The 72,089-nt window shown below is 37.5% G+C and overlaps 1 protein-coding gene across 1 annotated transcript; it reads left to right on the forward strand.

The window, feature by feature from the left end:
• Positions 1-4,091: 4,091 nt before the first annotated feature.
• On the forward strand, positions 4,092-31,086 carry LOC139723797 (uncharacterized). Its single transcript, XM_071635003.1, has 26 exons — positions 4,092-4,826; positions 7,293-7,452; positions 7,929-8,107; positions 9,000-9,107; positions 10,269-10,377; positions 11,225-11,322; positions 11,604-11,776; positions 12,478-12,641; positions 13,556-13,719; positions 14,363-14,445; positions 15,166-15,327; positions 17,009-17,120; positions 17,586-17,755; positions 18,732-18,876; positions 19,444-19,527; positions 20,281-20,351; positions 21,627-21,837; positions 23,580-23,687; positions 24,684-24,850; positions 25,580-25,640; positions 26,769-26,837; positions 27,406-27,582; positions 28,480-28,548; positions 28,961-29,080; positions 30,175-30,275; positions 30,915-31,086. Exons 1-26 carry the CDS (start codon positions 4,092-4,094, stop codon positions 31,084-31,086), a joined length of 3,972 nt encoding a protein of 1,323 aa, XP_071491104.1.
• Positions 31,087-72,089: the final 41,003 nt, after the last annotated feature.

A 72,089-nucleotide genomic window follows, 5' to 3' on the forward strand; every position in this document is an offset into this window, starting at 1 on the left:
AGTTCTTCCTCCATTTCACGTTCACTCTGGACAAAAAATGGTCGACCAGCTTTGAGCTAATCTGGATGTTTGTGGATTTACAACGGAACTGACATTGTCTCTACGTTTGAGATGAACACCATTCAACGGAATATCGCAACTGGTGGGTAAGAGTGAGGAAGTTAACTTTGTTTTGAAAAGCAGGCAAAACTGAGTGCAGATGACTGAGATTTGCTTCTTCATTTTGGTGTCCAGGAAGGTTAAGGGGGTAGGGAAGGTATTCTTTGTTTTTCATCACGCACATATGACATCTTGTAACAAACATACAGTTTAAGAAATACGAAAATAACAAATAGCGATGATATACTATTTGATGAGAAGTGGAGTATTTCGCTGCGATAAAAGAACAGAACTTTGACGAAGTATAATATCACCTGTTCCTCGGCTGTCACGGCTGTGTCACGGCTAGGATAAAATATTTCGTATGAAAAGACGAATAACTATGCGACTCACAGCCATGCACTATGCGGATTATAATAATGTGGCTCTAATATGATCTTCAATTTGCAGTTCACAGGGGTCAAAGAGGTCTACACGTCGTAGATTTTTTTTCTGTTTTTATTAAAAACTTAAACATTTACCATGAAACAAAATACATATCATACATATGAAAGTACATGTATAATGCTCAATAGAGCATAAATGAACACACAACAAGACAACACAATACAATACAATACAACACAACACAACACAACACAACGAAAATGTTTCCCTGCATAATACATGCAGTGGAGTCCCACCATAACAAGAGCCAAGGAAATATATATTACGTTCTATAAATAACCATTGCATGTGTTGAAATCACACAATAACAGGGAAGAGCATTCACAATAATTTGAGACATACTGGCTGGGTGCCACTTTTGAAAGAGAAAAGAATCAATACAGATTTGTCGACTGAAGTACAATGTAAGCTCCCTACCAATCTCTCTAACATAATAACAAGGGCAAGTGCCCCGTCGTTCACTCCAAAAACACTAAACAACCTTGATTAGGTGGGGCTCCACATGCATATTACCCATGGCTACACAAAATTTGAATAAAATATCATTCCTTTACTGATTCATCACTGTGGTACATGTATACGTAGGGGGAAGAGGAATCAAACTATTATATAAATGAAAGCGTCCATTTCTTAAAGTGAGAGCCCAATTTACCCCTTTTCTCAGCTATTTTATATTCAATTTTTTGTTTCATTCGAACAAAAGACATAAAGGATTGAATATTTAAATCTACCTGCTGAAATTTGCAACGAATTATACTGTAATGACTCTCTTGTTAATCGTGTTGTCAATACAATCAGACAGCTTTTTCCAAATGTGAGCAACTACTGTACAATCCCAAAATATATGTTTCAAGGTTTCAGGAAGCTTCTTACAAAAATAACACAATGGAGAATCACTTCACCCAATTTTATACAAAAATGAGTTGAGGGCTATTGCGTTATGAAATATTTTAGAATAAAAAGACCCTAACTTGGTATCTAATGTACAATCAAAATTGTTTCTATGTATTGCGAGCCAATCAGTATCATTTCCATCCAAACCAAGACATTATTCCCACTTGTTTTTAACCTTGTTCTGAGACAAATAGTCTGTATTTCGTAACAAAGAATATGTATGTTTAAGTACTTTGGATTTTCTAACCAATTCAGAAACAATTTTATCAAAGATGTTTTCATTGACGTCATGCTGATCTGTATACCAATCCAAAAACAAACCATTCATCAGGGAATTGTACTTGCGACGGTCCGTTATATGGATGTCATAATCTCATACTAAATCTTCAAAAGTCTTCATAAAATTGGCTCCCCTATACAAGTGAGAAACATACAAAATACCTCTTTCATACCAAGCATGATAGTAAAGATATGGTCTATGTCTTAAACTCACATGCTTATTATACTAAATGGAATCTTGCATATGAAACTTGGTTAAATTCATTTCTTTTTATATTAATGTCTATATTCATACCAAATCTTCAGAGTTTCAATCATTTGACAATTCTTTAATTTATTTAATACACATTGAGGAGCTTCTGTTTTCCATAACATGAAATAATCATTGTGAAACAATTTGAGCATTTCGATTTCTGATCCTTGTACTTATGCAAAATCACAGAAAATGGTCTGGGTGAAACACTTTTTGAATAATGATTATATGAGTACACGTCGTAGAAATTATTACTGTTAATCCACATTTGGTCAAGAATATAGAGTTATTAAGATATGTATGAAGTGGGACGTTCTATACACAACTTATTACAAAAATACTTGATCGTTTACTATACATTCGTCGATTTCTGTTTCTTACAAAAAGTTGAAGGCATTTTATAATTCCTGTGGTTGTGAAGTCAAAGTCAATTTTTGTCAGTTTTATCAGACTGCTGGTACAGTTACTGTACTCGTATGGAATTTGATGTCTGTACTAAAATTAGATGTCAAAAAACAAGCTCGAAGTTTACAGGTTTCCTTTGATAGTTATATGCGTTGTAGCTTACATGAGATACAGGTACGTATATCATCCAGCCATTCATCCGCCAATGAAGAAATGCCTACATACATGTAGCTCAACGTTCATTTATTTTTATCTGATTGTTTAGGGGGGGGGGGGGCGAAAGAGTCCGAAGATGACCCGTACGTTTGTGTCTATTTCTAAGGTCAAAGGTCAAAGCTTGCCAGCTGGGAAGTTCGTGATTTTGACTAACTCAGTACGTAGGACCCACTATAAAGGCATGTGGGGTAGAAAGTGATTCTACACATGGCAGTATAAGGTCCAGGAGTTAATTGCCTGACATACATTTGACCCATAATTCAGTTGACAGTGTACTCAATGCACTTGGTAAACACATACATGACATGCCGCATTTAAATGCTGTTTGTGTGACATCTCATGTACAAACTCAACGGATGGGTTTCTCTAGCAAGGTTTGGAAACTCATATTTAAATGAATATCAGAGTAGTACATGTAAGTCAATCAGAAAATGAGAGAGAGAGATCGGAGTTTCCGCGTCGCCGTTTGCGTAGAAATAATAATCGCTGCTATGTAGAGAGACTGTTGGATCGTTGTATTCATACAAAAGATCAAGTTCCATGTATTAAGGGAAGGTTCATGACATAACGTGGTTGGCAGGGTTGAGCAAAATCGTGAAGAAAATAGTATGGTACGTCTCTGATATACACTGCGAGAGCCTGGCAATAGATGTTATAAAACAAATAAAGTGTATTACGTAAGCGAGAAGCTTCTGACGTCACAGCCAAGTGGTCAAAATGAATCTGTCACGGTCTCCAATGAGCGCCATTAGATGACTTACCTACGTCCACATTACGGAGACATTCTAGCTCTACTTTTGATTTGCCTGCGACTTCTGTCAATATGTCTCCAAAATTTTTGATTCGTTAGCAAGATATAAATCTCTGCAGTTATATCATCTTCTAAACTCAGAACGAGATCATTGCGTACTTTCCATCACCCTATTCAAACCTTCTTTTTAAAAATGAGAATAGGTGGTTTTGTCTCAAATTGTGTTGCCCCTTATTTTCTATCAAGTGGATAATGCTGATTGTATCAAAATTCATTATGCAAAAGTCGATAATGATGAAAATTATTGTATAAAAAGACGATGATATCTATTATAACTTAGTGCAAAAACATTTTCCCCATCGTCATTGTCACAAAGACTAGTGCTGATGGTGGTGAGCAGTAGCTTTGTGACAGTGATTGAACTCCTTTCGGTATAATGACTCTTTTTCCTTGGTTACTTACTTGGCGTCCATCAGAACGAATCCTAACTATGATTTTAATGACAATTAATAGATATCGACTTTGTCATACTGCAATGACTTGATACTTTTGAAATTAACTGAACCAAGTTCTCTTATACTTGAGTCCGTCAGACAGAATCTTCCATCATTTTCGTCAGTCCAGCACATGCTTTGAGACGATCCTAAACCAATGTAAACACTTTATCTTTTTAACAACGTATCCTTCTGTTTCGCTTCCACGATTAGGAAAAGCAAGTCATCGTAGCTGTTCAACGTGATAAACAAAATGTGGAACTCCGACAAATCGCAAATACTGCCAAAGGAAATCAACATCAGACAGTCGAGCAGCTTCAGTGACAACAGCATCTCGAATTACGAGGAGGAACACGATGTCGCCGTCACGGATGTCGAACCTTCGGCTATCAATCTGTCTGTACTCTCCGCGTCACGGCGGGTGAGTTCGACAACGGAATCGTCTGGCGAGAGAAAGACGTCATATGCACACAGCACTGAAAGTCGAGAGATGGCGATGAAGCGACGCTTCAGCAAGAGAGGTCTGAAGATGAGGGAGGTCGAAGATTCTGAGAACGACCTCGGTCGTCAGAACCAGACCGAGGACGAGGACGACGACGACGACCAGAGTCAGATCGGCACACAGACACCGGGCGACACAGCACGACCAGAGTCGAAGACGGCCACAACGATCCCCTATCGACGACATCACGAGCGATCTCGCAGAGTCCTGACCAACTCCAAGTTCGACTTCCGACAGAAGTCCGTGGCCGATGTCCACCGCAATGTCCGGACGGAGGACCAGAACAAGCCCGACTCCAAGTCCGCACATCCGTCGATATTCAGCAACATCCTCGAAGAAGTGGACGGTGACAAGGTGAAAGTGAAATCCAAAGGTCTGTCTTCCACGGAGTCCTTGTTTTCAGGGATGAAGGCAAAGTTGATAGCGACCAAGAAGAAGAACCTAGACAGAAACCACTCCCCGCATCTTCACGTCAAGCTAATTGAGGTAAGCCCTAAATTTCCTCTTTATTCTCATCCTTATAAAATTCGAGCTACGTACATATTGAGTTCCTAAGGAGCGGGTATGTGGGTTACGATAACTCCGTTGGGATACTGAACTGGATGTATTGGCTATTCAGGTCTACGTCCCATAAAGAAGTTATTTGTCGGTCTACTTTTGTATTTTGTACTTTCCCCGTTTCCTGTAGCATACCCATGCACTCCATAAACTTTGTGTGTGTGTGTGTGTGTGTATTGGTACCTTACATGATCAGATGAGCCTGTATTGATAGACATTAACGGTTTATATTCGCAATCATTTTGAAGTTTTGTAATGGATATAACAATAGTCATATTGATATTCTATCATGCTTGTGATTTATCAGTATGATGATAATGATGATGATTCGATTATCATCAACATCATTATAGTAATCATCATCATTCTTATTATCGCGACAACCATCACTTTAACGTTCATTCATGATCATTTTCAGCAAGGAAAAGATGTAAGTGACATAATTTATCATTCTTATTATTGGTTTAAAGGTTAAATGAATAGATATTGCTAGGATACGTTGTGAAAACGTTGTTTAATTCCACTGTACCTACGATGAAGCTTTTCGATTTTTTAAAAATTAAACATCAAAGTTTGGTCGTAGACATGATCACACAAAAAGACAAACAACAACAACAAACAAACAAACAAACAAACAAACACCCAAACCATCATTTAGATTAATATCTGCAATGAATAAAAGACGCATTGTTTGAAATATATAATTCATGGGTTAACAACGCACACAAACATGCACTCATATCATACATTTAAACATATACCAGCATAATATGCTGTGCAATGTCATATCATCTTTCCTATCCCGATAATAAACATTGATAGTGCTCTTGGACTCTTGGCTTAATGTAAATATAACACGTCCATAGATCGGATAGTTCAAGGTTATCTGCCTGATAAGTTCTAGGCCTGATTTCCTGAGTTACATTTTCTCGGCATCGTTCACATCCCGTCAATCTGGCTCTGTGGTTGAAATGGGGTCATTCCACAAGACCGACACCCACGAGTCATACAACCTACGAGTTCGACATTGAAAACAGGTCCATGAGTCATACAGCTCACGAGTTCGACATTGAAAACAGGTCCATGAGTCATACAGCTCACGAGTCATACAGCCCATGAGTTCGACACTAGGCAAATAAAGCCCATTAGTTCGACACTAGGTAAGAACAACCCACGAGTTCGACAGATACAACACGGGGCTAAATGTGTCGGTCTCCTGGGCCTTGTTAGCTTAGCAGTGTCGAACTCATGGGCTGTCTGACTCGTGAGCTACATAACTCATGGGCTGTATGACTCGTGAGCTGTATGACTCGTGGGCTGTATGACTCGTGGGCTGTATGACTTCTGTGTGTCGGTCTCGAGACGTGCACCCTTTAAAATTTGGGTATATTCTTCCCATTATACAAATAATACACATCAATGAAGGTACCTTTTGAACAGTCTGAAACGTCCGAGGCTATTATGGCCGAAGGTGTTTGGACTGTTTCGAATGTAGCACCGCGCGTGGGTAATTATACTCTATAATACCGGGACAAAATAATGTGTATTATTTCTTTTATAAAATGATGAAGCACAGCGCCTTGTCGTTGTTGAAAGAATTTATAATTTAGGCGTTTTAAATTTCCCGCAAACCATATTCGCGAGGAAATAGAACAATGAGATCTCGCCCCATCACCATCAGCGACGTGACAGTGCTAATGACCAGACATTGTACTTACTGTACGATCGGTCATAAGCGAAATTACTTGATAGGCTATAAAATAAAACCCTTGTCACGCATAAGCTCTCAACGAATCATTTGACTAGGGTCTGCTTTATCATTTTATGCTATAGAATAACAAAACGTTCTTTACAGAACCCGTACATGCAGAGACAGGGATCTCTTAAGTCAGGCTGTATCATTTCATATATTTGCATGCATAAGATTTCTTAACGTGAATCAATCCCAAAATAACGTTAATTCTTACATTTTGAAATGGAGAGTGTATTCCGCCTCTTCCTGTGTTTGATTCACTCATTAACACGCATGACGAATTTGATTTTGTTGATTGAATGCCTGCGAAAAATGCAAATTATTCAATGTGTTAAATTTGACTTTCACATGTTTTCTCATTTTTTTTCTAGACTGGTAAATTATGAAACCTTTTTTTTTGTCTTTCTAAGGGTCAGAAATGAGACAAGACCAAGACATTTCACAAAACTTTGATGCAAATGACCAGATTAAAAAAAAGGAAACAGAAAGACTCGTAACTTTTCTTTTGTTCATCTAGGCAGTTAGAAATTGCCGGGATAAAAACGAGACAGCGCCCAATTCAAAGTTATTGCTGCAACCCGTTTCAAGAGAAATAAAAAATACCACATCTTGACCTTGTTTAATTGTTTCTGTCTATCTAGGCGGTCAAAGGTGGCGACAAGGAGCGACTGACGAAACTCCTGGACCAAAATACTTCCTTTAACCTGAACAAGTTGGACAAGAGAAACATGGCCCTTCTCCACTATTCCGCACTGAGTAACACCGATTACATCGCGAGGGAGTTGCTCCAAAGAGGGGCTGGTAGGTCAAAGGTCAATTATAACCAATAGAAAATCTGGGGCAAATTTGTAAAAATATATTTGCAGTTGTACGTTACTGTATTACGTTCGCAAGCCTTTGCACGTGGCGATTAAAAGGTATACACTTTATGTAAAACTATCTTTCTTTCATCTATTTTACGTATGTTATGTTACGTTACGTTACGTTATGTTATGTTATGTTATGTTATGTTATGTTATGTTATGTTATGTCAAGTTATGCTATATCATTTTATGTTTCGTTACGTTGTGCTGTAAATTTTTTTATGTGGTGCGTTATGTCATGCAATATAATGTTTTGTCATGTGATTTTATGCTATGAAGTGTTGGGCTGATTATACTCTATTGGTATTATACTCATAACTTCGTCAATGTTTACAGCAAAAGAGATACGAAATCATAAACATGATAGCTTTCTGTATACCCGTGACGTCTGTTGATTGCTTCTGAACGACGCAGATTTGGAGGTGAAGAACTTGGACACTCAGGCCACTCCTCTCCACGCGGCAGCACGTATGAACAGCGTCGACGTCGTTCACGTGCTGCTGGCCCGGTGTGCCAACGTCGAGAGCAGGACGATCACCGGTGCGACGCCGCTACACATCAGCGCGAGGAGGGGAAATATGAACGTCTCTCGGGTAACCAAATCAGTTGATGGGTGTGTCATCGTTGTCAGGGAGGGTTTTATTAGTGAGAAGGTGAAACGGAAATTGTAAGAAAAGTGAATCCGCGGCTGGAGGGAATTTACGTCGAATGAAAACAATGAACTACAAACAACGACAAACTGACCACGCCCATTGACTTCAGTATAAAGATTTGACTCAATGATATCGATCACGAAAAACAGCAATTAAATAAATATTATAAAAAAGAATAGTGTCCTAATATAATATTTAAAAAAATCATAGCAAAAAAAAAAGAGCCAAACAATCAAAGAAGGAAAAAAAATCGAAAGGACTACATTATTTAATATTATGTTTGCATCTTTGAATGTTTCTACAACAGATATATGACGCTATACAAATGCTGTGGATCATCATCATCATCATAGTGGGAGTGCAAGGACTTTTTATTATGTTCCGATTCTAACTGCAAACTTAAAAATTATGTCAAGCGTATGAGATTTTGACGTCATCATCATAGAGATTGAAATCAATTCGTATAATATCAACAATGCAGTAAAATTACTGCAGGCAAAACAAGAGGCCAAGGCACAAGTTCATACTTCGTACTAGTATGTCATTTGTTTATGTTAGTGGGTTTTGTGTGTGTGTTTGGGAAGGTTGGTGAAGGAGAGGAGAGGGAGGGGGGGGGGGGCGTGGAGGCTGACCGGCAGATGGAGACCAGCAAGGCCCTGGAGAGCATGCAATATTTATTATCAAAAGCAGTGTGTTTATTGATATATATCACCATGATCACACATCTTTATTGCGCCCTTTAAATCTGCATAATGGTGTCACATGACACCGATTCAGCCAATCACAAAGTACTAGTCAAGCAACAAACATTAGTATTTATATTTACCTGAAGGTGCTGGTTACTCTGGGGAAGGCGAATGTCAACGCCAAAGATTCGGAGGAAGCCACGCCCATGCACTGTGCCGCCATGAGCGGCAACAGGGACCTCTGTAATCTGCTGGTGAGTTGAACCTGTGCTTACGTGGTTTCGCTCAGTGTTTATATTATGATAAAACGACCAATCACGAGTTACCTCTCATATGATATCATAATAATAGGACATGTAAGTATACGAACAAAAGCACGACGAATAAGCTGAAGTATGTATCATATCTTCTTTTAATAAGCATTAAAAAAAAAACTCCGTTGCGTCGAGTTATATTTTACTTTAAAGTAGTTGTATTTTACCTTAAAATATAAAGAACATCCTCTTTCAGAAAGTAAGCTCAAGTGATTAAAAAAATCATGTCTGCCGATATTTTTGTTGGGTTTGTGATGCAAGTTCAAAATATGAGCATCTACTGGTGAGCGTATGTGATTACACAGTAGAGCATTAGTGTGTTATATTTGCCAAAGGCATGAGTGTGAAGGCAGAAATAAAGCTTCTTATATTTCTGTCATATACCACAGTGCTATTGTTGAGTAAAAAACCCTTGACTACATTTTGTGCTTCAGAACATCGTTGTCTTGTATCATGTTTGGTGATTCGATTTGATTTGATAAGATTTAATCTTAATTATATGGGTGTTTCTGTTGCGTTTGCATGAATATTGTCATGCATAGCATATATTTAAGTTGGTTAATGTATTATTTACATTCCTTCTGCTTTTGTACTTTTCTGTTCATGCTCGATTGTCTACTTTGCCACGAATTACTAAAACTAAAGATTTCACAGATTGTCCCGGGCCCTGTTCCATAGTGCTGTTCGTAAAGTTACGTATGACTTTACGAACTTTCCCCTTACGTTCTAACAAACTACCACTGTTTGTCAATATTTCATATACATTGGGGCAAAAATGCACTTTCAGCTAAAATCGTGTGTTGAAATGTGAGAATAATCATTATCATATGCAAATTTCAACTATAGCTATTGAAATTGATAATGATTTGGAAACCCACATGGCTTGCCATATCTAAGTCGTTCGTAAAGTCATGCGTAACTTTTTTGACAGCTTCATGAAACATCAGGGCCCAGGAATCATCCATTTTAACATACTGGTTATCATTCATATCCCCTTCCCCCCTAGTGATGGTGCGTATTTATTTTGTTTGTTTGTCTTTGACGGAATATTTGAATTCACAAATAACTTATGGAAGTAATATTATTGTCCTTTTTTTTCAGGCCGATCACGGTGCCGATATAAGAGCTAAGGACGTGAACTACATGACACCATTGATGAAGGCAGTAACCAGCGGTCACGAAGACCTGATTGACCTGTTCCTGGAATGGGGTGAGATGATTAATCCTTTGTGGGCTTAGAGTGTCCGATGGCACAGTAACCCCTATGGCGTTGTATACACTGTCCAAAGTAGGGGGCTGCGGAACCACAGGGGATGGGGGAGGGGTACCTGTTCTGCTCTTTAAAATATCGGGGGAAAATCGGGGAAATCGGAAAAAGAAATCACAGCACCCATTACTTCCAGAAGAAGATTCCGCCCTTGAATTCTGCACGTCCAAGCGGAGGGGGTGGGGGGGGGGGGATTGATAAACCATTGACTTTTGATCCTCCCCCCCCCCCACACACACACGCACACAAACAAACAAACAAACAAACAAACAAAAATGTTTCGCTGTCCCTACTCGAAAGTCCCTCCTTATCCAAACTTTGTTTTGCTGTCCATACTTCATGCATTCTATTGTGTATCCCTCGTAAAGAAAGGGTTATCAGTCTCTTATAGGTTTACTTTCTCCAAAGTTTGTTTTGTTTTCCATTCTTCATACATCTGTGTAGGCTATCATTGAAAACGGAAATAATGTCATCTGCGTACTGTTCATCTTCGATAGACATGAACAATGCATACTTATATGGGATATTGTGGTCTGATTATCATTATTCATTAATATACGTGTATCACGCATGTCATCAATGTTGTTAGCGGGGTTCCGGTTATTTGAGGCAAAGAAATTGTTGATAAGAGCAACCAAACAAGAGAAGATAAAGCAAAAATCAACACAAAACGTCATTGTAATTTGGAACAGGCCTGAGGAATAGGCCTATAAATTGTAATTACGAACAGGCCTAACTGAGCGATATCTAATTCTAGATTTTTGTTGGATCATTTTCTCTCCGAATACAGCTGATAGACTCGGCATCTCTCTCCAAGCCTACCTCTCAGACCAGGACAACGAAAGTAATTCGTGTCTTCATCTGGCGGTATCCAAGAGACGACCAACGGTAAAAACAACGACAATAACAACAAACAAATAAATAAATAAACGAACTAACGAATGAATGAATATATTCATTCATTCGTTTGTTTGTTTGTTTGTTTGTTCGTTCGTTTTTGCGTTTTAGTATAGAATAAACACACATCTTGGTTTAGGAGCTGTACAATATTAGATTGTCCTTTTATATCGTGCGAAGCGAATGCTGACAAGTTGGGAAGACCGTACTTTTCAGGTGCAATAAGCCTAAGTAACACCCTTGAAAATTACTCCCTCTCAAACAACTTACAGGTTATACAGCGGCTGCTCGATCACGGAGTGGACGTCAACGTCCAGAAGACGAATGGTATGAGCCCGCTCCACATTGCCGCCATCAACGGATCTACGACCACGGCAGTGCTGCTGCTGGAAAACGGCGCCGACCTCGAGTTGAAGGACAACGAAGGCATGACACCGCTGCACAGGTAGTCCCACCTGGTCATCCTGGAGTTATTCCTATAAGGATGTTCTCACACAACCAGAGGCACATAGTTGACGATTACATTGTATTAAACACTGTGAAATGACGGCCGTATGTGCAAAGGCAGCTAAAAGTCTATTTTATTAAGTCGACTGATATGTTTGCTGTCATAAGTATGGCAAATCCAATGATTGATACGACATGATGCTGACGAACGTCCGTTCGGAAAAAGAGTTTTTTGTTTGTTTGTTTGTTTGTTTGTTTGTTTGTTTGTTTTCGATCTTCAGTGTTTGAGGGCGAAATGCGGATACGCAATCATTCAAATTATTCTGAATGAAAATACCCGAAAAAAGACATACAAACATGCAGATTTAAAACAATGGCTATCAAGACATAAACGACACTTTGTGGTATAGCCGCTCCGATGTGAACAAGGATACAACATGGAATAGTCCACTGATACAGCATCCTATTCAGTAGGTGTTTCACAACGCCCATTCCACGTAGACGCTTGGTGGAGTTCAGAGGGATCACTACATTAAAGGTTTACATAGCATAATAGACCTCCAGTTCTTGTCCTAGACTGAATGTTGCCTGGTGTAAAGTTAACTGGAGTACAATGAAATCTAATAAGTTTTGACATTATAAGGAACTCGATCGAGTCCAATATTAACAACTCGTCTTCCCTTATTCTAATCAACCAAGGGCAACCCTTTACAATCGTGTGGAAACCATGGCGTTGTTTATCCACGAGGGAGCCGTGATCGACGAGGTCGACGACGACGGGTTTACACCTCTGCTGTGCGCCGCCTGGAAGGGTCACGTGTCCGCCGGCCAGCTGTTGCTAACCCGAGGGGCCGAGGTTAATTGTGAGTGACCAGTTAACAATCATAGGTTGTATTACTCCTCGGTGCAACTACCTTCCCTCCCTGTATAAAACCCTGTTTTGACAGACCTTACCCCGACAAGGTTAGGACAATGTCCAGAGAACAAAATTTCCCGCTTCAGGCAATAAAACCGCAGGAGAGAGATAGCAGTACCATTTATACAGACACGCACCGAAAACCTCCGGGTAGGTTTCCATAACAACCTACCCTATCGTGCGCAAATTTGGTATAATTACGGTAACAATCCACGTGATCGGCGAGCGGTGTGTCATTCTGTTTGAACTATTCAGCGCATGTGCGTTAAGTGCATCAAAGAAATATTACCGCGAGGGCGTTTTAAAAGAAAGGTTGTCGGGGTGTTGTCGGGGTAATGTCGAATTACCTTAAATGGCTAGGGTAGAATATAGCAAAGGTTACTGCAAAAACGTCTGGGCAACATTTTGCGGGGACTGTTTTAACAGGCAGGGTAAAATTTTAGATATCCCGGAAGTTGTCGCTGCAACTCTGGTGTGAACGCTTTGCTAAAAACGGGGCTTTAGATGCAGACATTCCTGAAGCATGCAGAATTGCCAAGTCCCTGTGGCACTATACCGAACAGAGAGAGGGGGGGGGGGGGGGGGAGGTTACAGGGTAACGCCGGGAAAATAGATGGGCAAATCTTGGAACGGAACAGCCGGAAAATCATGGGTTAGGAGTGAAATAGTATAAGGCCCCCCCCCCTTCTTTTTTTTTCTTTAAGTGACTGGGGGGGGGGGGGAATTGCTGCTCTTGATTGAGATACGTAATAAGTAGCTTGCTCTGATGATTTGTGAGATCGCATGAATTTTGAAAGATCAAAGTTTCTTTTTCTCGTTCCTTTTGTTTTGCATGTGTACGTTGGTTTTGTTTTTTTCTAGTCTTCGACCAATATCACAAGTCGGCCGTTCATTGGGCAGCCGAGATGGACCACTTAGATTTCATGGAGTTTTTTCTGGACATTGCCGGGAAAAGCTTGATCAACGTAGCCGATGTCTACGAGCACACACCGCTGCATTACGCTGCGGAAATCGGCAACTGTGAGGTAAGACGGTCAAACCACTCGTGTCTACAAGTCTTTATCAAGACTAGTCGGACTGAGGTGACAAAGCATAGGCCTACAAGCGAAATTATCCGTTGCTCTAGCGGGAACCACTGGATTGACCAGACAGGCAACTTATGTGACTAATTACTTTGGTGTACGATATCTATCTATATTATATAGTCAGCCAGCGTTGACTATCAATTTCCCCCACCTTTACGTCTGCATGAACTTGTTTTTGTTTTGAATTGTATTTTGTGTTTGTTTTTACTCTTTATTCGGTTGAAATGGCAGAAGAATGGAAAAATTGCAATTCTTTGTGTGTTAGCACTGGAAAATAAAGCCCAAATTACGATATGAAATGAATAAGTGAGTTTTCTCCAGTGGGGTTCTCCTTGGCTATACATAAGGACAAAGTAAATCGCTGTTATAATTACAACGGTCAGGAGTGGAGAATATCTATAAATATATCACAAAACTCGGCTTTGAATGCCGCGAGTGTCTGGAAGGTTTGAATGGATTGTTCGGTCCATATCTTAACAATTTCGGTATGATAGTGAAGGGTCTTAGCTGCAGAAAGGAGGCGCACATTTTATTGAAGCGAATGTCTTTTGTTTTAGAGTCAGTCCCATGTTGTATCTTACAGATGATCCAGCTGCTTATTGATTACAAGGCTGAGGGGGAAGTCAGGGACATCCTGGAGAAGACGCCCATTCATGTGGCTGCTCAGTGAGTCCCTCTTCAACCCAACAAGTCCCGGGGAATTATATATCTCTTCCCGCAGAAATTACCACCTTGTCATTTTGAACCTGGCGCCTCTAACTTTCATTGCATAATGTTAGATTGGAGCGAAATCATGGGTTAAGTTCAGGTGTCAGGTTTCCATTTCTTCAAAAATCAAGCAATAATCACATTATTATTTTTAAGTCTAATTTCGTCAAAAAGGTGTTGTTTCTTTATAACGGAAATGACTCATGAATCAAATTTGATATTCGAGGAATCAAAATTCCGCGCACGTGTTTCCATGGCGTGAAGTTAGCTAAGCTAACAAGCATTGATTGCATAATACGAGAAATGTGATTACATTGATGTCGTGCCATTAAGTGCATACATACTCAATGCCCATACACACAAACACAAAAACACAAAATTTTGCAAGAAAGCATATCGACCTTTAAGGATTAGCTACTGACGTGAAGCGTTAGGATATTAGGGCTAAGGCTACGTTTCGCCAACGCCATCATCATCATCATCATCATCTCCATCATCATCATCTTCATCTTCATCTACATCATCATCACCATCATCATCATCATCTTCATCATCATCACCATCATCATAATCATCGTCATCGTCATCATTCTCATCATCATAATCGACATCTTCATCGTCATCATCATGATCACAGTTATCACTCCAATTATCAATGTCCTCCTGTTTTCCTGTCAGGTCCGGCTACGTGAACTGTGTGGAGGAGCTCCTCCGTCACACACCCGCCCTTCTCAACGAGGACGACCGCTATGGGATGACCCCGTTGCTAACGGCCTGTTTCTATGGAAACCATGGCGCCGTGAGGGCGTTGCTGAAGATGGGTGCAGACATCTCCAACGTGTAAGCATTTAACCCTGAATGTATCAATGAGTCTAATTTACATAAATTTGTTGTTGTTGTTGTTGTTGTTGTTGTTGTTGTTCATTTTCCATCTAAAAAGATGGCTGGATAGCCCATATTCAGCTACACTAAGCTGGTCTTCCATGGGGTCCAGTTGGATGTGGGGTGGGATCACTTCACCGGGTTAGACACCCTGCTCTTTGCGATGAATGAATGAAGCGGGATCTTTTACGTGCATGAGCTGTGACTCCCTCATACACGGGACCTCCATTTTATGTCCTATCCGAGGGACAGAGTGTTTTGCCTCTTGCTAGAGGGGACGGTATGTTTACACACAACATTGCTCAGTCCAGACTAGGGTTCGAACCCGGGCCGCGTGATCGTGAGGCAGACGCGCTACCGACTGAGCCAACTCACCGCACTCACAAACCTATTGACAGAAAATAAAGGTGGCACGCAGACGACTAACACATTTAAAACCAAATAGCGTGAGGAATATATGGGTGGTACGATTAAATCGATTATCATTTGCTTCCCTGACAATGGTTGCCAACGAACACGTATTTCGAAGGGTGCACGTCACGAGACCGACACCCACGAGTCATACAGCCCACGAGTTATACAGCTCACGAGTCATACGGCCCGTGAGTTCCACACTAAACTAACAAGGCTCACGAGACCGACACATTAAGCCCCGTCTTGTATCTGTCGAACTTGTAGGCTGTTTTCACCTAGTGTCGAACTCATGGGCTTTATTTGCCTATAGCGTCGAACTCACGAGCTGTATGACTCGTGAGCTGCATGACTCATGGACATGCTTTTAATGTCGACCTCGTGGGCTGTATGACTCTTGGGTGTCGGTCTAGTGGGATGACCCCATTTCGATGCGTGCGCTCATCGGCACCCGTCGACACCAGTCGAGATTCTTCGGCTGTGAGTTCAGTGATAAAGGTGTACACAATAAATTGGTTACAAGGATTCTCGAATATCCGAGCCGGACAAGCCTTCCCACATCCATGAAGACCATTGTTACCCAACGCTACCAGGTGTTTGATATAAAACTTTGTGATCGCTCTCAGATGTTAGTAATGGATGACTATGGAGTTTCTTGTAAAGGATTTGCTCTCTTTCATTGAAAAAATTCTACAAGCGGTGGATAGGAGTAATGTGGTTTGTAACTAACTGCATGATGGATGGAGGAGTTATTTTAGTCATGCAGTCACTACAAAACTTTGCGATGGTTTGAGCATCCTCGGTGGGAAGTTACAGTTGTGTTACATTGTCTTTTGCAGCTTTAATCTAGAGCTCTATAATTTTGTTGTATACCATGCTTCAAAGTTTCTCGAAAAATACAAATAGGTAAAAGTTGAACGTTTTGTTCCCTTAAACAGAACCGTCACGACAATCTATTTTTTTCCTGCAACACAGAGAACTTGACAATTATCAAGAACAGTATTTTTTCAACTACAATAACATTGTTCTTTCGATAGTTATACACGTGTATTGTTTTTTTCGTGTTCGTTGTGTTACTGTGTGGCTGCCGCCATTACATGTATTGCCGATCTTATTCTTATCATTACCGGTGTTGTTGGTTCCGTTGCCGTTGTTGCAACTGCTTCCTTCTGCTACTAACTGTCACTGTTGGTTGCTGTTGATGTTGTTGTTGTTGTTGTCTCTGTAGCAATGATGATCATCAGACGGCGCTGATGTTGGCTTCAGCCAATAACCACGTGGAGACAATGAGCATTCTTATCGAACACAACTGCGATATTTACGCCGTGGATAAGAACCTGGTAAGGTTTTCTTCCTCGGAATCACACTTAGGCCTAGCTGTCCATACACAGACTGATAAAGGCTGATTTTATTTCACTTTGTTATTGTTGTTTTTTAGTCAAGATTATACATAAGATTTACAACGGAAAGAGTAAATAAGGCGTCAGTTGGTGATTTAAACGATTTATTTTTTTTTAAATATTCATACCGCATACATCTGGGGACTCATAATTACATGGATTTATTCATATAGGCTAAACTCAGGTACAATCACGTCAACTTGATTGAGTAGAGTTTTTTGCCACAAAAGGCAGTGACAAACCAAAGCAAAACATGAAGAGAGGAGATGGTATTTACCATTCTTCAATGGCTGGTTTAGGTAAAAATCATATGGATTTTCTGATTCTTATCGATGGTGTAATGTAGAAATTTGGCATTTGATCAACCGCTGAAGTCACGTTACATGATGCTGTAATATACTGCAGAACACGGCCCTCCATCTATGCTGCGACGCGGGCCACATCGCGGGCGCTAATATCCTCATCCGAGCTGGAGCCGACCAGTCGTGTTCCAACGACCAGGGCTTCACACCCCTCGAGCTGGCCATTGAGAGGGAACAGGGCGAGATCGCCGCCGCTATCATCAAATCAAAAGAGTAAGTATGGTTCAATAATTTCATTTGCCACAATCATTTATGTAACATAATCATATAACCAAGCATGACACGGTTGCTCCCGTTTGCGCTACGTTTCGCCTACAGAAGTCAGTTTTGATTGCAACAGTGGATGCCACCAGGTGTATAGATTTGTCTGTGTATATTACATCCACTTCTTTCAATAAAGATCAAATTTCTTCACCAATTTGAAAAGAAATGTGAAGAAATATCTAACCGAAATTTAGACTAGCTTAATTATAAATGAAACGTCCATTATAGATCTACTTTGAATCAAAGATTTCCTTTCTCTCAATACAAGATTCTGCGTAGAATCACTAGGTCAATGTATAACTTTTTGCCACCGAAATCTCGAACACAGGTCACTGAACACTTTGTTCGAGCTCCACAGAAACAATTGAACATTTTTTTTTTTTGGGGGGGGGGGGGGGGGGGGGGGGGGAATGTTATGTTACACAAAGATGTATTTCTTAAACAAACAAACACATACCAGATAAAGAACACAATTGTTCTGAAAATTATATGGATTGCAGTCATATAATCCTCATTGTGAGGGGAACAGATACACTTTAGGTTTGGATTTGAATATTTCTATAGATGACAGTTGGCGTAACTGAATAGGAAACAGTGGTGGATGGGGGGGGGGGGGCACCGGTCGCGCACCCCCTCCCCTTTATCTTTCTTTTAAAGAAATAAAAATAAAAAAAAAACGGGGGAGGGGTGCGTGCGCTTCCCCCTTTAATTTTGTAAAGGCGCCCCCTCTTTACGGGATTCCTGGATTCCTGGATTCGCCCCTGGGTAACTATTCCACAGTTTTGGTCCCGTAACGGAGAAAGTACGATCCCTCCATCCATGATGAACGTAGATATGAACTTCGTCCATATTAATAACGTGCCTCTGTGAAGTCAATTTGGATCGCTAATTTCGTGGCATATTTATTTTCTTTCTTTTTGATCAGCTGGCGGGTGGCCATGCAGAGCAAGGACGAGCAGATGATCTCGCCCATGAAGGCCCTTATCGAGAAGCTACCCGACGTCGCACTCCTCGTCATGGACCGGTGCGTTCACCGGACGTCCAAAGATCCCGTCACCATGTCTTACAGCGTGAGTAATTGTTACTCTTCACTGAATGTTTTTGACGTAAGCTAGACGGAATCCATGTACAATTGTACTGTAAGTCTTAGAAGACTTGGAAAAGGTATAACCAGGAGGAGGTCGCGTCTGGATTACATGTACCGCGATTCTTAAGCCCAATGCCCACCGTGCGACCTGATCCTGCGAGCTGGTGCGAGCTATAATATGGGGCGCCAAGTGTCGCACGCCTATTTCATTACGAAATGACTGATTTCGTTACGAAATAGGCCATGCGACACTTGGCGCCCCATAGCACAACTCGCACCAGCTCGCAGGCTCAGGTCGCACAGTGGGCATTCGGCTTAAAACCAATCGTTTCTGCATTTATTCTCTTGAATCAAGGTTAGACAGACCAATTATTGAAGAAAATGCTGACATCATAACTTCTAGGCAATTCGGTAAAGGTAATCAATGCAACAGAATATCTGCCGCTATCATGTTTAATAACGAAAAATGTGCCGTTTATTAATCAATAAATTGAGATGATTCATATTCAAAGTACATGCATATTCATTTTTTCTTTTTGCTGATGTGTAGATGAAATTTGACTATCAATACATCGACCCTGGGCCAGATGACGTGTCGACTAAGGCAAACAACAGCCGGTATTTTGCCGTCAGGGTAGGTCCAGCTCCTGTTACATTAACGACTTTGCAGATGATTGGACCTACACAGAGTGGTTACCTTTAGTAAACTATTATTCATTGTCATTGATGTATTCCCGATGATTCTGCTGTGAGATTTAAAGTTTTGTCCAAGAACAATCAATGAATGTCCCGATGGTGGTGTACGCATCATTGATTACTCTGATATAACATTCCATTTTTATTTCGTTTTAAGTTTTTTTCAGGCCTATAGAGAGTAGAACTCAGTGAACTGTCGAAGCTCTCTCTATTTCTATCTTCTTCTTTTTTTGTATGTATTTGGAAATGAAATTAACATGCTAGTCTTCGGAAGTCAATATAGATGAAAAAGTGTTTTGAAAACGAGTGTTAGATTCACTCATTCTGAACGGTAATCAGCAATTATCAGTTGGTTTTCAAATGGTCTCCTTCGTGGGTCGAAAAGACAAGAAAAGAACAAGTAACCAAAAGACTGAAAAGAACCCTGTGCAGATAAAAAACAAAAACAGAAACAAAAAACTTTAATATCGAAGGATTTGATAGTCATATGGCAATGCAAAAAGCATAGAAATGTTTCCAATAACCATACATAGCTTCATCACTGATGTACTTCTTTTCTGTTGCAGCGGTGATACGTACATAACATATAGGTACGTAAAATCAAGACTTGAATGTAAGTGATAGCATAATTTTAATAGGCACTTTCACTGACATTGTTTTTGCTTTTGGCTTTCTGTCGTTGACATTTCAGACGATGTGTCAATATGGGCGCGAGAAGCTGTTGGCCCATCCTCTATCACAGAGCATCTTGAAGCGGAAATGGTAAGTTGACAATCACTGATAATCTTACAAAATTTCGACATATCTGTCCCTCTTGCTTTCTGTCAAGGGTGATTTGCTCCCATGGTAACACACCGTAATAATAGGTCCGCGTTCAATGCCTACACTGTAATAAGTAAAATAGAGTTTAGCCTTCAACCCATGAGGTTATAAGGAAAGGATTTTACCATCGTCCGTTCGTAGATGTCGAACAAGTTAAAATGTCAAGTTTTCATGATAATTTCAGATGTTTTTGGTTGAACCAAATGACTTTTCATCCTTTGTTGGACGATTTCTTGTTTTCTCTATACCGACACGTATTGAAAAAAAAAAATCGCCTTGATTCTTCCAACTCGTGTGTTTGGTTGCAATTTGCACAGCTCGTGTGAAGACAATGTCATGTGAAATTGTAAAGAGGAAATCCAACCCAAAAATAAATAAACTTCAAAGGGAAAAATTTTCCCCACAGAACGATACAAAAATGAAAAAAAATTGGTTAAGAAATTAAAATATGACATTTTGAAATTTCACACTTGTTTGAGAACATTTCTTGACCAGTCCTTATGAATATTCAAATCAGCAAGTTGATGATATCATGCCCTCACAAGTTCTTATACGTTTCTATACAGAAATGAAAACAAAAATGGAAAAAAAAATTAATTTTCAGCGGTATAGATATGAAACTTGCCTGAAATCCACCTAAAATAAAAAAGAACAAATGCTAACTCGGATGTATCTTGGTATGGGAATATGCTTTTACATGTACTTGTACTGGCTAAAATTTACAATATTCAGAATTTCATACATTTCTACGTACATGAAAATTGGAGGGTAGACATCATTTGCTCGCTTATTTGAATATTGGTAAGGACTGCATGATCAAGAAAAGTTTTTCGAAAAAATGTGAAATTTCAAAATGTCAAATCTTCCTTATTTTTTTGATTTTTGTCATTTTTTTATCATTCTTTGAGGAATGCTTTGCTCTTTCTTTTAAAGTTTATTTTTGGTTGGATTTCTTCTTTAACATTCCCTTTAAGACTTTTAAAACTTTCTTAGAATAATAATGTTTCAGTTTCTATCATTTCGTTCTTCTCCGTCTACTCGATCTGCTACAAAGTCAACTTGGTGTTGAATCCCAAATTTTACTTTATGACCAATTTTTACATAATGTAATACCACGAGTAGTCTGTACAGTATTGTACGTCGTCAGCTCCTTGAAGGTATCTCTTCAGCCACTTAAATATCTGCCTTTGTTTCTCGATCTTTGTATTCATGCAGGCAGCGCTTTGGTCGGATCTTATACTACGTGGACATGACTCTGTACATAGCCTTCCTAACACTCCTCACAATATATAGCATGGTCTCCCCAGTTATCATCGGTCTTACGGCATCCTACGTTCATCCGGAAACAAACCAGGCCCTTTCCTGTCCGGTTTTCAATCTGACGGGGAACCCGGAACTGCATCACTACTTGCGGTATGACGAGGCGGTAAGTCATGATGCGATACATAAGCTGTTAATTTTGGCGAGGGTTTAATTTTCGCGAATCACAGTTGGACCGCGAATTAAGCCAGTTCGTAATTAGCTCATGTACACCTTGGTACAAATGACCTTTCTTTTTTCTCAGTTGGTTAGGCGCTTCACTCGTTTTCAAAGCGGTGTAATGCATAGCTTGCCTGACATAACAATTTATGGAATTCGTGTTCAAACAGAGCATGAAATTGTGTTTAGACTAGAAGACCAGAAAAGTCCGTCAGTTGACACTTTAGCAGGCATCTAATTCATTGTTTTGTATGGAATGCAATAACAACCTTATTCTTTTGATATTGCCAAATACCAGGCTTGCTGTCAGGTGGATGTGCTGGCAAGCACTATTTAGATAAGGATCACATGAATAATCATCACATCACAGATGCTCATCTCAGTGAATTAATAAACCAGAATGTCTTTTGGTACCAATGACCTTTTTCTGCTCATGCACAAAGTGAAATTACGAACTGGTCTATTAGACAACGCGCGAAAATGTCACCATGCGCTAAGGTAATAGAACACCTTTGAAGGCCTCGGTGTCAATTCGCGTAAAAAACATCTCGCGAAAATGTCCGTGACTTAATTACAGCGTATACAGTAGGCCTATTGTGGTATTAAGTTACGCTTGTATGTGTATTCTTATGCATAGAGCTGCAAGACAGACACATATTATTATAGATACAGACCAGAGACGAATAATATCAACATTTCCAGGTTCCAACAGATCATCATGTACACACAGTGTCTGAAATATAACCAAATTCAGCACCACCGATATTAAAATAAACACGAAATTCAATAAAATGACACATGCATATGCCAAAAAGGATTGGCTGACAATAAAGGCATAGATAAATGTTAAGTTTTCGAATTATATTATTTATTGTGTCTGTTTGTACGTTTGTTTCTTAACTTCTTTCTCACTATTCGATGATACATAAGCTGCCTCCGAAAATCACCAGTTTTCGCCTCTGTGACAAGGTAAAAAAAAAAAATCTTGCCTGTTGCGGCTTTCAAAACAAAAAAATCGTCAAAATACGTTATATCAATTTTGACTTATGTTCGCGAGATTACCCTTTGGCAAAGCCTTTTCTAATGCTGTCCTAACTTTCTTCTTCCAGTAAGATGAGAATCATTTAACATTGTCAACAGCTAACGACTTGGCGAAACAATGCAAAGCAAATAAGAAACAAGCAAAGATGGATGTAGCGTTCACATTCAGACAAATTACAAACAACATTCAATAAGGTGAGTTACAAAGAATTCACGGTAACTGTAATGAATGTTGGACGGAAATCTTATTGAAAGAATAAAATTCATCATCAGGTCTAACATTTTAGTGGATAGATATGCTATTTATGTAAGCTGACAAAACTCCGTTAGAAATCTTGGAAGATAATATTATTTGCCTGAATGTATACTAATTCAAGATCGAGCAATTGTGTGTTTGCCATAAATACATGAGCTCGAACTCGTGAAACCTGTCTTGCGTCACATTTCACATTTAGAGTTTTGACAGGCATACGATATAAGAGAAAGTCTTCATAATACACTTTTACACAGATTGTCAGAATTTCTTCAAAATTCCACTGCTGTGTTTTTAATGATCTCATCATTCACTACAAAGTTTTGGGAAAATTTCTTGTAAGAATGCACAGTCACGATCGCTCTCCACAATTTGTGCACCAATGAATTTTACAGAGTGATGGATTTTACTACGTGAACCCGACCACTGCTTACCTGGCTTACGGCATACTAGCCTATTGCATGTCCATCATCCTTGGGGAGCTGGTCGAAATGTACGTGGTGGTGAGTACCGGATTATCTTCCCTTGTCCTGTTCGTATTCTCGGAAAGCAGTAAACCTTTCCTTTTCCTTCTACTTAAACGCTGATCAATTCAGTGCTCATTTAAGTAGGGCTATAGTTGCTACTACCACCTCCCTTTACACGTGTAATACCAAAGAGTTACTAGTTTGTCAAACAATCTAATTTGAAGGACATAAAACCAATATTCTTCCACATGAGCTCATGTCAAAAGAGTTAATCCAAGGAGGTACCTAGTACCTCCTTGGTTAATCTAATGAAGAGTTTTGTGCATGCGATTAGAAAACGGTTGAGGTTTCTTATGACGTCATCACTTCATCCAATTTGAGGCTACGACTGTGGCCATTATCACTATGGGGGGGGGGGGGGGGACATAGGAAAGTAATCCGCAGTGTTACATCCCATCAGTTTCGTATCTGTTTTTCATGTTTCGATATCACTCGATCATTAAATTGCATATATATATATATACAATGCCTAAGACTGAATACTCCCACTGAGAATAATCTAAATTCAGTGGGCAAAATGATTAGTGGCACATGGTAGCCATAATGTTGGGGTATCAAAGAAATTCAAAAATACGAAAGGGCCCAAGGTATTAAATGAGCAAGCTTGTTTTATTGCAGGTTCCAGTACTTGATTTGTACACGTAGAATAACGCCTTTGACATGGTTATCGTCTCTACATAGTTTATTCGAGATATTTCCTAATTTTGGTTGAAAATTATAACTTCATTTCATTTGAACTGATTATTCGATTATCTTCAAAGTTCCACCTAGTAATACATTGATCATGATGCGATCGATTACTGCACATCGTAAAGTTGTAATCATGTTTTGGGAAACCGCCACAGCAACGATGTAAATCTGTAAGTATTCAACTTGTCGCTAGAGCTCAGCGTTTACGACATAAACGATGCTTGTAATACATGTCATGAGCTAGAATGACTCGTGTTTGGTTGTCTGTCTATCACCTTACAGCGACTGAAGTATTTTACAGACCTGGGCAACTTCGTAGACTGGGGAACTTTGATCTCGGCGCTGATATTTGTATTCCCTCCTGGTAGGGTGCCTTGCAATCACAACTGGAACGCCGGTATCTGGGCTCTTTTCAGCTCTTGGATGAAATTCATCATGTATTTCAAAGGGTAGGCATGGAATCTCGTACCTATATTTGTATTTTAGCATGTACATATTCTAAAATGTATATAACTATATAAAAATGATACGAATGTGTGCGTGATGTACGTATGTATGAATATGTAAGTCCGTATTATTTCGTGTATGTAAGTGTTCTACATGATAGTTATGGTGCGTGTATGCATATGCGTGCATGTATTGTGAAAGTTTGTATTTTGTGTTTGTTTACAATGTTTGTGTGCATGTGTGTGTAAATGTGCATGTCTGTAGGATTGTGTGTGTCTCGCATTAAGACGCCTCTGTGATGTGACTTGCGAAGACGTATTATAAACATAAATATAATAAATGCCCCCCCCCCCAGAAAGAAGAAACACAACAAAACATTTATGAAAATCTTCATAAAGATAAAAGAAAAATAATCGAGAGTTTTTCTATTTGTGTGTGTGTGTGTATGTGTGTGTGTGTGTGTGTGTGTGTGTGTGTTTGTGCGTGCTTGTGAATTTGATTCGAACGGGATATAGTGTATCCGCATGGTACGGCAATATTTCACTCTGGCAGTTGTATCGTTCCTCTATAGCTTTTTGTTCAGTTTCTGGAACTCCATCATACTGCTGCAACCGCTGCTGATGAAAAGCGTGATATATTTATCTATCTATATATATATATATATATATATATATATATATATATATATAATTTCACTTGATTGAAATAAGATGTTTATTTTTCCTGTGTAGGTTCAAGACCACGGGTCTCTACGTGCTCATGTTTGTTGAGACACTGATGTCAATCATCAAGGTAATGTTTCAACCCTTTTGTAACAATTCATTCATACATAGCATGCAAGCAATATTCATGAATTCGTTCGAGGAAAAAGATTGTCGGTATAAAAGTTACGGAAGAGAAAAGAAGATAAGACTTGACGCCCGAGAAATAAAATGTCATGAGTTCTTCATCGATTGCTCCTAATCCTTCGTGATGCAGCTTTATTGTCTGCTGTCACAGAAGTGTTGTTGATTATGACCATCCCACCCCCATAACAATAATGTATCATATTATTCATTTAGTTCAAAGTTCATTTTCTTTTTCTCTTTTCAACAGAATATACATAGAACATGTATGATTATGATGATTATACTTGGACATGCGTTTGAATAATTCACTGCATGTCTATTGTCAATAAAATCAAGACCTCCTTATATAGACACACTATAATAATTTTATATTCCGGGGAAAAAACACCGGAGGTAACAACTGAAAAGAATCCATGCTTGTAATATGTGATCACCTCGTAAAAGGTTGAAGAAAAAGGAGGTGAAAAGCTTATAAACGAGAGCTTACAACTGACGTATATAGTATCTCTATGCAACTACAAAGAGTGCAGGAAAATTAGAAAAGAAGGAACTAAAATAGAGAGAAAACGAAAGTGCAAGAAACTGAAATACAACTGTAGGTAAACTATAGTTAATAATAAACTATACAGATACTAATTAGATTTTGTCACGTGCAGGTATTTTCCCTTCTAGGCAGTTAATGCGAATGCGTTACTTACTTCGGTATGATACACTGCTGTAGGTGCTTGTTCTTAATCGCTAATTGCTTTTAGGGTAGGATATAAGGTGTGTTGTTTAATGACCCAAAAAGGCAAATCTGCGTCTAACCTGCAAAAACATCATCATAATCTTCTTTTGGGTGAATTCATTTTTTATGAGTTGTTTTGTCAAAGTTGTTACACCGAGCTTGTTACATAGATATCACTATCATATTGAGAAAAAAAGCTAGAAGTATAAGTAACCTGGATCTTAAGTTCACTCGCGAACTGCTGTCGCAATGAAGTATAGGGCCAACGTATTTAGTACTACTAGTAAACTGGATTCCCCATGATATTCGTAAATAAGGATTTCAATGTCTCCCTCTTTTGTTCAGGCTATGTCAGTGTACATCATGTTCGTGTCGGCCTTTGCCAATGCATTCGGCATGTGCTTCTGGCAAATCGTAAGTACAGATTGTATGTATTTACTGCCTATGATAATACTTGAAATGGAAAAGTAGAGAAGAGCGTCACCCGTTCTCGTTGATTTACGTGTATGGACAATTATTACTGATTATAACATCTAATTTATTGAAAAGAAGAAGAATAAAATAAAGAAGAAGTAGAAACCCAACGAAGGAAGAGGAGGACGAGAGGAGGAGAAGAAGAAAGAAGGAAAGAAAGAATAGGAAATAAGAAGTGGTGAGGTAGAAAATTTGGAAGTAAAAATGTAGATGAAAATTCAAATGGATATTGTCATAAAGATGAAAAACAAGAGTCCGTTGGCCTCCTTCAAACTCAAACTCCTTTTTTTGAAACTATATATTCACCACCCAATCACATCCCTTACGAATGTGAAAAAAGTGTTCAACAACAACAACAACATCAACAACAGCAACAACAACAACAACAACAACAGCAGCAGCAGCAGCAACAACAACAGCAACACGTTAAACCCATAAAGAAAGAGAGAAAGAAAGAAACAAACCAAAACATCAATCTTATCTGTACTTTGTGTTTTGCTCTCCACAGTATCGCTTCTCATCTGCTGAACGTGGCATCATGAGCATCTTCACCATGATGTTGGGAGAGCTGAACAAGGACGACATCTTCGCACCAGATGTCTCCCTCGCACCTTTCGGGGCGTCCGCCTACGCCCTCTTTTTCATCTTCCTCTTCATCATGCCTATTGTGCTTAATAACCTGACGGTAGGCGGAGGGGGTTATGGAAGAGGGGTGGGGAGGGGGGATGGGGAGGAGGGGCGGATAGGGAGGGAAAGGGAGAAGGAAATGGGAGGGGGTGGGAAAGGGGTTCAAATGTAGTATCCGTGATGAGCATACAGATGAGGGCATACGCCTATCAGACGTATACGAATTTGTTTTCTAATTCACACGACTTACTGGCAGTTTGTTTATTTGTTTGTTTTTTGTTTGTGTGTTATTGGTATTTTCTCTCTTGCTTGCTTTCTTCATTGTCTTTGCTTTAGTTTGACTGTACTAAAGGTTATACAGACATCGAGAGTATGATGCACCGTTCTGCCAATGTCTGCATAGAAGAGACAAATTAATATTATGCTGATGTATTAGCCTTCAATAAATATCGAAGTAGTATGAAGATGGGGCCTGAGATCCTGAAAATGAAATTAATAAACTGCAACGCGAAATAACAAGATAAATCGAACAAAGAAACGTAATACTGGGAAAGTATATGATAAACATATTATTAAATGATGGAATCGATTAGGGAGATGTATTTATTCGTATCGTTCTACATATGCGAGGTGTAAAATCCATGTTTATGTTTTTATTTTACTAAAATTGCAAAATAATGGTTGTTCAACTTCTTAACTCAACTTGTCGGTTGACTAAATCTTACTTTGATCAAGCCAAAGTTTGTTCACACAACTAAGCCTCGTGATTACCTTTGAAATGTCCTTTGTCAAAAAAAAAATGGCAGTTTCAAAATGCGTAGCTGGATCGTACGATATGGTTTCAGAAAAGATGAAAGAAAACTTCAAACGGCTAATAATTTAGTGATTTTCTTCTCAATATAAACGAACAATCACAATTTCGACTGATTTTCGACTCTCTTCTCTTCCAATCAAGATTGGTATCGCTGTCGGGGACATTGATGGCATCAAGAAAAAGGCCTTCATTCGTAGGAATGCTGTTCAGGTAATGAGCATTCATTTTCTTCTGATTCTGATCTGTAATAATTATGTTTTGTGTATAACTATTTCAACTTGGCAGTAGAATACATCAGAACACGTAATGTTGGCTCATCCTGTTCAAATTTGATTATGTGGTGTGTCAGTCTTTTGACAGGCCCTCTCGCTGTATGATGGCTATAACTGGCGAACGAAGCGAGCCTCGCGCTGTCGCACTCAGCTGAACTCGCTTCGTTCGCCCCCATTTGCTCACCACCATACAGCGAGAGGGCCTTGGCAAAAGGCTAGTGGTGTTTTCGATGCGAAAATAAAGAAGCTCATCACAGATCAATATATTTTATATACATCCCCAGTGGTATTTTTTTTTTAAATAAAAAAAGGCAAATATACACATATTTCACTTGATCTACGACTTGCAGTCGGATTATGTATACCACTTGGAGGCTAAGTTCCCACTGTGGCTTCAGCGAATCATCTACCAGCCGGAGAACATCACCAAGGTGTCAAAAGGACTGCGAACCAACAAAATCATGGCGTTCGTAAGTCTCATTTGAAGGTGTACTGATAAGCTCTTTTTTTTCCAATCATTATTATTATTTGCGTTTGCGGGAGGGATATGCACACGTAAAAACAACAGCAACAAAACAAAATTGTCACTTTAAAAGTCAATGATGCGGAATGTGACACCTTGTATGCAATTATCAATATGTCTTTGTTGTGGGTATTGGTAATTGAAAACTGGATAATGTTTAATGACGTTTTAATGAAATCAAGTTGAGCTTGAATCCAACTGTAAATCAATTTACTTGTAATGAATAAAGTGACAGATTTTATAGCCTGGCAAACCATGGGATTTAAGGGAGCTCATGTTGAAAGCAGATTTAATTGTAAACCCACTGTGCAGAACCTCAAATGAGATTGTATTTTGTAAGATTTCTACAATGGGTATATTCATGTATCAAATAAGTTCGGACAAGCGCACCCAATAACTGCAATTTTTGCACCTGTTAACGCATGCAACCGCTTGATGTATGAAAGTGGTAATCTTCAGAATGTTTTTCTGTCGTTCATGCGCTTCCATCAGGATATTAAACCCAATATTTGTACAGAGATGTATTTAGTTTTATTTGTTTTCTCTCTTTGGATATGTTACAAAGGTCCGTATTGCATCCTTAAAAATCATTATCATTAGTGGTATTAACAATGATGATGATGATAATGATAATAATAATAATGACAATATAAATAATATTAAAAATAATAGTCATATCATCACCATGATGAAATAATAATAATAATAATAATAATAATAATAATAATAATAACAGTAATAATAACAATAACATTAATAAGAAATATGAAACTGAATGACCCTGGGGACATTATATACAGTTTCAGCAGTTGGAGCTAGCTCTGGCCATCCTTACGAAGATTGGGCAGTGGGGAAGGGGAGCTCTTGGGTTACCACAAACAAATTTGATATACGTGCCTTACTTCGGGATACAATTTGGGCTTATGCTATTGTATGAACATCCTTACTCTGAATCATCTGCTCTAAGCTACGATCATGTGCGTAGATTTGCTGTATATACTGTATGTTTGACTCCGTTCTCCTTTGTTTTGTGGGATATAGTTTTTCCCTGCGGAGGACGACGCGTTCGTGGAGGCGGACGATAAATCCGAGCCGAGGACGGCTGAACACGTATTGGACGAGATGCAGGGTCTAAAAACCTCGTATGTATCATACTGTTGGATGGGCTTTGTGATAGACAAGAACATTGATTTCCTCGAACGAGAAACAACGATGAAGGGAGCTGCAGATGAAATTTACTCTGAAGTTGTTGTTTTTTACAACAATAGCAACAACTACTTCTACTACTAGGCCTCCTACTTTTAACTTGAATGTAGACCTATTATTTGGGTAAGGAATACACTATAGATGTAAACTACCCATTTGCACTTTCGAAGATCAAAGTCTCACGCTGTCTGTAATGGTACTACTACCCAAACTAGAGAATATCCGTAAAATTACAGACACTGTAGCACATTCAGTGCAAGAATCGTGACACTTTTGTTTTGATTTGGAGCCGACACTATAATTTTCTAGTCTAGCGTTTCTCCATCTCGAAAAATCATAAACTAATAAAGTACAGTGTTGCTAACAGAAAAAAAAAGGAAAAAAGAAACTTTGTAGAAGTATTGATTAATAAAGCGGGGGAGGGAGGCAAAAGAAACTCCCCGGGTTACTAGGTGACTTGCAAAGATATTAGTTCTTGTGCTGAAAATTTCCCCACGGTATGATTGTGATGGTGATTTAGAAATACTTAAATTTATATAGGGTAAATATTTCTTTTTTTCAAATCTTCCCTCCAGCTTGGCCTCTCTGAAGCTGATGGTCAAACAGCAAGGCGACCTGCTGAAGAGTCTCGCTGACAAAGAGGGCGTCAGCACCAAAGTTCAGGACATCGTCGCCCTGAGCGGGTTCGCTGACGACGTCGTCTTCAACGAGCACGACAACGAGAATGACCACGAGTCGAATGCATAGCATTTAGCAGCAGACGACAATCAAAACTTGTTTAGGTCAATATTTCAAATGACTATAACATTACGGACCAAGGACAATCTGGCCTATTTTGACATATATTATAAATTAAGGAGGCAAGCTAGTGACAAAAGCCTTGTATTTTTTTATTTCTTTTTTCTTGTCTGAAAATATATCTGAATTTCTATGATTTGTGACGTTGTGACAAAAATATATCTCTGTTCACTGCAAGAATGCCAAAAGCCCAAACCTGACAATCTATTAACATGCGAAGTCCAATCTCATTGGAGTCGAGGCTCAGATTTATTTTGAATTGATTCGATTTGATTTATTCGTTTCTACATTATCATTGCACATGTACCCATTGTTGACAATATACATTGCATAAAATGAGCACATGATTATACAAACGTTGTTTAAAATGTTGTACAACAAGTGTATACACAGTACAATGGATAATACAGAAGAGCTGCAGCTCAAGCGTAACTAGCCTTATTTGCTTGCAGCCCTTTTCATACAAAGTCATGACACACAATATATACAAGGAAAAATAGGGAGAAAGAGAGACTTGCGTAGTGAGATATATAGGAAAAAAGGAGGGAACGAGAGGTTTGACAGCTTTCAGAAAAGGTCTGCTTAATATTTTATTCACACAGAGTAGCATTTGGCTGAATTGTCACTTGCTTCCTTTTGCCATCATCATCATAGCGATAATGTAGCCGGCGGATTTACATGAATTGCATCATTGTTACCAGCTCTCGGTGTATTGAAGCTATTTTATTTCAGTGAAGTATTACAAGGCTTCGACACCCCCCCCCCCCCTTCAAGTGGAATATTCCTCTCAAGGCAATACCAAATGCGATGGACAATCATCTCCAGTGTACGTGTTTATAATGTACTTCAGTTTTCGACAAGCATAATGTATTCTGTACTCGTCTTATGCCTCCCCTCATAATTATGGCGATGTTTATGAATTATAATCAAAGATTGTAATACATTTAATGAATATATATAGCTTTGTAATCATATGTGTTTTTGATGTCAAAATAATGTGTATATCCACCTCTATGTCTTTAATAATCCCTATATGCAATTTCCGTCAAAGGAATTATGCTTATATTGTCATAATGTTTGCCTATTTTTATCAATTTGGAAGAATAAAAATTAGAATATATAATGAGAATAAATGAGAATATAAATCGTTTTATATAGAAGATATATTGACTCGAAATAAATCAACGTCAATTGCTTCACAAAGTGTGATATTAGAGTCATCTAGTGATCTAATTTGATGTCTGCATTCGTTTTTCATGCAAGAATATAACACGAGGCCAGTTGAACAAAGTTATTGCGTTTGGATGTTTGAACAGAGGATATGAACGTGGATACAGGATTAATGATTGACTTTTACAGCATTGTTTTTTTCTTGAATGAAAATGAGCAAGTGTCATTTACGCATTGAAAGAAAGATATGATTCCATGTACATGCTGTTCAAGAGATAAATTAAGTAGATCTAAATGTAATACAAATACAAGAGACCATTATCATAAGCATATACTCGACGAGGGTAAAGCTACACATCATGCAATACAATCATAGAAAATCCAGTCACCATTCACGGAGCAGAACCAAAGTGGGAAAACTATATGCGCACTCATGGTGCATAATGCAAAAGTCACACTAGAGAGTTCGTGCAGCGAAGTGTTGTGCTTATGATAATCATTATGACGGAGGAAGTATCTCGATTTATTTCATTCGATATTTCGTCACCAGAATAAAATATTCAGTGTTGTAAATAATGTGATAATGGCGACTTTCTGGTGCATCAAGATACTGGAGTTGTAATTGCTTGATTACTATCACGGAATGTGCCTACTTGACATAAAGATAGAGGCCTTAAAATGTGTCTCCCTATAAAATAATAATGGAGAAAGAATCACCGAAATGGAATTGTGTTGTGTTCAGTCAGATAAAGATTGGCGAGTATATAGACTATTTATATCAACCCAATTTTCACTTGTGAATCCTCTACGTATGATGTTAGACTTATCAGATAAGTGCGTTTTAGAATAGGCCTACATTTTAGAAATGCGATGGTATTTACGAATACCGGTGAACATGTGTGTGTGCTTCTACGCATTCTTCAACCCGCCTCGTATGGTAACCTGGTAATATTCCAGTTAATGTTTATACTGTTAATATAAACGTTTACATAATAGACATTAACATAAACATTATAGGGAATAGCAAGTTTACACAGAAATATTGAAAATCTATATCCGGATGTTGATGTGTGTAGGCAAATCAGCATGGCGTATCACGTTAATTAGGTGATCCGAGTATCCTCTCGGATCACCTTCTGTATCTGTACTGAATCTTTCTTCTTTAGGTGATCCGAGTATCCTCTCGGATCACCTTCTGTATCTGTACTGATTCTTTGTTCTTCTTTTTATTTTCCTTTATTTCTAACCAAAATTTGTGCAGCGGTTAGCTCAGAAAGTGCATTGCCTTTCAATGTCAAACTTATACCATATATGTATCATGTCCCAAAGACGGCAGATCAAGTAAAATCATAGTGATCAGTCGACCGTGACGTCACTATGACGTCATTATATGAAAACACATTTTCATTCATATCTCATTAATGGAATGGAATTTTGCAATGAAATTTACGTCACATACATTTCAAGTTATGCGCATTTTACTCATATTCTCAAAATTCATATTTTCTCTTAAAACGTGCGCGTACGCGCGCGTTGAAACATTTGTATGCTCAAATCGAGCTCAAATTTTTTTTGCACACGTTTCAGACCATTTGGAGCATTTTTTGAAAAATTGAAAAAATTGGACGGACGCGTACGCGCGCGCACATATTCGCACACACAGCTCATATGCAATGGAAATTTCCCGTTTTTTTACATTTATCGGATGCCTAAAATGTCAAGGAATATTTCTACTAAGTTTCAAGTCAATTCGACTCAATATGACGTCATACGGGCCTGTCAAAGTTGAAATTCCGCGCGCGCGTCAATGGCGATATACAGTGCAACGATGCCAAAAAAACGCCAATTTTAAATCCGATTTTACTCGTCAGGATGGACGGTAACCTCCCATTTTCTTTACATATTCTGAAAGCTGATGAGTTGGATATGTTATTTCATGGGTTGGCGATGCTGGCAAAATGATTAAAAGATATCAAATTTCTTAATAAAGTAAAAAAAGTAAATTTTCAAAATGACGTCATCAAATTTCAAGTTCACTCGGACGTATCTCACTTATCCTTTGCCAATTTACACCCAAATTTCAGTATAATGTAGCTTATTAAATGATCTTTCATTAATATATTTACAACATTTTGATTGGAGGACGGCATTACCTCGTAAAAATGGATTAAAAGTAATATTATCAAATTTGACCAGTTTACGTGTTATCTCTATGGGAGAGCAGTTTTTCTGGCAGTGAAAATTGACATGACTCTCTTTTTCGAACACTAGCTCACTTATGCTTCGGTGAATTTCTCCCAGATTTTAGTATGTTGTAGCTGAGACTTTGGGCTATCGTGAGTGTGCCCTTCATTTTTTCATACGATGTCGGCATCACGTCGAAAAACTTGGTTGAAAATGGCACGAGGCTTCGATGCAGCGTCATTTTGCTTAATACACAGGGCCTATGGAGAATGAAATAGGTCATTGCGTAGCGCATCCGACTCGTAATCCTAAGGTCCCTGGTTCGAGGCTCACTCCTGCCAATATTTTTAAAAATTTTTTTAAACACTTTTTTTCTTCTTTTTCTTTAGTTAATCTTAATCTCCCTTTCCTTACTTTATCTTTTTCTGATTTTTTTATGCTTCTCCTTCAAATTTCTATAAAATAACATAATTTTTTCTTTATTTTTCTTTTTTCTACTACTTTCTGTGCAATAGATGAACAACAACAATAGCTATCAATCCCATATTTTGCACATGTTTAGTACATGTCACGTACATTATTTCATAAAATAACAACTACTTGATCGGACACCATCTTGGGTATGTAAATTAGGGTCAAAGGTCATAAATGTTTCATCCTGTATCTTGGTGAATACATGTCCTATCTTTCCCATATTTTGCACACGCAAAGACCATGTTACAAGAATCATTTCATAAAATAATCACTTTTTGTTTAGACGCCATCTTGGGTGTGCAAAGTGAGGTCAAAGGTCAAATATACTTCATTCTGCATTTCCGTTAGTGTATACGGAATTCGGTACCAAAGATGACAGGTCTCACTCCCTTTTCTAAGTGAGAATCCAAACATCACACGGCTAATGTCCCGTCAACACAGATGAAACCTGTATGGTCATGAATATTTGGATCAGGACTCAAATCATTGATTTTCGAAGAGATCGGATCACCTAATTTGTCAGTGTTGACAAATTCCGGTTCTAGTTAGGTGATCCGAGTATCCTCTCGGATCACCTATTGTATCTGTACTGAATCTTTCTTCTTTATTTCTTTCTCCTCAAATGTTGTGCAGCGGTTAACTCAAAAAGTCATTCACCTATCACTTTTAAACTTACACCATATATGTATCACGTCATAAGGACGACAGATCTAATGTATCATTGTGATCAGACAACCATGACGTCACTATGACGTCATTATCTGAAATCACGTTCACATTCGTATCTCATTAATGGAATGGAATTTCTCAATGAAATTTACATATCATATAGTTCAAGTCAAGTTCTATCGATATATTTCATGAAATTTGATCACGACCCTGGTAAACGAGCGCGTACGCGCGCGTTGAAATTTTAACGTGCTCCAATCGAGCTCAAAATTGTTTTGCATACGTTTCAGGTCATTTGGAGTATTTCAGAAAAAATCGACGGACGCGTACGCGCGCGCGCATATACGCGCGCAAAGCTCATATGCGACGAAAATATCCCGTTTTTTCACACGGATCGGATGTCTGAAGTTTCAAGGAATATTTCTACCAAGTTTCAAGTCAATCCGACTCAATATGACATCATACGGGCTCGTCAAAGTTGAAATTCCGCGCGCGCGTTAATGGTGATATACAGTGCAACTATGCCCAAAAACCGCCATTTTTAAATCCGATTTTACTCGTCAGGATGGACGGTGACCCCCCATTTTCTTTACATATTTTGAAAGCTGATGAGTTGTACATGTCATGTAATGGGGTGGCAATGCTGGCAAAATGATTAAAAGATATCAAATTTCTTAATAAAGTAAAAAAAGTAAATTTTCAAAATGACGTCATCAAATTTCAAGTTTATTCAAGCGTATCTCATTAATACTTTGTCAATTTTCACCCAAATTTCAGTATGTTGTAGCTTATTTAATGTTCTTTCAAACATAAATTACAAAAATTTAATTGGATGACAGCATCACCTCGTAAAAATGGATTGAATGTAATCTTGTCAAATTTGACCAGTTTACGTGTTATCTCTATGGGAGTGCAGTTTTTCTGGAAATGAAATTTGACACGACTATCTTTCTCGAGCACTAGCTCACTTACCCTTCGGTGAATTTCTCCCAGATTTTAATATGTTGTAGCTGAGACTTTACGCTATCGTAAGTGTGCCCTTCATTTCTTCCTACGATGTCGGAATCACGTCAAAACGTTTGATTGAAATTCAAGCTTATTTTCGATGTATTGAGATATTTCTTTCTTTCTGCAACTTTCTTTGCAATAACTCAAGAAAAACAGGCCCTATCACCCCCATCTTTGGCACACGTTTAGTTCATGTCACGTACATTATTTCATAAAATAACTAGAGATTGTAATTTGTCATTACTGACAAATTAAGGTGATCCGATTTTTTTTTTTTAATCAATGATTCGAATCCTGATGACCATACAGGTTTCATCTGTGTTTAGAGACATTGGCCGTGTGATGTTTGGATTCTCATTTAGAAAAGGAAGTCATATCTGCCATCTTTGGTACCAAATTCTGTATACACTAGATAACGAAGATACAGCAACAAATACACATGACCTTTGACCCACCTTTACACTCCCAAGATGGCATCTGAGGAAAAAGTGGTTATTTTGTGAAATGATTCTTGCGACATCGTCTATACGTGTGCAAAATATGGGAAAGATAGGACAGGTATTCACCAAGATACTAGATAAAAAATGTATGACCTTTGACCCTAATTTGCATACCCAAGATGTTGTCAGATCAAATAGTTATTTTATGAAATAATGTACGTGACATGAACTAAACATGTGCCAAAGATGGGGGTGATAGGGCCTGTTTTTTCTTGAGTTATTGCAAAGACAGTTGCAGAAAGAAAGAAATATGAAAATACATCGAAGATAAGCTTTCATTTCCACCAAGTTTTTTGACGTGATGCCGACGTCATATGAAAAAGTGGAGGGCACATGACGATAGCCCAAAGTCTCAGCTACAACATATCAAAATCTGGGAGAAATTCACCGAAGGTTAAGTGAGCTAGGGCTCGATAAAGACAATCACGTCAATTTTCACATCTAGAAAAATTCTCTCCCATAGAGATAACACGTCATAGCGAAGATACAGAAAGATGTACATATGACCTTTGCCCCCACTTTGCACAGACAAGATGGCATCTGAGCAAAAAGTGGTCATTTTGTGAAATGATCCTTGTAATATGGTCTTTGCGTGTGCAAAATATGGGAAAGATAGGACAGGTATTCACCAAGATACAGGATGAAACATTTATGACCCTTGACCCTAATTTACATACCCAACATGGTGTCCGATCAAGTAGTTGTTATTTTATGAAATAATGTACGTGACATGAATTAAACGTGTGCCGAAGATGGGGGTGATAGGGCCTGTTTTTCTTGAGTTATTGCAAAGAAAGTTGCAGAAAGAAAGAAATATGAAAATACATCGAAGATAAGCTTTCATTTCCACCAAGTTTTTTACATGATGCCGACATTGTATGAAAAACTGGAGGGCACATAACGATAACCTATTAGTCTCAGCTACAACATATTAAAATCTGGGAGAAATTCACCGAAGGTTAAGTGAGCTAGGGCTCGATAAATACAATCACGTCAATTTTCACATCTAGAAAAATTCTCTCCCATAGAGATAACACGTCATAGCGAAGATACAGAAAGATGTACATATGACCTTTGCCCCCACTTTGCACAGACAAGATGGCATCTGAGCAAAAAGTGGTTATTTTGTGAAATGATCCTTGTAACATGGTTTTTGCGTGTGCAAAATATGGGAAAGATAGGACATGTATTCACCAAGATACAGGATGAAACATTTATGACCTTTGACCCTAATTTACATACCGAAGATGGTGTCTGCTCAAGTAGTTGTTATTTTATGAAATAATTAACGTGACATGAACTAAACGTGTGCCAAAGATGGGGGTGATAGGGCCTGTTTTTCTTGAGTTATTGCAAAGAAAGTTGCAGAAAGAAAGAAATATCTCAATACATCGAAAATAAGCTTGAATTTCAACCAAACGTTTTGACGTGATCCCGACATCGTATGAAGAAATGAAGGGCACACTTACGATAGCGTAAAGTCTCAGCTACAACATATTAAAATCTGGGTGAAATTCACTGAAGGGTAAGTGAGCTAGTGCTCGAGAAAGATAGTCGTGTCAAATTTCATTTCCAGAAAAACTGCACTCCCATAGAGATAACACGTAAACTGGTCAAATTTGACAAGATTACATTCAATCCATTTTTACGAGGTGATGCTGTCATCCAATTAAATTTTTGTAATTTATGTTTGAAAGAACATTAAATAAGCTACAACATATTGAAATTTGGGTGAAAATTGACAAAGTATTAATGAGATACGCTTGAATAAACTTGAAATTTGATGACGTCATTTTGAAAATTTACCTTTTTTACTTTATTAAGAAATTTGATATCTTTTAACCATTTTGCCAGCATTGCCACCCCATGAAATGACATGTACAACTCATCAGCTTTCAAAATATGTAAAGAAAATGGGGGGTCACCGTCCATCCTGACGAGTAAAATCGGATTTAAAAATGACGGTTTTTGGGCATAGTTGCACTGTATATCACCATTAACGCGCGCGCGGAATTTCAACTTTGACGAGCCCGTATGATGTCATATTGAGTCGGATTGACTTGAAACTTGGTAGAAATATTCCTTGACCCTTCAGACATCCGATCCGTGTGAAAAAACGGGATATTTTCGTCGCATATGAGCTTTGCGCGCGTATATGCGCGCGCGCGTACGCGTCCGTCGATTTTTTCTGAAATACTCCAAATGACCTGAAACGTATGCAAAACAATTTTGAGCTCGATTGGAGCACGTTAAAATTTCAACGCGCGCGTACGCGCTCGTTTACCAGGGTCGTGATCAAATTTCATGAAATATATCGATAGAACTTGACTTGAACTATATGATATGTAAATTTCATTGAGAAATTCCATTCCATTAATGAGATACGAATGTGAACGTGATTTCAGATAATGACGTCATAGTGACGTCATGGTTGTCTGATCACAATGATACATTAGATCTGTCGTCCTTATGACGTGATACATACATGGTGTAAGTTTAAAAGTGATAGGTGAATGACTTTTTGAGTTAACCGCTGCACAACATTTGAGGAGAAAGAAATAAAAAAGAAAGATTCAGTACAGATACAATAGGTGATCCGAGAGGATACTCGAATCACCTAACAACTACTTGAGCAGACACCATCTTCGGTATGTAAATTAGGGTCAAAGGTCACAAATGTTTCATCCTGTATCTTGGTGAATACATGTCCTATCTTTCCCATATTTTGCACACGCAAAAACCATGTTACAAGGATCATTTCACAAAATAACCACTTTTTGCTCAGATGCCATCTTGTCTGTGCAAAGTGGGGGCAAAGGTCATATGTACATCTTTCTGTATCTTCGCTATGACGTGTTATCTCTATGGGAGAGAATTTTTCTAGATGTGAAAATTGACGTGATTGTCTTTATCGAGCCCTAGCTCACTTAACCTTCGATGAATTTCTCCCAGATTTTGATGTGTTGTAGCTGAGACTTTAGGTTATCGTTATGTGCCCTCCAGTTTTTCATACAATGTCGGCATCATGTAAAAAACTTGGTGGAAATGAAAGCTTATCTTCGATGTATTTTCATATTTCTTTCTTTCTGCAACTTTCTTTGCAATAACTCAAGAAAAACAGGCCCTATCACCCCCATCTTTGGCACACGTTTAATTCATGTCACGTACATTATTTCATAAAATAACAACTACTTGATCGGACACCATCTTGGGTATGTAAATTAGGGTCAAGGGTCATAAATGTTTCATCCTGTATCTTGGTGAATACCTGTCCTATCTTTCCCATATTTTGCACACGCAAAGACCATATTACAAGGATCATTTCACAAAATAACCACTTTTTGCTCAAATGCCATCTTGTCTGTGCAAAGTGGGGGCAAAGGTCATATGTACATCTTTCTGTATCTTCGCTATGACGTGTTATCTCTATGGGAGAGAATTTTTCTAGATGTGAAAATTGACGTGATTGTCTTTATCGAGCCCTAGCTCACTTAACCTTCAGTGAATTTCTCCCAGATTTTGATATGTTGTAGCTGAGACTTTGGGCTATCGTCATGTGCCCTCCACTTTTTCATATGACGTCGGCATTACGTCAAAAAACTTGGTGGAAATGAAAGCTTATCTTCGATGTATTTTCATATTTCTTTCTTTCTGCAACTTTCTTTGCAATAACTCAAGAAAAACAGGCCCTATCACCCCCATCTTTGGCACATGTTTAGTTCATGTCACGTACATTATTTCATAAAATAACTATTTGATCTGACACCATCTTGGGTATGTAAATTAGGGTCAAGGGTCATAAATATTTCATCCTGTATCTTGGTGAATACCTGTCCTATCTTTCCCATATTTTGCACACGCAATTAAGACCATATTACAAGGATCATTTCACAAAATAACCACTTTTTGCTCAGATGCCATCTTGTCTGTGCAAAGTGGGGGCAAAGGTCATATGTACATCTTTCTCTATCTTCGCTATGACGTGTTATCTCTATGGGAGAGAATTTTTCTAGATGTGAAAATTGACGTGATTGTCTTTATCGAGCCCTAGCTCACTTAACCTTCGGTGAATTTCTCCCAGATTTTGATATGTTGTAGCTGAGACTTTGGGCTATCGTCATGTGCCCTCCACTTTTTCATATGACGTCGGCATTACGTCAAAAAACTTGGTGGAAATGAAAGCTTATCTTCGATGTATTTTCATATTTCTTTCTTTCTGCAACTGTCTTTGCAATAACTCAAGAAAAAACAGGCCCTATCACCTCCATCTTTGGCACATGTTTAGTTCATGTCACGTACATTATTTCATAAAATAACTAGTCTAGCAGCCAGAAAGGGTCCCTGTGCACCCCCCTTAAAACAAAATTCTACGATATGTTCGGAGATCGTCAGAACCTGTATTTTCCGAATCCGGTTGTCGCCAGCGGAAAAAAAGGTTGCGCGCGCGTCTAATTTGCATATTTCTAAGATGGGCGCCGCCCGTTGCTAGGAGACGGATTATTTTTGAATAACTTTAGTTAGGAATAACAAATTACCATAAAAATGGTATCATTTTGAAGAGAATTAAATTTCCTACAAGCTGATACCCCATTTGATGGGATAGATAGATGTTGTCATGAAATATTAAGGAAGGAATTATGTTTTTTAGCATTTTTCTAAAAAGATAGGGAATTTGGTTATAATGTTCTTTTCCATACATTTAATATGCATTTACAAATAACATTTGAATTTTCCTATAATTATCCCCAAAACATAGCTATTATCATGTGAAAACGGCTTTCCAATACATCAATTCCTTTAAAAGTTACACGACATTAAAGGGGATATGGTTCAATAGGTTTTACAGCAATATTGAAGGGTTACAATGTCTCCGCGCGCAATTGCGTAGGTTCTGTATGTGGGTTTTGTTGTAGATCACTGCTATCTATTGATCAAATCTCATCGAAATCGGCGAAGAAAGAAAGAAAAATTACACTTTCTATTCCTTATATGAAATAAAAATGTTTTTTTTTCTATTCTGTGTTACCAAACTCAATCCATTCAGCTTCCCATATGAACAGTTTCTTGTCTTTTTTGGATTCCCTCCAAGAACGTGAAATTAATCACAACTTATCTGATATTAAAAAGTTAAAGAAAAAAAATTACGGGACAGTTTCCTCTTATTGTAAGATTAAAGTGAAAAAAAAGAAGAATCTTATGCTAAAAGCGCTAAGAAATAAAGAACTTGTTAAATGGCCTTTCAGAGTTTAAAATGAAACATGGCTATCTTATTTTTTTATAACAAAATGAAGGGAAGTATCTGTGTAGTTCATGTCGGCCCATACTGGGTTACATCATAAATTCTTCAGAAATGGTCCCCGTGCACCCCCCCCCCCCCCAAAAAAAAAAATCTACGATAGGTCAAAGGTCAAAGATCAAGTGAAATACATGCTCTCCTATTCATCCAATTAAACCTAGGTCAAGGAAGGTGACCATTCAACACATTTGTGACAAACATGCCATTATAATATTTTGCCAATTTTGTGAAAATGTAATCACACATTGTCCACATGTACTATAGACCTATTAGGAGAATCATGCATTATGGCGGAGGCATACCAGTCGTCATAGCGACATTTCTAGTTTAATATTACAACGAAGATTACGACTACTATTAGCAGTTGGTAATTAAGTGGTGTACGAAGACTAACTCAAACAATACATCATTATTTGAGTGGCTATAATGTACAATTGATAAAAACCCAATAAATCTGTTTTTTTTTTCAGGTTATACAGTGCGTATCAAAAAAAGGTAATCCAACTTTGGCGGGCTACTACTTTACAATTGTCAGCTATGGAGAGCTCAATGTTTTAATTCTAATGATATCACAAACCATCGAAAGCTATGCTGCCGGCTGAAAGCAATAACAAATTTACTTATTGTATACTATAGAAAGAATGGCCACGCGAAAGTAACAAGATTAATGCTCTGTTACTGGGAATTTCAAAACAATAATGACATTGTTTCCATTCCTGTTGTGTCGTTGGTTGTTGGCGTGTTTCCTTTCAAGGAGTGAAAGTAGTAGTAGGTTAATAGATGTCGGCGTTAAAGCTTGTACAATATAACAATGTTGGTCACAGTTTATTATTCCGAAGGTTCATTTTTTCCCCCAAAGGTTCATTATTCCGGAGATTCGTCATGATATAGATAAACGGGCCCAAATTAGTTATTGCTGAAAGCAATAACAAATTTACTTCTTGTATATTATAGAAAGAAAGGCCACGCGAAAGCAACAAGATTAAATGCCCTGTTACTGGGAATTTGAAAACGATAATGCCATTGTTTCTATTCCTGTTGTGTCGTTGGTTGTTGGCGTGTTTCCTTTCAAAGAGTGAAAGTAGTAATATAGTAGGTTAATAGATGTCGGCGTTAAAGCTTGTACAATATAACAATAGTAGTTATAGTTTATTATTCCGAAGGTTCATTTTTCCCCCAAAGGTTCGTTATTCCGGAGGTTCGTCATGATATAGATGAACGGGCCCCAATTTGTTATTGCTGAAAGCAATAACAAATTTACTTCTTGTATATCATAGAAAGAAAGGCCACGCGAAAGCAACAAGATTAAATGCCCTGTTACTGGGAATTTGAAAACGATAATGACATTGTTTCCATTCAAAATTCAAAATGGTCACCTTCCTTGACCTAGGTCTAATTGGATGAATAGGAGAGCATGTATTTGGGAATTTTAGGACTTTAACTTGACTTTGGCCCTTTCATAAGTTTATGCATTAAGTAATTTTCAAGGTATGGAGAAAAAGTGCAATTTTGGTATTGAGTAGAAAATTGTTACCATTTTTATCTGGCCTTTGACCCTAAAATTCATAAGAGAATCACTGTCAGGCAGAACATGCATAAATATGTACTAAGTTTCAAGATACCATGAGCCACTTCCGAGACATGGAGGAAGAAGCAAGTTCAGCACTTTTGTCCAGGATGAAGCCTACTCCGTGTTCCCTCTTTCCGCCGTCTTTGCCTGAATACACATCTGTGTAGCCATCTTCGGTAGTGAAACGACCTTGGTTGAGCCACCAAGTCTCTGAAATACCAAGCACACTGATATTTTGTTCTCCCATTCGGGTTATGATGATCTCCATCTTGTCAGCATTCATTCCTTGAACATTCCATGTCCCTATAATTCTAGGTTTTCTCAGGTTTGTGCTGCTCCTTTCATGCACAGGATTATCGGCAGTATATTCTGCGTCCTTACAGCTGTGCCTAGTCGGTGCAACACGCTCCTCTTCCCCAGTAGCCATTGACGCATCATCTGGCCTGCGGGTCCCACCATCAGATGCCGGTTTTCCACAATGTTTACGAACTCTCATAAGAACTATCGTGGCCAAGAAAATGCAGTGGGTGGCCGGGTCCTTCTGCATTGCTGGATGGCCATCGTTGACTCTCCAGAGTCGATGCCCTTAAGATAGATCTTGTTTTTAGTTCCACCAGGGTGTCCAGCCACCCTCCTCACCATTCTCCAGTTGGAGACTGGTGGGTTTGCCGGTTTAGTCGCCGACAATCCGACCCTGAAACAGGTTGTACTGGGCTACAGGGTACCAGTAGCAGATCATCCTGACCTGACATGAAGATACCTTGAACAATATCCAAGATACAGAGAAAAAAAGTAAAATTTTAACATTTTCACTTGACCTTTTCACATTTGACCTTAACCTTATGACCCCAAACTTTTACCAGTGAATTTTAATTGGGTAATACCTGTATACACTAAGTTTCAAGAAAATATCTTTAGGCATTGCAGAGATATGAGGGAAATAGTGAAATTTTAAGCATTTGACCTCGACCTTTTGACTTTTGACCCTGAGCATGTGCACCCAAAAGTTGATAGGCAGAATTTCACCCCCAATACACATACATGCCAAATTTCAGGGTTTTTTTTTTTTTTTTTTTTTTTTTGGTTACGCTGTCCACAAAATTCATTACGGACGGAGAGAAGGACGGACGGAAGGACGGACAACCCGAAAACATAATGCCTCCGGCACCACTTCTTGGCGGAGGCATACAAAAGAATCTAGATTACATAGGTGAAGTAATCTTGGAAGATATGTAAATATTGATATGTACGGTATTGAAACTGTCGTGTTGATTATCCTTATGGTACGTTACCACTCTCGTGGCATTCACTAAGCTGGGTCCACTTTCTCGATTCGCCCGAAATCGTGGTCTTACTCGCGGACTAATCGTGCTGATCATCAGATAATCAAATCTTGATGTCAGTCAAAGACATTGTGTTGATCGTAGTAATTTTTCGAACAGTCCAATAATTCTTCTACGATCAACACGATTACCACCATAGACCTCAAGATGTGATAAGCCATGATAAGATCACCACGGTCACTCGTAGACTAAGAATCGATTTGTGGTAGATAGTATACATGTATTAGCATATGGAGACTCGCGACAATGGCAACCTAGTGAAAGTGTTTAACGTGCAATGTCAATAATCTTTTGGGTATCGATCATGCACATTTATAGTTACTCTACCTAAAAAGGACCGGCGGACGAGTAGGGCATGGATATCTGAAAACATTGGATGGTGTATTTAACTCATGCATGAGTTGTTATTCCAGCGGAACTTACATGCGCTCTATAAAGTGGATTGCACGTCAGATGCGCCTATAGCAGATACACTTCAAATCATTTTAGCAAATTTATCTAATTATAATAGATGTCTAATTTCTGTGGAAAACATGAAAATATTGTATTCGTTGTGGTTAAACATTTACACTCTGAATATGTCTAATGTTTAACACATTAGTCATACACAAACATCCTTGAACACAAACACACACAACACAAAAGTATACAAACCTGCATAAATATAAACGTGATATATATATATATATATATATATATTTGTATATATATATATATATATATATATTTATATATTTATATATAGATATAGATATATTATATATACATAGTTATAGTATATACATGCACACATACATACATACACGCATGCATGGTTAATGTTCCCTCAGACATTTCCCTCATGTTTTATAGATCCATGGTCTACTTAACCATAACATTTTTTCTCTCTCTCTCTCATTTTTGTATAATATTGATTATTAGTCACTCCTAACGGATTTAACAACCAAGTTTACGTTGTATTGCATTTAAATCAACCCATGTGATAAAGTTAAGTGCATGAAATCATTTTTTATAAAAAAACCCAGAATTTGAAAGCGACTGGATTTGACTTGCAACTATTCGTTTTTATCAATGCCATTCCTTGGTATTTGTAATCTATCTATTAGTTTCTTGGCAATAATAAACGTGTGAGCAATATGTTTAAAAACCATCAGGCGAACCACCAAAGAATGAGAACACGTATGTGCGATCTTATCTTAAAAAAATAAATTGATTTCCTGCTAGAGCATGGTGAGAAATATTTCGCTTGTGCGGTATACATGTAACTCTTATTTCGACATCTAAATAAAGCATTCGAGTTTGATGTTCCATGAATGCATTAATGGCGTATTGAATAAATTCACGAAATTCACGACTGAGCTCATTTCCCCTGCATGAATGCCTGTGTGTGATATTGGAGGTGTGAGTATGTGTGTGAAGATGATCAGAAGAATGAGAGTTGATGAAGTTTGATTAATATCGATATGTTGGAAACCCCTATCCAGGTAAGCCCGTTTCGGCCGTCATGAAATTACACCTCTCGTAAGGCCTTTATTCTATTTGATGAAAAAAGACGTAAACTAAAAGTGAAGCTGAGTAGATCAAAGGTGATAGCGAATGAAAAATTTAATTTGCTTTCATATTCCACAAGATTTAATGATATTTAATCAATAATTTGGATGTAAGAAGTGATAGGGTCTCATACTTGCAATGATTATTATAGTATTACACGCGTTACGCAAGTGCGGCCGTCGACATTACCCTTAAATTTCTGTATAACCGTATTGAACCTTTTCCCTTTAATGTCGTGTAACTTTTAAAGGAATTGGTGTATTGAATAGCCGCTTTCACATAATAATACTTATTTATGGGGTTTAACTTAAGGAAAATTCCGATGTTATTTGTAAACAGAAATTAAATGTATGGAAAAAACATTACTGAAATCTGTATTTCTTGGGAAAAATGTTTAAAAAAAATCCTTCCTTAGTATTTCATAACAACAACTATTTATTACATAAAACGGGGTATCAACTTGTAGGAAATCTAATTCTCTTTAATATGATACCATTTTTATGGTAATTTGATATTCTTAACTAAAGTTATTCAAAAATAATCCGTATCCTAGCAACGGGCGGCGGCCATCTTAGAAGTATGCAAATTAGACGCACGCGCAACCCTTTTTCCGCTGGCGACAAGCAGATTCGCAAAATACAGGTTCTGACGATCTTCGAACACATCGTAGATTTTTTTTTTTTTGGGGGGGGGGGGGTGCACGGGGACCATTTCTGAAGAATAGTAACCCAGTATGGGCCGACATGAACTACACAGATACTTCCCTTCATTTTGTTATGAAAAAATAAGATAGCCATGTTTCATTTTAAACTCTGAAAGGAAATTTAACAAGTTCTTTATTTCTTAGGGCTTTTAGCATAAGATTCTTCTTTTTTTTTCACTTTAATCTTCCAATAAGAGGAAACTGTCACGTCAAATTTTTTTCTTTAACTTTTTAATATCAGATAAGTTGTGATTTTGGAGGGAATCCAAAAAGACAAGAAACTGTTCATATGGGAAGCTGAATGGATTGAGTTTGGTAACACAGAATAGAAAAAAAAATTATTTCATATAAGGAATAGAAAGTGTAATTTTTCTTTCTTTCTTCGCCGATTTCGATGAGATTTGATCAATAGATAACAGTGATCTACAACAAACCTACGCAATTGCGCGCGGAGACATTATAACCCTTAAAATAATATTGCTGTAAAACCTATTGAACCTTATCCCCTTTAATGTCGTGTAACTTTTAAAGGAATTGGTGTATTGGAAAGCCGTTTTCACATGATAATAGCTATGACTGGGGGATAATTTTAGGAAATTTCAAATGTTATTTGTAAATGCATATTAGATGTATGGAAAAGAACATTATAACCAAATTCCGTATCTTTTTAGAAAAATGCTAAAAAACATAATTCCTTCCTTAATATTTCATGACAACAACTATTTATCCCATCAAATGGGGTATCAGCTTGTAGGAAATTTAATTCTCTTCAAAATGATACCATTTTTATGGTAATTTGTTATTCCTAACTAAAGTTATTCAAAAATAATCCGTCTCCTAGCAACGGGCGGCGCCCATCTTAGAAATATGCAAATAAGACGCGCGCGCAACCTTTTTTTCCGCTGGCGACAACCGGATTCGGAAAATACAGGTTCTGACGATCTTCGAACATATCGTAGAATTTTGTTTTAGGGGGGGTGCACGGGGACCCTTTCTGGCTGCTAGACTAAACTATTTGATCTGACAACATCTTGGGTATGCAAATTAGGGTCAAAGGTCATACATTTTTTATCTAGTATCTTGGTGAATACCTGTCCTATCTTTCCCATATTTTGCACACGTATAGACGATGTCGCAAGAATCATTTCACAAAATAACCACTTTTTCCTCAGATGCCATCTTGGGAGTGTAAAGGTGGGTCAAAGGTCATGTGTATTTGTTGCTGTATCTTCGTTATCTAGTGTATACAGAATTTGGTACCAAAGATGGTAGATATGACTTCCTTTTCTAAATGAGAATCCAAACATCACACGGCCAATGTCTCTAAACACAGATGAAACCTGTATGGTCATCAGGATTCGAATCATTGATTAAAAAAAAAATCGGATCACCTTAATTTGTCAGTAATGACAAATTACAATCTCTAGTTAGGTGATCCGAGTATCCTCTCGGATCACCTTCTGTATCTGTACGGATTCTTTGTTAGGTGATCCGAGTATCCTCTCGGATCACCTATTGTATCTGTACGGATTCTTTCTTTCTTTCTTTCTTTCTTTCTTTCTTTCTTTATTTCTGGACAAAAGTTGTGCAGAGGTTACCTCAGAAAGTGCATTGCCTATCAATGTCAAACTTATACCATATATGTATCATATCGCAAAGACGGCAGCGCAAGTAAAATCATAGTGATCAGTCAACCGTGACGTCACTATGACGTCATTATATGAAAACACATTTTCAATCATATCTCATTAATGGAATGGAGTTTTTCAATGAAATTTACGTCACATATATTTCAAGTCAAGCGCATTCTACTCATATTCTCAAAATTCATCTATGCCTTAAAACGTGCGCGTACGCGCGCGTTGAAATATTTGTATGCTCAAATCGAGCTCAAATTTTTTTTGCACACGTTTCAGACCATTTGGAGCATTTTTTGAAAAATTGAAAAAATCGGACGGACGCGTACGCGCGCGCATATATACGCACGCACAGCTCAAATGCAACAGAAATTTCCCGTTTTTTCACACGCATCGCATGTCTGAAATGCCAAGGTATATTTCTATCAAATTTCAAGTCAATCCGACTCAATATGACGTCATACGGGCCCGTCAAAGTTGAAATTCCGCGCGCGCGTCAATGGCGATATACAGTGCAACTATGCCAAAAAACCGCCAAATTTAAATCTGATTTTACTCGTCAGGATGAACGGTGACCCCCCATTTTCTTTACATATTTTAAAAGCTGGTGAGTTGTACATGTCATTTCATGGGTTGGCGATACTGAAAAAATGATGAAAAGATATCAAATTTCTTAATAAAGTAAAAAAAGTAAATTTTCAAAATGACGTCATCAAATTTCAAATTCACTCGAGCGTATCTCACTTAAATTTCGCCAATTTTCACCCAGATTTCAGTATGTTGTAGCTTACGAAATGTTCTTTCATTAATGTAATAAAAACATTTTGATTGGATAACGTCATCACCTCGTAAAAATGGATTGAAAGTATCCTTGTAAAATTTGACCAGTTTACGTGTTATCTCTATGGGAGAGCAGTTTTTCTGGCAGTGAAAATTGACATTACTATCTTTTTCGAGCACTAGCTCACTTATGCTTCGGTGAATTTTCCCCAGATTTTAGTATGTTATAGCTGAGACTTTGGGCTATCGTTAATGTGCCCTTCATTTTTTCATATGACGTCGGCATCACGTCGAAAAACTTGGTTGAAAATGGCACGTAGTTTCGATGCAGCGTCATTTTGCTTAATACACAGGGCCTATGGAGCATGAAATAGGTCATTGCATAGCGCATCCGACTCGTAATCCTAAGGTCCCTGGTTCGAAGCTCACTCCTGCCAATATTTTTTTTTAAATATTTTTTAAACACTTTTTTCTTCTTTTTCTTTAGTTCGTCTGAATCTCCTTTCCTAGCTTCATCTTTCTCTGATTTTTTTATGCTTCTCCTTTAAATTTCTATAAAATAATATAATTTTTTCTTTATTTTTCTTTCTTTCTACTACTTTCTGTGCAATAGATGAACAACAACAATGACTATCAGCCCCATACTTAGCACATGTTTAGTTCATGTCACGTACATTATTTCATAAAATAACAACTACTTGATCGGACACCATCTTGGGTATGTAAATTAGGGTCAAAGGTCATAAATGTTTCATCCAGTATCTTGGCGAATACATATCCTATCTTTCCAATATTTTGCACGCGCAAAGACCATGTTACAAGGATCAGTTCACAAAATAACCACTTTTTGTTCAGATGTCATCTTGTCTGTGTAAATTGGGGTCAAAGGTCATATGTACCTTTTTCTCTATATGACGTGTTATCTCTATGGAAGGGAATTTTTCTAGATGCGAAAATTGACATGATTGTCTTTATCGAGCACTAGCTCACTTACCCTTCTGTGAATTCCTCCCAGATTTTAATATGTTGTAGCTGAGACTTTGCGCTATTGCTAGTGTGCCTTTTGTTCTTCATACGAAGACGAAATCATGTCAAAAAACGTGGTTGAAATAAGCTTATCTTTGATGTATTGAATTTTACAAAATAACCACTTATTGCTCAGATGCCATCTTGTCTGTGCAAAGTGGGGTCAAAGGTCATATGTACTTCTTTCTGTATCTTCGTAATGACGTGTTATCTCTATGGGAGGGAATTTTTCTAGATGTGAAAATTGACATGATTGTCTTTATTGAGCACTAGCTCACTGACCCTTCGGTGAGTTTCTCCTAGATTTTAATATGTTGTAGCTGAGACTTTGCGCTATCGTTATGTGCCCTTCGTTTACTCATACGACATCGAAATCACGTCATAACACTTTGCTAAAATTAAAGCTTAGCTTCGATGTATTTTTTTCATATTTCTTTCTTTTTGCAACTTTCTTTGCAATAACTCAAGAAAGACATTCCCTATTACCCCCATATTTTGCACATGTTTAGTTCATGTCACATACATTATTTCAAAAAAATAACAGCTACTTTATCGGACACCATCTTGGTTATGTAAATTAGGGTCAAAGATAAAAAATGTTTCATCCTGTATCTTGGTGAATACATGTCCTATCTTTTTCCACATTTTGCACACGCAAAGACCATGTTACAAGAATCATTTCACAAAATAACCACTTTTTGCTCAGATGTCATCTTGGGTGTGCAAAGTGGGGTCAAAGGTCATATTGTATACTGTACTTCATTCTGTATCTTCGTTACTGTATACGAAATTCGGTACCAAAGATGGCAGGTCTGACTCCCTTTTCTAAATGAGAATCCAAACATCACACAGCCAATGTCCCCTCAACACCGATAAAACATGTATGGTCATGCCTATTTGGATCAGGACTCACATCATTGATTTCCAAACAGATCGGATCACCTAATTTGTCAGTGTTGACAAATTCTAAGTCTAGTTTTTAGGTGATCCGAGAATCCTCTCGGATCACCTTCTGTATCTGTACGGATTCTTTATTTAGGTGATCCGAGTATCCTTCGGATCACCTTCTGTATCTGTACGGATTCTTTCTTCTTCTTTGTTTCTTTATTTCTCCGCAAAAGTTGTGCAGAGGTTAGCTCAGAAAGTCCGCTGCCTATCAATTTCAAAATTATACCATGTATGCATCATGTCCCAAAGACGACAAATCTAATGTATCATTGTGATCAGTGGACCGTGACGTCACTATGACGTCATTATATGAAAACACATTCTCAATCATATCTCATTAATGGAATGAAATTTTTCAATGAAATTTACGTCACATATATTTCAAATTATGCGCATTCTACCCATGTTCTCAAAATTCATATTTTCTCTTAAAACGTGCGCGTACGCGCGCGTTGAAATATTTGTATGCTCCAATCGAGCTCAAAATTTTTTTGCACACGTTTCAGACCATTTGGAGCATTTTTTGAAAAATTGAAAAAATCGGACGGACGCGTACGCGCGCGCGCATATACGCACGCACAGCTCATGTGCAATTGAAATTTCCAGTTTTTTCACTTTGATCGGATGTCTGAAATGTTAAGGAATATTTATACCAAGTTTCAAATCAATCCGACTCAATATGACGTCATACGGGCCCGTCAAAGTTGAAATTCCGCGCGCGCGTCAATGGCGATATACAGTGCAACTATGCCAAAAAACTGCCAATTTTAAATCCGATTTTACTCGTCAGGATGGACGGTGACCCCCCATTTTCTGTACATATTTTGAAAGCTGATGAGTTGTACATGTCATTTCATGGGGTGGCAATGCTGACAAAATGATTAAAAGATATCAAATTTCTTATTAAAGTAAAAAAAGTAAATTTTCAAAATGACGTCATCAAATTTCAAGTTCATTCGAGCATATCTCACTAGTCCTTTGTCAATTTTCACCCAGATTTCAGTATGATGTAGCTTATTTAATGTTCTTTCAAACATAAAATTACAATATTTTGATTGGATAACGGTATCACCTCGTAAAAATGGATTAAAAGTAATCTTGTCAAATTTGACCAGTTTACGTGTTATCTCTATGGGAGTGCAGTTTTTCTGGAAATGAAAATTGACATGACTATCTTTATCGAGCACTAGCTCACTTAAGCTTCGGTAAATTTCTCCCAGATTTTAATATGTTGTAGCTGAGACTTTACGCTACCGTAAGTGTGCCCTTTGTTTTTTCATACGATGTCAGAATCACGTCAAAAAATTGGGTTGAAATTCAGGCTTATCTTCGATGTATTGAGATATTTCTTTCTTTCTGCAACTTTCTTTGCAATAACTCAAGAAAAACGGCCTCTATCACTTCCATATTTTGCACATGTTTAGTTCATGTCACGTGAATTATTTCATAAAATAACAACTACTTGATCGGACACCATCTTGGGTATGTAAATTAGGGTCAAAGGTCATAAGTGTTTCACCCTGTATCTTAGTGAATACATGTCCTATCTTTCCCATATTTTGCATACGCAAAGACCATGTTACAAGGATCATTTCACAAAATAACCACTTTTTACTCAGATGCCATCTTGTCTGTACAAATTGAGGTCAAAGGTCATATGTACTTCTTTTTGTATCTTCGTTATGACGTGTTATCTCTATGGGAGGGAATTTTCTTTAATGTGAAAATTGACATGATTGTCTTTATCGAGCACTAGCTCACTTACCCTTCGGTGAATTTCTCCCAGATTTTAATATGTTGTAGCTGAGACTTTGCGCTATCGTTTTGTTTCCTTTGTTTTTTCATACGATGTCGGGATGACGATAAAAAATTGGTTGAAATTAAAGCTTATCTTCTATGTATTGAGATATTTCTTTCTTTCTGCAACTTTCTTTGCAATAACTCAAGAAAAACACGCCCTATCACCCCCATATTTTGCACATGTTTAGTTCATGTCTCGTACATTATTTCATAAAATAACAACTACTAGATCGGATAACATCTTGGGTATGTAAATTAGGGTCAAAGGTCATAAATGTTTCATCTTGTATCTTAGTGAATACCTGTCCTATCTTTCCCATATTTTTCACACGTATAGACGATGTCGCGAGAATCATTTCACAAAATAACCACTATTTCATCAGATGCAATCTTGGGAGTGCAAAGGTGGGTCAAAGGTCATATGTATTCATTGCTGTATCTTCGTTATTCAGTGTATACAGAATTTGGTACCAAAGATGGCAGATATGACTCCCTTTTCTAAATGAGAATGCAAACATCACACGGCCAATGTCTCTAAACAGAGATGAAACTTGTATGGTCATGCCTATTGCGATCAGGACTCGAATCATTGATAAAAAAAATCGGATCACCTTAATTTGTCAGTGATGACAAATTACAATCTCTAGTTAGGTGATCCGAGTATCCTTCGGATCACCTTCTGTATCTGTACGGATTCTTTCTTCTTCTTTCTTTCTTTATTTCTCCGCAAAAGTTGTGCAGAGGTTAGCTCAGAAAGTCCGCTGCCTATCAATTTCAAAATTATACCATGTATGCATCATGTCCCAAAGACGACAAATCTAATGTATCATTGTGATCAGTGGACCGTGACGTCACTATGACGTCATTATATGAAAACACATTCTCAATCATATCTCATTAATGGAATGAAATTTTTCAATGAAATTTACGTCACATATATTTCAAATTATGCGCATTCTACTCATGTTCTCAAAATTCATATTTTCTCTTAAAACGTGCGCGTACGCGCGCGTTGAAATATTTGTATGCTCCAATCGAGCTCAAAATTTTTTTGCACACGTTTCAGACCATTTGGAGCATTTTTTGAAAAATTGAAAAAATCGGACGGACGCGTACGCGCGCGCGCATATACGCACGCACAGCTCATGTGCAATTGAAATTTCCAGTTTTTTCACTTTGATCGGATGTCTGAAATGTTAAGGAATATTTATACCAAGTTTCAAATCAATCCGACTCAATATGACGTCATACGGGCCCGTCAAAGTTGAAATTCCGCGCGCGCGTCAATGGCGATATACAGTGCAACTATGCCAAAAAACTGCCAATTTTAAATCCGATTTTACTCGTCAGGATGGACGGTGACCCCCCATTTTCTGTACATATTTTGAAAGCTGATGAGTTGTACATGTCATTTCATGGGGTGGCAATGCTGACAAAATGATTAAAAGATATCAAATTTCTTAATAAAGTAAAAAAAGTAAATTTTCAAAATGACGTCATCAAATTTCAAGTTCATTCGAGCATATCTCACTAGTCCTTAGTCAATTTTCACCCAGATTTCAGTATGATGTAGCTTATTTAATGTTCTTTCAAACATAGAATTACAATATTTTGATTGGATAACGGTATCACCTCGTAAAAATGGATTAAAAGTAATCTTGTCAAATTTGACCAGTTTACGTGTTATCTCTATGGGAGTGCAGTTTTTCTGGAAATGAAAATTGACATGACTATCTTTATCGAGCACTAGCTCACTTAAGCTTCGGTAAATTTCTCCCAGATTTTAATATGTTGTAGCTGAGACTTTACGCTACCGTAAGTGTGCCCTTCGTTTTTTCATACGATGTCAAAATCACGTCAAAAAATTGGGTTGAAATTCAGGCTTATCTTCGATGTATTGAGATATTTCTTTCTTTCTGCAACTTTCTTTGCAATAACTCAAGAAAAACGGCCTCTATCACTTCTATATTTTGCACATGTTTAGTTCATGTCACGTGAATTATTTCATAAAATAACAGCTACTTGATCGGACACCATCTTGGGTATGTAAATTAGGGTCAAAGGTCATAGGTGTTTCACCCTGTATCTTAGTGAATACATGTCTTATCTTTCCCATATTTTGCACACGCAAAGACCATGTTACAAGGATCATTTCACAAAATAATCACTTTTTACTCAGATGCCATCTTGTCTGTGCAAATTGAGGTCAAAGGTCATATGTACTTCTTTTTGTATCTTCGTTATGACGTGTTATCTCTATGGGAGGGAATTTTCTTTAATGTGAAAATTGACATGATTGTCTTTATCGAGCACTAGCTCACTTACCCTTCGGTGAATTTCTCCCAGATTTTAATATATTGTAGCTGAGACTTTGCGCTATCGTTTCATTTCCTTCGTTTTTTCATACGATGTCGGAATTACGATAAAAAATTGGTTGAAATTAAAGCTTATCTTCTATGTATTGAGATATTTCTTTCTTTCTGCAACTTTCTTTGCAATAACTCAAGAAAAACATGCCCTATCACCCCCATATTTTGCACATGTTTAGTTCATGTCTCGTACATTATTTCATAAAATAACAACTACTAGATCGGACAACATCTTGGGTATGTAAATTAGGGTCAAAGGTCATAAATGTTTCATCTTGTATCTTAGTGAATACCTGTCCTATCTTTCCCATATTTTCCACACGTATAGACGATGTCGCGAGAATCATTTCACAAAATAACCACTATTTCATCAGATGCAATCTTGGGAGTGCAAAGGTGGGTCAAAGGTCATATGTATTCATTGCTGTATCTTCGTTATTCAGTGTATACAGAATTTGGTACCAAAGATGGCAGATATGACTCCCTTTTCTAAATGAGAATGCAAACATCACACGGCCAATGTCTCTAAACACAGATGAAACTTGTATGGTCATGCCTATTGCGATCAGGACTCGAATCATTGATAAAAAAAAATCGGATCACCTTAATTTGTCAGTGATGACAAATTACAATCTCTAGTTTTTCTTTATTTCTCCCCAAAAGTTGTGCAGAGGTTAGCTCAGAAAGTGCTATGCCTATCAAGTTCAAACTTATACCATGTATGTATCATGTCCCAAAGACGAGAAATCTAGTAAAATCATAGTGATCAGTCGACCGTGACGTCACTATGACGTCATTATATGAAAACACATTCTCAATCATATCTCATTAATGAAATTGAATTTTTCAATGAAATTTACGTCACATATATTTAAAGTTATGCGCATTCTACTCATGTTCTCAAAATTCATATTTTCTCTTAAAACGTGCGCGTACGCGCGCGTTGAAATATTTGTATGCTCCAATCGAGCTCAAAATTTTTTTGCACACGTTTCAGACCATTTGGAGCATTTTTTGAAAAATTGAAAAAATCGGACGGACGCGTACGCGCGCGCGCATATACGCACGCACAGCTCATATGCAATTGAAATTTCCAGTTTTTTCACTTTGATCGCATGTCTGAAATGTCAAGGAATATTTATACCACGTTTCAAGTCAATCCGACTCAATATGACGTCATACGGGGTCGTCAAAGTTGAAATTCCGCGCGCGCGTCAATGGCGATATACAGTGCAACTATGCCAAAAAACTGCCAATTTTAAATCCGATTTTACTCGTCAGGATGGACGGTGACCCCCCATTTTCTTTACATATATTGAAAGCTGATGAGTTGTACATGTCATTTCATGGGTAGGCAATGCTGACAAAATGATTAAAAGATATCAAATTTCTTAATAAAGTAAAAAAAGTAAATTTTCAAAATGACGTCATCAAATTACAAGTTTACTCGAGCGTATCTCACTTATCCTCTGCCAATTTTCTCCCATATTTCAGTATGTTGTAGCTTATGAAATGTTCTTTCATTAATGTAAAAACAACATTTTGATTGGATGACGTCATCGCCTCGTAAAAATGGATTGAATGTATCCTTGTAGAATTTGACCAGTTTACGTGTTATCTCTATGGGAGAGCAGTTTTTCTGGCAGTGAAAATTGACATGACTCTCTTTTTCGAGCACTAGCTCACTTTTGCTTCGGTGAATTTTTCCCAGATTTTAGTATGTTGTAGCTGAGACTTTGGGCTATCGTAAGTGTGCCCTTCATTTTTTCATACGACGTCGGCATCACGTCGAAAAACTTGGTTGAAAATGGCACGTGGCTTCGATGCAGCGTCATTTTGCTTAATACACAGGGCCTATGGAGCATGAAATAGGTCATTGCATAGCGCATCCGACTCGTAATCCTAAGGTCCCTGGTTCGAGGCTCACCCCTGCCAATTTTTTTTTTCATTTTTTTAAACACTTTTTTTCTTCTTTTTCTTTAGTTATTCTTAATCTCCCTTCCTAACTTTATCTTTTTCTGATTTTTTTATGCTTCTCCTTCAAATTTCTATAAAATAACATATTTTTTTCTTTATTTTTCTTTCTTTCTACTACTTTCTGTGCAATAGATGAACAACAATGGCTATCAATCCCATATTTTGCACATGTTTAGTTCATGTCACGTACATTATTTCATAAAATAACAACTACTTGATCAGACACCATCTTGGGTATGTAAATTAGGGTCAAAGGTCATAAATGTTTCATCCTGTATCTTGGTGAATACATGTCCTATCTTTCCCATATTTTGCACACACAAAGACCATGTAACAAGGATCATTTCACAAAATAACCACTTTTTGCTCAGACGCCATCTTGGGTGTGCAAAGTGAGGTCAAAGGTCATATGTACTTCTTTCTGTATTTTCGTTATGACGTGTTATCTCTATGGGAGGGATTTTTTTTTAATGTGAAAATCGACATGCTTTTCTTTATCGAGCACTAGCTCTCACTTACCCTTCGGTGAATTTCTCCCAGATTTTATGTTGTACCTAAGACTTTGCATTTTGCATCTTGGTTAATACCTGTCCTATCTTTGCCATATTTTGCACACGAATATAGACGATGTCGCAAGAATCATTTCACAAAATAACCACTTTTTCCTCAGATGCCATCTTGGGAGTGTAAAGGTGGGTCAAAGGTCATATGTATTCGTTGCTGTATCTTCGTCATTCAGTGTATACAGAATTGGTACCAAAGATGGCAGATATGACTCCCTTTTCTAAATGAGAATCCAAACCTCACACGGCCAATGTCTCTAAACACAGATGAAACTTGTATTGTCATGCCTATTACGATCAGGACTCGAATCATTGATTAAAAAAAAATCGGATCACCTTAATTTGTCAGTGATGACAAATTACAATCTCTAGTTCTTTATTCTTCTTTCTTTGTTTCTTTCTTTATTTCTCCTCAAAAGTTGTGCAGAGGTTAGCTCAGAAAGTGCTATGCCTATCAAGTTCAAACTTATACCATGTATGTATCGTGTCCCAAAGACGACAGATCAAGTAAAATCATTGTGATCAGTTGACCGTGACGTCACTATGACGTCATTATATGAAAACACATTCTCAATCATATCTCATTAATGGGATGGAATTTTTAAATGAAATTTACGTCACATATATTTCAAGTCAAGCAAATTCTATTCATATTGTCAAAATTTATATTTTCTCTTAAAACGTGCGCGTACGCGCGCGTTGAAATATTTGTATGCTCCAATCAAGCCCAAAATTTTTTTGCACACGTTTCAGACCATTTAGAGCATTTTTTGAAAAAATGAAAAAATCGGACGGACGCGTACGCGCGCGCGCATATACGCACGCACAGCTCATATGCAATAGAAATTTCCCATTTTTTTCACTGTGATCAGATGTCTGAAATGTGAAGGAATATTTCTACCAAGTTTCAAGTCAATCCGACTCAATATGACGTCATACGGGCCCGTCAAAGTTGAAATTCCGCGCGCGCGTCAATGGCGATAGACAGTGCAACTATGCCAAAAAACCGCAAATCTTAAATCCGATTTTACTCGTCAGGATGGACGGTGACCCCCCATTTCCTTTACATATTCTGAAAGCTGATGAGTTGTATATGTCATTTCATGGGTTGGCGATGCTGAAAAAATGATTAAAAGATATCAAATTTCTTAATAAAGTAAAAAAAGTAAATTTTCAAAATGACGTCATCAAATTTCAAGTTTACTCGAGCGTATCTCACTTATCCTTTGCCAATTTTCACCCAAATTTCAATATGTTGTAGCTTATGAAATGCTCTTTCATAAATTAAATACACAATTTTCATTAGATGACGACATCACCTCGAAAAAATGGATTGAAGGTAACCTTGTCAAATTTGACCAGTTTACGTGTAATCTCTATGGGAGTGCAATTTTTATGGAAATGAAAATTGACATGACTATCTTTATCGAGCACTAGCTCACTTATGCTTTAGTGAATTTCTCTAAGGTTTTAATATGTTGTAGCTGAGACGTAGGGCTATCGTAAGTGTGCCCTTTGTTTTTTCATACGTTGTCGGGATCACGTGAAAAAACTTGGTTGAAATTAAAGTTTATCTTCGATGTATTGAGATATTCCTTTCTTTTTGCAACTTTATGTGCAATAACTCAAGAAAAACATACCCTATCACCACCATATTTTGCACATGTTTAGTTCATGTCACGAACATTATTTCATAAAATAACAACTACTTGATCAGACGCCATCTTGGGTATGTAAATTAGGGTCAAAGGTCATAAATGTTTCATCCTGTATCTTGGTGAATACATGACCTATCTTTCCCATATTTTGCACACGTAAAATCCATGTTACAGGGATCATTTCATAAAATAACCACTTTTTGCTCAGATGCCATCTTGTCTGTGCAAAGTGGGGTCAAAGGTCATATGTACTTCTTTTTCTATGTTCGCTATGACGTGTTATCTCTATGGGAGGGAATTTTTTAGATGTGAAAATTGACATGACTCTCTTTATCGAGCACTATCTTACTTATGCTTCGGTGAATTTCTCTCAGATTTTGATATGTTGTAGCTGAGACTTTGCAGTATCAGGACTCGAATCATTGATAAAAAAAATCGGATCACCTTAATTTGTCAGTGATGACAAATTACAATCTCTAGTCTTCTTCTTTATTTCTGGACAAAAGTTGTGCAGAGGTTAGCTCAGAAAGTCCACTTCCTATCAATGTCAAAATTATACCATATATGTATCATGTCCCAAAAACGACGGGTCAAGTAAAATCGTAGTGATCAGTCGACCGTGACGTCACTATGACGTCATTATATGAAAACACATTTTCAATCATATCTCATTAATGGAATGGAATTTTTCAATAAAATTTACGTCACATTAATTTCACTTCAAGGGAATTCTACTCATATTTTCAAAATTCATCGCATTGTTAAAACGTGCGCGTACGCGCGCGTTGAAATATTTGTATGCTCAAATCGAGCTCAAAATTTTTTTGCACACGTTTCAGACCATTTGGAGCATTTTTTGAAAAATTGAAAAAATCGGACGGACGCGTACGCGCGCGCGCATATACGCACGCACAGCTCATATGCAATAGAAATTTCCCGTTTTTTCACTTTGATCGGATGTCTAAAATGTCAAGAAATATTTCTACCAAGTTTCAAGTCAATCCGACTCAAAATGACGTCATACGGGCCCGTCAAAGTTGAAATTCCGCGCGCGCGTCAATGGCGATATACAGTGCAACAATACCAAAAAACTGCCAATTTTAAATCCGATTTTACTCGTCAGGATGGACGGTGACCCCCCATTTTCTTTACATATTCTGAAAGCTGATGAGTTGTACATGTCATTTCATGGGTTGGCGATGCTGAAAAAATGATTAAAAGGTATCAAATTTCTTAATAAAGTAAAAAAAGTAAATTTTCAAAATGACGTCATCAAATTTCAAGTTCACTCAGGCATATCTCACTTAATCTTTTGTTGATTTCGTCCAAATTTCAATATGTTGTAGCCTAATAAATGGTCTTTCAGTCATATAATAACAACGTTTTGATTGGATGACGGCATCACCTCGTAAAAGGGGATTAAAAGTAACATTGTTAAATTTGACCAGTTTACGTGTTATGTCTATGGGAGTGCAGTTTTTCTGGAAATGAAAATTGACATGACTATCTTTATCGAGCACTAGCTCACTTATGCTTCGGTGAATTTCTCCCAGATTTGAATATGTTGTAGCTGAGACTTTGGGCTATCGTTATGTGCCCTTCATTTTTTCATACAATGTCAGCATTACGTCGAAAAACTTGGTTAAAATTAAAACTTATCTTCGATGTATTGAGATATTTCTTTCTTATTGCAACTTTCTTTGCAATAACTCAAGAAAAACAGCCTCTATCACCCCCATATTTTGCACATGTTTAGTTCGTGTCACGTACATTATTTCATAAAATAACAGCTACTTGATCGGGCACCATCTTGGGTATGTAAATTAGGGTCAAAGTTCATATATGTTTAATCCTGTATCTTGGTGAATACATGTCTTATCTTTACCATATTTTGCACACGCAAAGGCCATGTTACAAGAATCATTTCACAAAATGATCACTTTTTGCTCAGATGCCATCTTGTCTGTGCAAAGTGGGGTCAAAGGTCATATGTACTTTTTTTCTGTATCTTCGTTATGACGTGTTATCTATATGGGAGGGAATTTTTCTAGATGTGAAAATTGACACGATTGTCTTTATCGAGCACTAGCTTACCCTTTGGTGAATTTCTCCCAGATTTTAATATGTTGTAGCTTATTATTTGCTCTTTCTGTTTTGTTCAATCATAATTTTGATTGGGTGACGTCATTACCTCGTAAAAATGGATTGAAAGTAACCTTGTCAAATTTGACCAATTTACGTGTTATCTCTATTGGAGTGGAGTTTATCTGGAAATGAAAATTGACATGACTGTCTGTATCGAGCACTAGCTCACTTACCCTTCGGTAAATTTCTCCCAGATTTTAATAGGTTGTAGCTGAGACTTTGGGCTATCGTCATGTACCCTTAGTTCTTTCATACAATGTCGGGATCATGTTAAAAAACTTGGTTGAAATTAAAGCTTATCTACGATGTATTGAGATATTTCTTTCTTTCTGCAACTTTCTTTGCAATAACTCAAGAAAAACAGCCTCTATCACCCCCATATTTTGCACATGTTTAGTTCGTGTCACGTACATTATTTCATAAAATAACAGCTACTTGATCGGGCACCATCTTGGGTATGTAAATTAGGGTCAAAGTTCATATATGTTTAATCCTGTATCTTGGTGAATACATGTCTTATCTTTACCATATTTTGCACACGCAAAGGCCATGTTACAAGAATCATTTCACAAAATGATCACTTTTTGCTCAGATGCCATCTTGTCTGTGCAAAGTGGGGTCAAAGGTCATATGTACTTTTTTTCTGTATCTTCGTTATGACGTGTTATCTATATGGGAGGGAATTTTTCTAGATGTGAAAATTGACACGATTGTCTTTATCGAGCACTAGCTTACTTACCCTTCGGTGAATTTCTCCCAGATTTTAATATGTTGTAGCTTATTATTTGCTCTTTCTGTTTTGTTCAATCATAATTTTGATTGGGTGACGTCATTACCTCGTAAAAATGGATTGAAAGTAACCTTGTCAAATTTGACCAATTTACGTGTTATCTCTATTGGAGTGGAGTTTATCTGGAAATGAAAATTGACATGACTGTCTGTATCGAGCACTAGCTCACTTACCCTTCGGTAAATTTCTCCCAGATTTTAATAGGTTGTAGCTGAGACTTTGGGCTATCGTCATGTACCCTTAGTTCTTTCATACAATGTCGGGATCATGTTAAAAAACTTGGTTGAAATTAAAGCTTATCTACGATGTATTGAGATATTTCTTTCTTTCTGCAACTTTCTTTGCAATAACTCAAGAAAAACAGCCTCTATCACCCCCATATTTTGCACATGTTTAGTTTGTGTTACGTACATTATTTCATAAAATAACAGCTACTTGATCAGACACCATCTTGGGTATGTAAATTAGGGTCAAAGGTCATAAATGTTTAATCCTGTATCTTGGTGAATACATGTCCTATCTTTCCCATATTTTGCACACGCAAAGACCATGTTATAAGAATCATTTCAAAAAATAACCAATTTTTGCTCAGATGCCATCTTGTCTGTGCAAAGTGGGGTCAAAGGTCAAATATACTTCATTCTGTATCTTCGTTAGTGTATACGGAATTCGGTACCAAAGATGGCAGGTCTTACTCCCTTTTCTAAATGAGAATCCAAACATCACACGGCCAATGTCCCCTAAACGCAGATGAAACATTTATGGTCATGCCTATTGGGATCAGGACGTAAATCATTGATTTCCGAATAGATCGGATCACCTAATTTGTCAGTGTTGACAAATTCCAAGTCTAGTTAGGTGATCCGAGAATCCTCTCGGATCACCTTCTGTATCTGTACTGATTCTTTGTTCTTCTTCTTCTTCTTCTTCTTTATTTCTCCGCAAAAGTTGTGTAGAGATAAGCTCAGAAAGTGCATTGCCTATGAATGTCAAACTTATACCATATGTGTATCATGTCCCAAAGACGACATGTCAAGTAAAATCGTAGTGATCAGTCGACCGTGACGTCACTATGACGTCATTATATGAAAACACATTTTCAATCATATCTCATTAATGGAGTGGAATTTCTCAATGAAATTTACGTCACATAAATTTCAATTCAAGGGAATTCTACCCATATTTTCAGAATTCCTCGCATCGTAAAGACGTGCGCGTACGCGCGCGTTGAAATATTTGTATGCTCCAATCAAGCTCAAATTTTTTTTGCATACGTTTCAGACCATTTGGAGCATTTTTTGAAAAATTGAAAAAATTGGACGGACGCGTACGCGCGCGCACATATACGCACGTACAGCTCATATGCAACAGAAATTTCCCGATTTTTTACATTTATCGGATGTCTGAAAAGTCAAGGAATATTTCTAGCAAGTTTCAAGTCAATCCGACTCAATATGACGTCATACGGGACTGTCAAAGTTGAAATTCCGCGCGCGCGTCAATGGCGATATACAGTACAACAATGCCCCAAAACCGCCAATTTTAAATCCGATTTTACTCGTCAGGATGGACGGTGACCCCCCATTTTCTTTACATATTCTGAAAGCTGATGAGTTGTACATGTCAGTTTATGGGTTGGCGATACTGAAAAAGTCATTCAAAGATATCAAATTTCTTAATAAAGTTAAAAAAGTAAATTTTCAAAATGACGTCATCAAATTTCAAGTTCATTCAAGCATATCTCACTTTTTCTTTAATTGATTTACGTCCAAATTTCAATATGTTGTAGCTTATTAAATGGTCTTTCAGATATATAATAACAACAATTTGATTGGATGACGGCATCACCTCGTAAAAATGGATTTAAAGTAATCTTGTCAAATTTGACCAGTTTACGTGTTATCTCTATGGGAGTGCAGTTTTTCTGGAAATGAAAACTGACATGACTATCTTTATCGAGCACTAGCTCACTTATGCTTCGGTGAATTTCTCCCATATTTTAGTATGTTGTAGCTGAGACTTTGGGCTATCGGTAGTATGCCCTTCGTTTTTTCATACGGAGTCGGCATCATGCCCAAAAACTTGGTTGAAATTAAAGCTTATCTTCCATGTATTTTCATATTCCTTTCTTTCTGCAACTTTCTTTGCAATAACTCAAGAAAAACAAGCTCTATCAGCCCAATATTTTGCACATGTTTAGTTTATGTCACGTACATTATTTCATAAAATAACAACTACTTGATAGGGCACCTTCTTGGGTATGTAAATTAGGGTCAAAGGTCAAAAATGTTTCATCCTGTATCTTGGTTAATACATGTCTTATCTTTCCCATATTTTGCATACGTAAAGACCATGTTACAAGAATCATTTCACAAAATAACCACTTTTTGCTCAGACGCCATCTTGTCTGTGCAAAGTAGGGTCAAAGGTCATATGTACTTCTTTCTTTATCTTTATTATGACGTGTTATCTCTATGGGAGGGAATTTTTCTAGATGTGAAAATTGACATGATTGTCTTTATCGACGACTAGCTCAATTACCCTTCGGTGAATTTCTTCCAGATGTTAGTATGTTGTAGCCAATGTAATACTCTTTAAGTTTTGTTAATCAAAGTTTTAATCGGATGATGTCTTCACCACGTGAAAATGGATATAATGTAACCTTGTCAAATTTAACCAGTTTACGTGTTATCTCTATGGGAGGGAATTTTTCTGGAAATGAAAATTGACATGACTTTCTTTATCGAGCACTACCTCACTTACTCTTCTGTAAATTTCTCCCAGATTTTAATATGATGTAGCTGAGACTTTGGGCTATCATCAGTGATTCTTCATTTTTTCATACGATGCCGAGATCACGTAAAAACTTGGTTGACATCAAACTTATATTCGATGTATTGAGATATTTCTTTCTCTCTGCAACTTTCTTTGCAATAACTCAAGAAAAACAGCCCCTATCATCCCCATATTTGGCACATGTTTAGTTTATGTCACGTACATTATTTCATAAAATAACAACTACTTGATCAGACACCATCTTGGGTATGTAAATTAGGGTCAAAGGTCATAAATGTTTTAACCTGTATCTTGGTGAATACATGTCCTATCTTTCCCATATTTTACACACGCAAAGGCCATGTTACAAGAATCATTTCACAAAATAACCACTTTTTGGTCAGATGCCATCTTGGCTGTGCAAAGTTGGGTCAATGGTCAAATATACTTCATTCTGTATCTTCTTTATAGTGTATACCGAATTTGGTAACAGAGATAGCAGACCTAACTCTCTTTTCTAAATGAGAATCCAAATATCACACGTCCAATGTCTCTAAACACAGATGAAACCTATATGGTCATGCCTATTGCGATCAGGACTCGAATCATTGATTAAAAAAAAATCGGATCACCTAATTTGTCAGTCTTGACAAATTCCAAGTCTAGTCTTCTTCTTCTTCTTCTTCTTCTTTATTTCTCCGCAAAAGTTGTGTAGAGATAAGCTCAGAAAGTGCATTGCCTATGAATGTCAAACTTATACCATATGTGTATCATGTCCCAAAGACGACATGTCAAGTAAAATCGTAGTGATCAGTCGACCGTGACGTCACTATGACGTCATTATATGAAAACACATTTTCAATCATATCTCATTAATGGAGTGGAATTTCTCAATGAAATTTACGTCACATAAATTTCAATTCAAGGGAATTCTACCCATATTTTCAGAATTCCTCGCATCGTAAAGACGTGCGCGTACGCGCGCGTTGAAATATTTGTATGCTCCAATCAAGCTCAAATTTTTTTTGCATACGTTTCAGACCATTTGGAGCATTTTTTGAAAAATTGAAAAAATTGGACGGACGCGTACGCGCGCGCACATATACGCACGTACAGCTCATATGCAACAGAAATTTCCCGATTTTTTACATTTATCGGATGTCTGAAAAGTCAAGGAATATTTCTAGCAAGTTTCAAGTCAATCCGACTCAATATGACGTCATACGGGACTGTCAAAGTTGAAATTCCGCGCGCGCGTCAATGGCGATATACAGTACAACAATGCCCCAAAACCGCCAATTTTAAATCCGATTTTACTCGTCAGGATGGACGGTGACCCCCCATTTTCTTTACATATTCTGAAAGCTGATGAGTTGTACATGTCAGTTTATGGGTTGGCGATACTGAAAAAGTCATTCAAAGATATCAAATTTCTTAATAAAGTTAAAAAAGTAAATTTTCAAAATGACGTCATCAAATTTCAAGTTCATTCAAGCATATCTCACTTTTTCTTTAATTGATTTACGTCCAAATTTCAATATGTTGTAGCTTATTAAATGGTCTTTCAGATATATAATAACAACAATTTGATTGGATGACGGCATCACCTCGTAAAAATGGATTTAAAGTAATCTTGTCAAATTTGACCAGTTTACGTGTTATCTCTATGGGAGTGCAGTTTTTCTGGAAATGAAAACTGACATGACTATCTTTATCGAGCACTAGCTCACTTATGCTTCGGTGAATTTCTCCCATATTTTAGTATGTTGTAGCTGAGACTTTGGGCTATCGGTAGTATGCCCTTCGTTTTTTCATACGGAGTCGGCATCATGCCCAAAAACTTGGTTGAAATTAAAGCTTATCTTCCATGTATTTTCATATTCCTTTCTTTCTGCAACTTTCTTTGCAATAACTCAAGAAAAACAAGCTCTATCAGCCCAATATTTTGCACATGTTTAGTTTATGTCACGTACATTATTTCATAAAATAACAACTACTTGATAGGGCACCTTCTTGGGTATGTAAATTAGGGTCAAAGGTCAAAAATGTTTCATCCTGTATCTTGGTTAATACATGTCTTATCTTTCCCATATTTTGCATACGTAAAGACCATGTTACAAGAATCATTTCACAAAATAACCACTTTTTGCTCAGACGCCATCTTGTCTGTGCAAAGTAGGGTCAAAGGTCATATGTACTTCTTTCTTTATCTTTATTATGACGTGTTATCTCTATGGGAGGGAATTTTTCTAGATGTGAAAATTGACATGATTGTCTTTATCGACGACTAGCTCAATTACCCTTCGGTGAATTTCTTCCAGATGTTAGTATGTTGTAGCCAATGTAATACTCTTTAAGTTTTGTTAATCAAAGTTTTAATCGGATGATGTCTTCACCACGTGAAAATGGATATAATGTAACCTTGTCAAATTTAACCAGTTTACGTGTTATCTCTATGGGAGGGAATTTTTCTGGAAATGAAAATTGACATGACTTTCTTTATCGAGCACTACCTCACTTACTCTTCTGTAAATTTCTCCCAGATTTTAATATGATGTAGCTGAGACTTTGGGCTATCATCAGTGATTCTTCATTTTTTCATACGATGCCGAGATCACGTAAAAACTTGGTTGACATCAAACTTATATTCGATGTATTGAGATATTTCTTTCTCTCTGCAACTTTCTTTGCAATAACTCAAGAAAAACAGCCCCTATCATCCCCATATTTGGCACATGTTTAGTTTATGTCACGTACATTATTTCATAAAATAACAACTACTTGATCAGACACCATCTTGGGTATGTAAATTAGGGTCAAAGGTCATAAATGTTTTAACCTGTATCTTGGTGAATACATGTCCTATCTTTCCCATATTTTACACACGCAAAGGCCATGTTACAAGAATCATTTCACAAAATAACCACTTTTTGGTCAGATGCCATCTTGGCTGTGCAAAGTTGGGTCAATGGTCAAATATACTTCATTCTGTATCTTCTTTATAGTGTATACCGAATTTGGTAACAGAGATAGCAGACCTAACTCTCTTTTCTAAATGAGAATCCAAATATCACACGTCCAATGTCTCTAAACACAGATGAAACCTATATGGTCATGCCTATTGCGATCAGGACTCGAATCATTGATTAAAAAAAATCGGATCACCTAATTTGTCAGTCTTGACAAATTCCAAGTCTAGTTAGGTGATCCGAGAATCATCTCGGATCACCTTCTGTATCTGTACGGATTCTTTATTAGGTGATCCGAGTATCCTCTCGGATCACCTTCTGTATCTGTACTGATTCTTTATTCTTCTTTCTTTGTTTCTTTCTTTATTTCTCCTCAAAAGTTGTGCAGAGGTTAGCTCAAAAAGTGCTATGCCTATCAAGTTCAAACTTATACCATGTATGTATCGTGTCCCAAAGACGACAGATCAAGTAAAATCATTGTGATCAGTCGACCGTGACGTCACTATGACGTCATTATATGAAAACACATTCTCAATCATATCTCATTAATGGAATGGAATTTTTCAATGAAATTTACGTCACATATATTTCAAGTCAAGCGAATTCTATTCATGTTGTCAAAATTCATATTTTCTCTTAAAACGTGCGCGTACGCGCGCGTTGAAATATTTGTATGCTCCAATCAAGCCCAAAATTTTTTTGCACACGTTTCAGACCATTTAGAGCATTTTTTGAAAAAATGAAAAAATCGGACGGACGCGTACGCGCGCGCGCATATACGCACGCACAGCTCATATGCAATAGAAATTTCCCATTTTTCTCACTGTGATCAAATGTCTGAAATGTGAAGGAATATTTCTACCAAGTTTCAAGTCAATCCGACTCAATATGACGTCATACGGGCCCGTCAAAGTTGAAATTCCGCGCGCGCGTCAATGGCAATAGACAGTGCAACTATGCCAAAAAACCGCAAATCTTAAATGCGATTTTACTCGTCAGGATGAACGGTGACCCCCCATTTCCTTTACATATTCTGAAAGCTGATGAGTTTTATATGTCATTTCATGGGTTGGCGATGTTGACAAAATGATTAAAAGATATCAAATTTCTTAATAAAGTAAAAAAAGTAAATTTTCAAAATGACGTCATCAAATTTCAAGTTTACTCGAGCGTATCTCACTTATCCTTTGCCAATTTTCACCCAAATTTCAATATGTTGTAGCTTATGAAATGGTCTTTCATAAATTTAAATACACAATTTTCATTGGATGACGACATCACCTCGAAAAAATGGATTGAAGGTAACCTTGTCAAATTTGACCAGTTTACGTGTAATCTCTATGGGAGTGCAATTTTTATGGAAATGAAAATTGACATGACTATCTTTATCGAGCACTAGCTCACTTATGCTTTGGTGAATTTCTCTAAGATTTTAATATGTTGTAGCTGAGACGTAGGGCTATCGTAAGTGTGCCCTTTGTTTTTTCATACGTTGTCGGGATCACGTGAAAAAACTTGGTTGAAAATAAAGTTTATCTTCGATGTATTGAGATATTCCTTTCTTTTTGCAACTTTATGTGCAATAACTCAAGAAAAACATACCCTATCACCACCATATTTTGCACATGTTTAGTTCATGTCACGAACATTATTTCATAAAATAACAACTACTTGATCAGACGCCATCTTGGGTATGTAAATTAGGGTCAAAGGTCATAGATATTTCATCCTGTATCTTGGTGAATACATGACCTATCTTTCCCATATTTTGCACACGTAAAATCCATGTTACAGGGGTCATTTCATAAAATAACCACTTTTTGCTCAGATGCCATCTTGTCTGTGCAAAGTGGGGTCAAAGGTCATATGTACTTCTTTTTCTATCTTCGCTATGACGTGTTATCTCTATGGGAGGGAATTTTTTAGATGTGAAAATTGACATGACTCTCTTTATCGAGCACTATCTTACTTATGCTACGGTGAATTTCTCTCAGATTTTGATATGTTGTAGCTGAGACTTTGCAGTATCAGGACTCGAATCATTGATAAAAAAAATCGGATCACCTTAATTTGTCAGTGATGACAAATTACAATCTCTAGTTCTTCTTCTTTATTTCTGGACAAAAGTTGTGCAGAGGTTAGCTCAGAAAGTCCACTTCCTATCAATGTCAAAATTATACCATATATGTATCATGTCCCAAAGACGACGGGTCAAGTAAAATCGTAGTGATTAGTCGACCGTGACGTCACTATGACGTCATTATATGAAAACACATTCTCAATCATATCTCTTTAATGGAATGAAAATTTTCAATGAAATTTACGTCACATATATTTCAAGTCAAGCGCATTCTACTCATATAATCAAAATTCATATTTTCTCTTAAAACGTGCGCGTACGCGCGCGTTGAAATATTTGTATGCTCAAATCGAGCTCAAATTTTTTTTGCACACGTTTCAGACCATTTGGAGCATTTTTTGAAAAATCGAAAAAATTGGACGGACGCGTACGCGCGCGCACATATACGCACGCACAGCTCATACGACATAGAAATTTCCCATTTTTTCACACTTATCGGATGCCTAAAATGTCAAGGAATATTTCTACCAAGTTTCAAGTCAATCCAACAAAATATGACGTCATACGGGCCCGTCAAAGTTGAAATTCCGCGCGCGCGTCAATGGCGATATACAGTGCAACAATGCCAAAAAACCGCCAATATTAAATCCGATTTTACTCGTCAGGATGGACGGTGACCCCCCATTTTCTTTACATATTCTAAAAGGTTATGAGTTGTACATGTCATTTCATGGGTCGGCGATACTGAAAAAATGATTAAAAGATATCAAATTTCTTAATAAAATAAAAAAAGTAAATTTTGAAAATGACGTCATCAAATTTCAAGTTCACTCGTGTTTATCTCACTTATCCTTTGCCGATTTTCACCCAGATTTCAATATGTTGTAGCTTATTAAATGGTCTTTCAGTCATATTTAACAACATTTTGATCGGATGATGGCATCACCTCATAAAAATGGATTGAATG

The sequence above is a fragment of the Diadema antillarum genome, unplaced genomic scaffold, assembly GCF_040938485.1.
Source record: "Diadema antillarum isolate AM-2024a unplaced genomic scaffold, OU_Dant_1.0 scf00000201, whole genome shotgun sequence".
Taxonomy (NCBI): Eukaryota; Metazoa; Echinodermata; class Echinoidea; order Diadematoida; family Diadematidae; genus Diadema; species Diadema antillarum.

What these genes read in the sequence shown, in the direction of transcription:
- LOC139723797 (XM_071635003.1), top strand. Translation starts at nt 4,092, where the DNA reads ATGTGGAACTCCGACAAATCGCAAATACTGCCAAAGGAAATCAACATC. An exon ending in AGCATCTTGAAGCGGAAATG is followed by an intron (nt 20,352 to 21,626) that starts GTAAGTTGACAA and finishes GTATTCATGCAG; the next exon opens with GCAGCGCTTTGGTCGGATCT. An exon ending in TTCGTAGGAATGCTGTTCAG is followed by an intron (nt 28,549 to 28,960) that starts GTAATGAGCATT and finishes TACGACTTGCAG; the next exon opens with TCGGATTATGTATACCACTT.